We start from the raw sequence: 60,948 nt of genomic DNA, 5'->3' as shown, positions 1-60,948 counted from the left end.
TCTCTTTTGTTGTTGATTTGTGGGAGCTCTTTACATTGATATAGTCTGGCTATAAGTGCGTTATCAGATACACATATGGCAAATGTCTTCAGCTGTGTCTACAGCTTTGAGGAATTCCTTTACTTTTTTACTTCTCTGCTTTTACTTCTCTATGTCTGTTTCCTCATCTGTGAAACAGAGGTAAAGATAAGACACACCCCCAGGGACATCGTAAGGCTTCAAGGAGAATGTAAAAATGTGCTCAGAAAGGTGCCTGCGTGTAGGAAGCGCTCATATTGTCATCAGGCCTGGGATGGGTCATTCCAGGAAGAGAGAACCCTGTCCTCAACCTAAGCCTCATCATAGTGAAGCCATAAATGACCTTTTGCCAGGACCCCAATGGATTTTGTACAGGGGTGTGTTGGTACAATGGCTCTCAGACAAAAAGTGCTGATTTGTAGTGTTTGCCAGTTGCCACCGTGTAAATACTTCCATCATGTCCAATTTCTGGCTAACCATGGTTTAACATCCATTTTGAAAATTCCTGAAAACTTAACCATCAGTTCTCACAAATCAGTGTGGCACACCACCAGCTCTTACGCCACCTGGCTGTGTTACCGTAGGTGGGTCCCTTTCCCTCTCTGGATCTTCGTTCTCTCCATCTATCCAAATAGGGCTAGCAACTCATCAACCCATGCATACAGTACATATTTTCTGAGTACCTACGAGGTGTCAGTCACTGGGCTAAGCTCTGGAGATAAGCCTTGAACAAAAGCAGACAAAAACAAACAAACAAAACACCTGTCCTAGATGCTCGACATTGCTAATCACCAGAGAAATGAACATCAAAACCACACTGAGCTATCACCTCACGCCTGTCAGGATGGCTATCAGCAAAAAGCACAAATAACAAATGCTGGAGAGGATGTGGAGAAAAGAGAACTCTTCTCCACTGTTGGGGGGAATGTAAATGGGTGCAGCCACTGTGGAAAACAGTATGGAGGTTCCTCAAAAAAATAAAATAGTACAACCGTATGATCCAGCAATTCTACTCCTGGGCATATATGCAAAGAAAATGAAAAACACTAATTTGAAAAGACACATGCACCCCAGTGTTCATAGCAGCATTATTTACAATAGCCAAGACATGGTAGCAACCTAAGTGTCCATCAACAGATAAATGAATAAATATTCATATATGTATATATACGAATACTACTCAGCTGAAAGAAAAAAGAATGAAATTTTGCCTTTTGCAACAACATGGATGAACCCGGAGGGTATTATGCTTAGTAAAATAAGTCAGACAGGCAAATACCGTATGTTATCACTTATATGTGGAATCTAAAACATAAAACAAACGGATGAGTATAACAAAACAGAAACAGACTGACAGATGTAGAGAACAAACTAGTGGTTACCAGTGGGGAGAGGGAAGGGGGGAGGGGCAAGATGGGGTGGAGGATTAAGAGGTACAAACTACTACGTATAAAAGAAATAAACTGGGGCTTCCCTTGTGGCACAGTGGTTGAGAGTCTGCCTGCCGATGCAGGGGACGCGGGTTCGTGCCCCGGTCCGGGAAGATCCCACATGCCGCGGAGCGGCTGGGCCCGTGAGCCATGGCCGCTGAGCTTGCGCGTCCGGAGGCTGTGCTCTGCAATGGGAGAGGCCACGGCAGTGAGAGGCCCGAGTACCGCAAAAAAAAAAAAAAAAGGAAGAAACTATAGGATTATATTGTATAGCACAGGGAATATAACCAATAGTTTATAACTTTAAATGGAGTATAATCTATAAAAATTTTGAATCACTATATTGTACACCTGAAACTAATATAATATTGCAAATCAACTATACCTCAATTAAACAAACAAACAAAAGCACAAAACCCTGCCTTAGCAAAGCTTACATTCTGGAAGCGGGAGATGGAGGAGAAGGGAAGTGACTGGAAACAAACAAGTGAACACGTGAAATAAGGGAACGGTAAAGGCTATGGAGAAAACAAAACCGATGTCACAGAGAGCTGTTGCATTGCGAGTGGGGGTTACTTTGGATAGCATGATCAACAAAGGCTTATTTTTTAAGATTTATTTTTTTTTTATTCAATTTCTTTATTTATTTTTGGCTGTGTCAGGTCTTAGTTGCGGCACGCCGTCTCTTCACTGTCATGCGTGGGCTTCTCTCTGGTTGTGGTGGTGGATTTTCTCTTCTCTAGTTGTGGCGTGTGGGCTCCAGGGCATGTGTGCAAGGCAGTTGTGGCTCAAAGGCTCTCTAGTTGAGGTGCGCGAGCTCAGTAGCTGTGGCATGCGGGCTTGTCCCGAGGCATGTGGGATCTTAGTTCCCTGACCAGGGATCAAACCCACGTCCCCTGCATTGTAAGGCAGATTCTTTACCACTGGACCACCAGGGAAGTCCCAACAAAGGCTTCTGAAAGGTGAGACCTGAATGATAAGAGTCTTGTGCCAATCTGGTGAGAAGAGCATTCCGGCAGAGGTAACAACAAGTGCAAAGGCCCTGAGGTTGGAACAAGTTGGGCTTGTTCAAGGAGCCGAATGAAGGCCACAGCAGCTGGAGTTGAGTGAGTGAGGCAGTGCAGTAGCATCAGCTGGTCTATGAGTTCAGTGCTTGTGGATCTGAAGGTGGAGGCCTAGAGACCAGGGCATTGGCTGCTGCCTTCAGAGCAGTCATCCAGGGGAGACGTGACAGCTCAGGGAAGGGTGGAGTGGGAAGAAGAGGACAGAGTAGAGATCTGTTTTGAAGGTGGAGGCCGAGCTAGTTTCTCTTGCAGACAGATTGGATTTGGGGGTTGGGGGGAGGAATAGAGGATGGCTGTGCTTTTGCAGTTAAACAGCCCCTAGGGGGTGACTTCAAAACCTTCTGCCTCCAAGTGCCCCAGACATGGAGTAGGCTCAGGGATTGTCCTCTTGCCTCAGAGGCTAGATGGGGGCACAGGGGACAGGGATGCCTCACCTGGTGGGCCAGGAGGGAGGACTATACCCGGTAAATGGATGTATAGTGGGACCAGGAGGAAGAGCTAACTTCAGGTTGTTAGGGCACTGGGCTGAGCTAGCACCCTCCCCAGAATCTCCGTTATTCTTCTCAATAACCTTGAGAAATAGAGATGATTCCATCTTGCAGGGAAGACACTGAGATTCTGGGGAAAGAAGTGACTTGTCCAAGGTCTCGCCCGCAGCCAAGTGACTGAAAGAATGAGCAGTGGGGATTCTCCATACCTGAACCCTGGATTACCATCTCCCAAGGTCAGGTTCCCCCCCCCCCCGTCTCTCCCCATTCCCCTATTATCCTGGGGACGAGGGTTGGGATGGACGGAAGAAGGAAATTTCACCCCAAAGTCAGTGTTATTCATGAAAGTAGATGGAGAAGCGGAACTATGTCCCACAGGAAGAGGGGGCTGGGAGTTCTGATTCCTGGGTCTGGGGCAGGTGGGGACTTGGGGAGCAGACTCCTGGGCCTGAGGGGGCTGGGGGCCGGACTCCTGGGGTTGGGGGGCCGGAATTTCTGGGTCTGAGGGAGGATGAGATTGGGACCTGAAGCAGGAGGGAGGTGGGCTCCAGGAAAAGTGTCCCAGACCCGGGGTTCTAGGGATCCGAGGTGGGAAGCCCTGTGGATCGAGGGGGCGGGAGGGGGTAGGGGCCGGGCCGCAGTAACAAAGGCCTCTCCCTCCAAAGAGCAACCCTCCTCGGCCCCGCCTCCCTGGCCCCCCGCCTCCCCTGATTGGTCGGCCTTCCTGCCCGTCAGCACCGCCCCCTCCCCGGGTCTGCAGCAGCTCCGGCCGCCTCGTCGCGCCCCCCCAGCCCCCTCCCCCCGCCCCCGCCGCCCCCCGGGCCGGTGCAGCCGCAGGCGGGGTCCCCCTCCCCCTCCCCCTCTCCCCCCAGGCCTCGCGCGCCCCGGACCGGCCCCCCCTTTCCCCTCCCCCTTCGCGCCGCTGCTGCCGCGATGCCCCCCCCTGCGCCCGGGGCCCGGCTCCGGCTTCTCGCCGCCGCCGCCCTGGCCGGCCTGGCCGTCATCAGTCGAGGTACCGCAGCGCCGGGGGCGGGGGGCTCGGCCGGGACTCCAGGGTCCCGGGCGGGGATTGGGGGCTGGGGAGGGCGCAACCCTGAGCAGGGAAGAGGAGGCCCCCGGACGCGGAGGTCTGGGCCCGGGGGCGGGGGCTGCATCCTCTGGCTGGGAAAGGGGTCCTCGGACGTCTGGATCCATGCCCGGAGGCGGGGGTCCGCGTCCTGGGGCCCGAGCCTGGGCCTAGGGGCGGAGGTCTGCTTCTCCGGGCCGGCGAGAGGGTCTCGGACACCTGGTCCCGGCCTGGGGGCGGGAGTCTGCGTCTCGGGATCGGGGAGGGAGATCAGAAGCTAAGTAAGGGTCCCCGGGCAGAATGTCTGAACTGAGTTGGTGGGGGTGGGAGGAGGGTAGGAAGGGGGATGCCCCGTCGGGGGTCTTCATCTCTGCGTGGAGAGGGTCCCGCAGGGGGTTCCTGCCTGAGGGCTGGGGTAGGCGTTTCTGGGGAAAGGTTGGGGGGATGGTGTCTTCCCAGGGTCAGTAAGAGGAGGGGGCAGGGGTGTCTATAGACCTCCGTCCCAGGGCCGGGAAAAGAAGGGGGTGGGGTCTGGTCTCCCAGCTGGGAAGCGGCTGAAATCCCCCAGCTGAGTGGTCTAGGTTGGGAGAAAGTATTAGTAGTTGGACGGTTGCCGTTATGTGGGGGGCAATGGAGCTGGAGATCCAAGAAGTTGGGGTGCTGGGCTGGGGACTCAGATGTGGAAAGCTCTGGCTGGATATTTGGGTTCGGGGCAGGACGGAGCCTAAGAGACGGGCAGATTGAGGAGGGAGGGAAGGGAAGGGTTAACACGGGGTCAAAGGGTTAAACTCAGCCCTCCCAGTGGGGGAGGGGGACTGGGGCTGGTCTTTCGTAGCGCAGGAAGGGGAGAATGGAAAGTGGGGAGGGGGGTGCTGGGGAGTGAACTTGGCAGTCTCTGTTTAGAGGACATGTAGCTGGATCTCGGGTCTCCCCAGCGGGCTGGCAACCTGGGGATGGTCCAGGAGATGCCCCGTGAGGAGAGGAGGGGAGAGCAAGGAGGCAGGGGGCAGGGGACAGGGTTAATTCTGCGCTTCCAGAGCATTCCCCCAGGCCCTGCCCCAAGCCAGGATCACAGAATCAGGGACACACAATCGGGAACACCCTAGAACCCCCAACAGTCTCGGCGAGACAGCGACAGCGGCTCTCAGCCACCCGCCCACACACACTGAGCTCGCACAGCCACAGAGACACCCATCCCCCTGGTCTGACCCGGAGCCGCACCTGCAGACACCCAGGGTCACACAAACCCGGCCCTGCACACACAGGACACAGGATGCTGAGCCGGGGGGTCACTCCCTCCCTGGTGCAGACCGTCTGAGTGCCCCTCCCACTTGACCCGTCTGCATCCCTGCCTGTCTGTGTCTCTGTCTCTGTCACTTGTCTCTTTAGGTCTCTCTCACGTCTCGGCCATTTCCGGAGGCTCCCTGGCTCTGGGTGACATTCCGTTTGTCTCTGTCTCTGGGTCCCCTTCTCTCCATCCCTGCTGGGCTCAGCACAATTTCACATGTGTCCCTCCCCACCTCTGGAACTGCGTCTCCATGTCACAGCACGTGTCTCTCTGCCTCTTTCTGGCCCCTGAGATGTACCTTGGTCCTCATTCACTTCTGGGAGCTCACGTCTCATCTCGCCCACTCATTTTCCTCCTTGTCCTTTCACTGTCTCTGGCTGTCTCCCGTTAGCTCTCTCTCTGTCTCTCTTCCTTCACTCTCAAGTAACTTCCCATTTCCTTCTACTTCTGCTCTTCAGAACCCTAGAAATCACTGCTGTTCACAGGTGCTGGGCTGGGACCTTAGTGGAGCCAGGAGGTGGTCTGTGACCTAGGTCAAGTCCAGTCCCATCTCTGAGCCTTTTGTCCCCCATCAGAGAACTGCGGGCAAGGGGGACAGGGCGGGGTGGGGGATGAGCTGAGACGGGATTAGGGAGGCAGAGAGAGAGCCCCCCTCACCCACCACCCTCTGACCGTTGGGGCTGAGCAAAAGCCAGTGGAAGATACTGCATCTCCTCCTCTCTTTTATTCATTGGATGGTTTCCAGATTACGGGAGGAAAGCATCCACTGCAAATCTGCATAAGAGCAAACCCCACTGTGTCCCGCTCCCCCACCCTCCCCAAACCCACTCTCGAGAGGGAGCCGGCGTCCCCAGCCTTCTCCCGCCTACACCGTCAGACACGCAGTTCAGCATCTGTAAGGGATTGGTTCGTTTGTTGATGTTTTTCCCCAGATAGAAACAAAATAAAGCCATTTCTCTGCAAAACTGGCTTTTTTTCCCCACTTAACTCTACCTCCCCAACATCTGTAGATATTATTCTATCGTTCCTTTTTTTTTTCCCCCTTAAATTCTTTATGCCAACACACACACACACATCCACGTACAAAAGCAGATGCTGCAGATGTGGGGTCAATTCTTCTGCCATTTTACACGGAGTGGGGACAGGGTGAACCTGGGCGTGGGTGACCCCCCAGGCCCCCCCGGTTTGTCTGGACTGGGGGCGCCGCCTCATCGGCTCATTTAACAGGTATTTCCTGAGCACACAGTCGCTGTTCTAAGCACTGGGAATCTATAAACACAGCAGTGAAGTCCCTGCCCTCGCAGAGCTTACATCCTAGTGGGATGGGGAGAGCTCCACAAACTAAAAAAACCTCAGAAGTAAACAGCTAATTTCAGAATGTGACGATTCACGTAGAGAAAATAAGAATGACTCGGCAGGGCTTCCCTGGTGGCGCAGTGGTTGAGAGTCCGCCTGCCGATGCAGGGGACGCGGGTTCGTGCCCCGGTCCGGGAAGATCCCACATGCCGCGGAGCGGCTGGGCCCGTGAGCCATGGCCGCTGAGCCTGCGCGTCCGGAGCCTGTGCTCCGCAACGGGAGAGGCCACGGCACTGAGAGGTCTGCGTACCGAGAAAAAAAAAAAAAAAAGAATGACTCGGCAGACAAGTTGGCCTTGTGACCTCAGGTGGTGTCTGAGCAGCTGAGGGGAGTTCAGACTGAAAGGACGGGAGAAACCAGCCTTGGAAAGATCCCGAGGGAACGGCAGAGGCAAGGGCCCTGCGGTGAGAACCAGCGGAAAGGAACAGGCAGCATGTGGAAGGTTCCCGGGCTCTTGGCTCTGCAACCAGACTGCGGGCATCAGTGATAAGAAGGACTTGGGAGATCAGCAAAGAGGAAGAGGGCTCTGGGGGCTCCTCAGTGGCCGTTAGACCAGGCCCAGCCCCTTCTCACGGCTCTTCCCTGCCAAAGCCACACGGACCCGCACTCACATGGCCCCCACCCCTCCCTCCAGCCGGGCTTCTGCCACCAGCTCCCCAGACGCCCGCCACAAGTTCACACACACCCCTGGGCCTCGGGTTCCCCATCTGTGAGTTCTGGGATGCTGGAATCTAAGCATCCCCTGCATTGGAGGGTCCCATTTCCACCTAAGTTCCTTTGAGGGGCGGCAGGTGGTTCTTATCTCCAACTCAAGGTCACTCAGCTTGTTAGAAATCCCCTTCTCTTTTTTTTTTTTCTGTTTTTTTTTTTGTTGTTTGGCTCCGTTGGGTCTTTGTTGCTGCACGCAGGCTTTCTCTAGTTGTGGCGAGCGGGGGCTAATCAACAAGCTTCTCTTGTTGCGGAGCACGGGCTCTAGGCATACAGGCTTCAGCAGTTGCGGCCCGCGGGCTCAGTAGTTGTGGCTCGTGGGCTTTGTTGCTCCGCGACACGTGGGATCTTCCCGGACCAGGGCTCAAAGCCGTGTCCCCTGCATTGGCAGGCAGATTCTTAACCACTGCACCACCAGGGAAGTCCCAGAAATCCCCTTCTCTCAAGAGAAGGGAATTCACCCACTGCAACCTTCATCCCTTGGTTTATCAAACGGGTATGAAAGCCACTGGTCTGGACTGGCAGAGACCCGTGTGGTCTGTCCCATCACCACTGGATCTCCCGCCAGGCTGGCACCTGCCCCGTAAGCATCCCATCACCCAACACACATAGAGCTGTTTGCAAGCACTTAACTAGTATTGAGCCCGTTGCTTGGGTGACCTCCTTTCATCCTCTCCCCCACAACCCAATGAGGGAGGCACGACGATCGTCCCCACTTACAGGTGGGGAAACTGAGTCTCAGGGAGGGGAAGTAACTTGTGCAACCCAGTGGCACAGCTGGAATTTCAACCCTGGCAGCCCGGCTCCCCGGTCCGTTCTTATAGCAGCCTGGTCATGCTGGCATGGTCGTGGCAGAGCAGATGCTGACAGCGCGTCTGTACATGCGTCGCCGACTCAGGGGTGGGTGCTGGGCATAGAGCAACCTACAGGCCAGACCTGCTCTGCCCCCCTCCCTCCACTCCCGGGGGACCGACACCGAACCGGGGGATAACAATAGATGTTTCTTTAAAAAGAAGGTGCTGTTAGGAACAGCTAGCATTTCTTGGGCCCTTTTTGCTTGCTAAGTGCTGAGCTAAACATTTTGCTTGCACATTCTCATGGAATCCCTGACAAAAAACCCTCCGAGGGACGCACTACTGTTTTTCTCCTTTCTACAGTTGGGGAAACTGAGGCTCAGACTGGCCGGGGGTCACCCAGCCAAGAAACGGGGGGACAGACATTTGCTCTATCAGCCCAGACTCCTTACGGCTTTCTTAGCGAGTCTCTAGAGACCATCCATCCCCTCTACAAACAGTTCCCTGCTCAGAGCTAAGCCCAGCTCTGGGGGACACAACCAAGATTCAGGCCCTCAGGGGACTCCCGGCCAGGTAGGGAAGACACCCCTGGACACTGTCCCAGCTGAGTCAGAGGGTACGCAGTAGAGAGAGTGGAGACTCTCTGCCTTGAACAGTCAGGGAGGTCCTTCTGGAGGAGGGGGCATTTGAGTTGAGGTTTTGAAGCATGTGTAAGAGTCCAAGAGGTGGCAAAGCATGTTGTAGGAATCCATTTATATTCACTCATTCAACAAATATTTCCCAAGGCTTTCCAGGCCAGGCCCTGTGCTGGAAGATGTTGGGGATACAGACCTGCGTCAGACCCAGGCTCTGCCCTCAAGAAACTTATAGCTGGGACTTCCCTGGCGGTCCAGGGGTTAGGACTCCACACTTCCACTGCAGGGGGCACGTGTTCAATCCCTGGTCAGGGAACAAAGATCCCACATGCCACGTGGTATGCTCAAAAAACAAAAAAGAAACTTATAGTCTGCTGGGGGAGACAGATACAGTCACCACAGCTGTAAGGGAGGTAGTCCAGGCATTGTGGGAACACAGACTAGGGCTGGAGGGAGTAGGGAGTCAGAGTTTCCCAAGCAGAATTCCTGCAGAGGGGACCTCATGTGCACTAGCTTGTTTATTTTTATATTAAACATCTCTTGAGGCCTCCTGTGGACCAGGCGCTGAGCTGGGTGATGCTGGAGGTGGGGAGACCCAGGCCCTGCCCTAAGAGGCTCCCGTCTGGTGAGGAAAGCAGACCTGAAAACAGTGCAGGGTGACTGGGACTGAGACAGAGGGAGGGGCTGGGCCCAGTGACAGGGTGGTGGAATGGCTAACCTGACCCCCACCCCCATTTACCAAAGCCCAGAGAGGGGAAGGGACTTACCCAAGGTCACACAGCATGGAGGGTCCTCCTGAGCCTGGAGTCTGGGAACTGCATGAGACAGACATGCAGACCCACAACATCCAAAGTTATAGACACACAGACCAGGAACCGAAGACCCACTTGAGGTAACTTCATCACTCATCTCCCAAGACTGCCCGCAGCCAGGGCCCAGCTGGGCATGCTGGGGAAACAGATGGTCTGAGCCAGGCCCTGCCCTGGAGAGGCAGCTGGGGGAGGCAGAGACCTCGGATCCACGGAGCCGTGGGAGCAGAGCGGGCGCTCGCATGGGCTCGGATGGGCCATCTCTCCTAGGAGAGGCCCCCATGTACTAGGTCCCTGGAGAAGGAGAAGCGTTTTGATGGGAAACAGTGGGAAGGAGGGAGAGGGGAGAAAAAGTGGGAAATGCAGAGCTGGGCTACGCTAGGGGAGAGGAAGCAGGAGCGTGATGCCGGGGCCCCGGACTCCAGGGGGCCATGCCGAGTGTTGGAAAGATCCCTCTGGCAAGGAGTGTGCGTCTGTCTGTCTTTCTGTCTGCTGTACATATGATCAAGATCCTGCCCACCTCTGTGAGGTCCACTCCCCACCCCAGGAGCCCCGGGTTCTTCCCTGAAGTGGGGCACCTTAGACAGCTTCCTCGGCAACCCCCAGACTGGGGTTGTCCTCCTTGAACCCTGGACAGTGGCTGTCACAGGGCTGGGGGGAGGGGGGCAGGTGGGGTGATTTCGCCCCCTGGGAGGTATCTGGCAATGTAATTTTGGTTGGGGCAGGGCAGCTACTGGCATCTAGGGGGTCGAGGCCAGGGGAGCTGCGGAACATCCTACACCGCACAGGACGGCCCCACAATGATCACCCAGCCCCCAGTGTCAACGGTGCCGAGATGGAGAAACCTTGGTCTAGGATGTGTGTGACCGGGGGTGGCGGGTGTGCGGATAGGGCCGTGTGTGATCTGATCAGAGGTGACAGCGTGAGTGCACGCGCCCGATTCTTGGCCCAGGGCAGCCCCTTTGTATTTGAGAGGCTACAACTGTGTGGCTGTTTCACTGCACAGGCCGTATCTTCATGCACGACTTTCCAGGGTAGGGCGTGGGCATGAGCACAGCCCTCCGGCTGGTAGTGTCACTGTGACCGATTCAGCCTGTGTGTGTGTGTGTGTGTGTGTGTGTGTGTGTGTGTGTTTGTGTGTGTGAGAGAGAGAGAGAGAGAGAGAGAGACAGCCCTCCAGGTAGGGCTGTAACCGTGTAGACTTTGCAGCTGCGTGTGAGGACCCGCTGATGTCAGCGTACCCGTGTGGGGCCGGTTGTGTATGGTGGGGCGGGTCAGGGTACCATGTCCCTCCGGTGGCGGAGAGGCGTGCTTCTGGGAGAGAGCTGCCTTTTCTAACTGACCTTCTGCTGGGTGTGTGTCCCGGGCTGCGTGCGTCAGCGTGAGTACTTAGGTCTCTGTCCCGCTGAGCAGGACCCATTGCCATGCGTGGGACTGTCTCCTGGCCCCGGGGCTGGCTCTGCGCATCCTTCCTGGACCCCGGTGACTGTGTGTGTGTGTCTGTCCCCTGGCCGCCCCCTCCTTCCTAGGGTTCTACGTGGCAGCATCCTCTCTGCACAGCTCAGGACGGGCAAGTCCCTTCCCTCCCTCCAGGGCCCTTCAGGTTACAGGAGCGACTCTGGCCCAGGCGAGCCCAGGGTGAGGGGCTGCAAACCCCCAGGGCCTGGCGAGCCCACTGCACTGGCTCTGGCCCAGCCCCGAGGGCCTCTGGGAGTCGTTGGCGGGGCACGGGCAATTAACTCATTAGATTAATTAGGTCCTCATCCTGGGGTGGGGGCCAGGGCAGCCCTGTGTAGACCCGTGCGCCCTGGCGTCCAAGGTCATCCGGCCGCCTCCTTTCCCCTCCTGGTGCTGTCTCCATCCGCCGCCTCCGCGTGCCCAGCTCCCACTCCCTGGCCCCGGTCCAGCCGCTGGCCACGGTCCACAGAGAGATGAATGACGGGGGCGGGGGGAGGCGCTGCAGCGCGCAGGCGGGCGTGGGCATGCGCCCTCAAGAGCGTGCCCCACCGGGCACGGGCACACGGGGGAGTCTGTAGACGCGAGGCTCTCTGTAGCACGCCTCAGCGCATCCTGGGCGTCTGTGCTAGACGTGTGTCCGCGTGGATATTCGTGTCCGTCCGCGTTTGTGTGCGTGTTTGCACTTGCATGTCTGGACGTCTGTGCACTTATGTGGGTGTCGAGGGTCTCCCTGAAGCGTGTCTTCCCACGTGTTTCTGAATTAATGTGTGTAACTGTGTGTATCCGTGTGCATGTGTCTGTTACATCCGTATATGTATCTGTGTATATGTGTATCTATGTACCCGTGAGTCTGTGAATATGTGCATGTGTGCCTGTGTACGCGGATATCTGTGTATGTATGTGTGGGTTCTTGAATCTGTGTGTATGTGTGTCTGTACACTGTGAACATGTGTGTGTGCCTTGTGCCATGTCTGCACGTGTGTCTGTGTACATGTGTATCTGTGCTTGTATACGTACCTGTGTGCACATCTGTGCATATCTCTTTGTATCTGCACATATGCAGTTCTGTAATTGTGAATCTGTGCATATGTCTGTGTGTGTGCACGTCTGTACACAGCATCTCTGAGTGTGTCTATGTATCGGTGTCTGTGTGTCTGTGTGCACATGCATGTGTGTTTGTGTGCTGTGATTGTGTGCTGTCTCTGGAGGTACATAGGTTTGTGTGTCCCAGTCTGTCTGGGTCAGTGTGGGCTTTTGGGAAGGTGTTGCGTGTGTCTGCTCTGAGTGTGTCTGCCATGTGTGTCTCTGAAAACAACAGTGAACGTGTATGCCGGGGGGTGTGGGAAGTGTCTGTATCTGCGGGTGTGTGTGTGTGTGTGTGTGTGTGTGTGTGTGTGTGTGTGTGTACAGATGTGTACAGTCCCGCCGAGCTGAGCTGCCCTCCCCTCCACAGGGCTGCTGTCCCAGAGCCTGGAGTTCAGCTCCCCTGCGGACAACTACACAGTGTGCGAAGGTGACAACGCCACGCTAAGGTAGGGAGACCCGGAGGGTGCTGCCCCTTCACCTTCCTTGGGGGGAAATGGTCCTGATCTCCAGGCACAGCCCACACCTCCCCTGTCAAGAGAGAGGTCACTGGGGCCCAGCCTCTGGGCCCAGGCCCACCCCTGGGCCTCAGTGTCCCCATCTGTCAAATGGGTGGAGGAATGGTGACCACCACCTGCGTTGTTGTGAGGATTCAAGAGTCTGTACACACGCCCTGAGCTTAGAGAGCCTGGCACACTCTGCCTGCTCTCTGCCTCCCCAGTCTGGGTCTGTCCCCCTCTCTCTGGATCCCTGTCCCCCTCTCTCTGAGTCTCTGAGCCCCTCTCTCTGGGTCTCTGTCCTTCTATCTCTGGGTCCCTCTCCCCCAGTGTGTCTTTCCCCCCTCTTTTTGGGTCTCTGACACACAACGATCACTCAATAAGCATCAGCTGTCATTCTGTTCTGCACTTGGGCTCACAGCTCTCCCTCTCTGAGGCTCAGTTTGCCTACCTGTGAAGTGGGTGCAGTCACACCTGCCTCCAAGGACTGCAGTGGGAACTGGAGATGCAGTGGGCCTTCCTCCCCCCACCACCAAGCCCCCGTGACGGGGGACCCTGGAGGGCCGGGGGGTGGGGTGTGAGAGAGAAGAAAACCACCCTGCCCTCGTCCTCCCCGCCAGCTGCTTCATCGACGAGCATGTGACCCGAGTGGCCTGGCTGAACCGCTCCAACATCCTGTACGCGGGCAACGACCGCTGGACCAGTGACCCGAGAGTGCGGCTGCTCACCAACACGCCCGAGGAGTTCTCCATCCTCATCACCCAGGTGGGGCTGGGCGACGAGGGCCTCTACACCTGCTCCTTCCAGACGCGCCGCCAGCCGTACACCACTCAGGTCTACCTCATCGTCCACGGTGAGCCCTCAGCTGCGGCCCTGGTGGGGGTGGGCGGGCGCAGGGGACAGGGGACCCTCATGTCCTTGCCGATCCCTGGGACACCGCCATGGGAAGGCAGACACACACCCTGCCCTCACGAATTCCAGCCAAGCAGAGGGAGGGAAAGTCACAGGCAACTTCTAGGGCAGGAGAGCCACAGGGCCGAGCGTGGACTCGGAGGAAGACCGCATTCATTCACTCAGCCCTGTTTACGGAGCACCTGCTACCTGCAAGCATTGCTCCGCGGGCTGGGGACAGAGGAGGAGCCAGGCAGGCTGTCCCTGCCCCTTTGCAGGTGACTTTCCAAGGAGAGGCAGCTTCCCAGACATAACGTCTGAGCTGAGACCTTCAGGTGGGTGCAGGGCTGGTCCCGGAAAAAGAACAGCACGTGCGGGGGCTGGATGCGCAGAGTGGGAGAGGTGGGGCTGGAGAAATCCACGGAGAGGGCAGGAGGCTGCCTCACGTGGCATCAGAGGTGGTCTGGAGTGCAGGGAGCACTTGGAGAGACAGGACCACAGGGACAGCCCAGCGGGGCCGTGGACAAGCCCCGACTTGAAGCCAGATTCCTCCAGGTTCCAAGCTCACCGCCACCACCCAGGGGCTGAGGGACCCAGAGCGAGCCGGGCGGTCTCAGACTCCGCATCTGCAAAACAGGGATGACGCTGTCATGTATCAAGTCCAAAACATCGTCAGCTGGAAGGGGCACCTTTATTTTATGCCTGGCTAGAAATGGGGAAAAAAACAAAACAAAAAACCCCTCCCAGTGAAACACTGGCGTCCTACGCCATAAAGCCATCCTGATTGGAGAAATGGGCACACGGGTGGGTGGAGGTGGGAAACGCCCCTGGGTGTTAGAATTGATGAGTAGCGCAACATCAAACCCAGAAGGCAGTAGTGAGGGTTTAATGGGTTAATTTTTGCCAAACACTTAGAACACTGTAAACTTACACACAGGAAGCACCGTACGAGCATTCGTTAAATAATTTTTTTAATAGTAATACTAATCAATAAAAATAGAGATGGGGAAGGAGGAATTCAGGCCAGAAGATAGAAAATAGAAACCAAGTTAGGAGGAAGGTGGAGAGAGACTGAGAAGGAGTGATGGAGACAAGGCCAGCAGCTGGGGAAGCAGCCAGACCCAGAGGGAATGGAACACACAGGATTGCTTCCAGAAAGAGGAGTGTCAGCTGGACCCCTGGGTCTGAGGGGGGAGGGGCCGGGGGCCTGGATCCTGGGTCTGAGGGGGGCGGGGCCGGGGGCCTGGATCCTGGGTCTGAGGGGGGCGGGGCCGGGGGCCTGGATCCTGGGTCTGAGGGAGGAGGGGCCGGGGGCCTGGATTCTGGGTCTGAGGGAGGAGGGGCCGGGGGCCTGGATCCTGGGTCTGAGAGGGGAGGGGCCGGGGGCCTGGATCCTGGGTCTGAGGGAGGAGGGGCTGGGGGTCTGGACTCCTGGGTCTGAGGGAGGCGGGGCCGGGGGCCCAGACCCCTGGGTCTGAGGGGGGAGGGGCTGGGGGCCTGGATCCTGGGTCTGAGGGGGGAGGGGCTGGGGGCCTGGACCCCTGGGTCTGAGGGAGGAGGGGCCGGGGGCCTGGATCCTGGGTCTGAGGGAGGAGGGGCCGGGGGCCTGGATCCTGGGTCTGAGGGAGGCGGGGCCGGGGGCCCAGACCCCTGGGTCTGAGGGGGGAGGGGCTGGGGGCCTGGATCCTGGGTCTGAGGGGGGAGGGGCTGGGGGCCTGGACTCTGGGTCTGAGGGGGGAGGGGCTGGGGGTCTGGACTCTGGGTCTGAGGGAAGAGGGGCTGGGGGTCTGGATCCTGGGTCTGAGGGAGGAGGGGCCAGGGGTCTGGACTCCTGGGTCTGAGGTGGGAGGGGCCGGGGGCCTGGATCCTGGGTCTGAGGGGAGAGGAGCTGGGGGTCTGGACTCCTGGGTCTGAGCGGGGAGGGGCTGGGGGCCTGGATCCTGGGTCTGAGGGAGGAGGGGCTGGGGGCCCAGACCCCTGGGTCTGAGGGGGGAGGGGCTGGGGGCCTGGATCCTGGGTCTGAGGGGAGAGGAGCTGGGGGCCTGGATCCTGGGTCTGAGGGGAGAGGAGCTGGGGGCCTGGATCCTGGGTCTGAGGGAGGAGGGGCTGGGGGCCCAGACCCCTGGGTCTGAGGGGGGAGGGGCCGGGGGCCTGGATCCTGGGTCTGAGGGGGGAGGGATTAGGGGCGGGGACCCCTGGGTCTGAGGGGGGAGGGGCTGGGGGCCCAGACCCCTGGGTCTGAAGGAGGAGGGGCCAGGCCTGGATCCTGGGTCTTGGGAGCCCACATCTGGCCTCTCACTGACCTTCCCTCCGGCCTGCAGTCCCCGCCCGCATCGTGAATATCTCTTCACCCGTGACCGTGAACGAGGGGAGCAATGTGAACCTGCTCTGCCTGGCCGTGGGGCGGCCGGAGCCCACGGTCACCTGGAGGCAGCTCCGAGGTGAGGACCCCACCCCTGGCCGAAAGCCTCTTCCCCCACTCCGCAGTCTGGGCCCCTCAATTCCCCATATCCCTAGCTAGATACCCAGGATCTCCCATGACCCCCCTCCCTTGATTCCCCCGGAACCCTTGTGATGACTGGATTTCCCCCTCCTACCCTGGCCCTGCTATTTCACTGGAAGACCCCAGAGCCTTGGAGCCTTCCCCACGTGCCATCCCAGGCCTGGGCGTTTCCTCCAAATCACCTCCTAGATCCCAGCTTGCCCCACATCCCCGACCCCAGCAGCCTCAGTCTCTTTCCCCCCAGCTCACAGGACTCTCCTGGATTCAGACCCCTAGCACTAGATGGCCAGAGCCAGGTTCCAGCCACGGCCCTGGCCCACGCTCCCGTCTCCTGCTCGCATCACTACATTTCTACCAGATGCCTTAGGCCTGTGGTTCTCAGAGTGTGGGCCCCAGACTGGCAGCATTGGCGTCACCTGGAAACTTGACAGAAATGCACACTCTTTGGCCCACCCCAGAGCTCATGAGTCAGAACCACCCCTCCCCACATCACCACCACAATCTGTCTGAACAAGCCCTTCAAGGGATTCCAGTGCTAGGGCTAAGAACCATGGCTACCCCCAAACAGAGAGCCAAGGGGCCTGAAAGGGACATTCCAGGTCCCAGACATCACCCACTCCCCTTCTACCTAGATCTCTACTACCATTTCCCAGATCCCTAGATCCTTACTCACAGGGTCTTTGGAGACCAGTTGTGCCGATCGGTAGATCCCTTGGGACCCCAGAACCCAGTAACTAGGTCTCAGGTCCTTGGATCCTCCCCTAGTGGTTCACCTGAGCCCCACAGTCCGGGGCTCGAGTCTCTGGATCCCCGGATGCTCTGAGTCCCAAAGGGTCTCCTGAGCCAGCGCTCTGTCACGAGACCCCAGATATCTGGATTGCTGACCCCAGTCACCAGATCCTGATTCCTTGGGCCCCGAGGGCTAGATCCCAGAACTCTGGATCTTCCCCACTGGGTCCTGTGAGCTACACGATCTGAGTTATGGACTCCCAGATCGCTGTATCCCCTGAACGCCCCCAATTCTAGGACCCTCCCCACTGGGTTCTAGTTACTAAGCCCCAGATTCTCATTCTGTGCCCCACCCCTAGCAGGAGATCCCAGGCCCGGCAAGCCCCTCCCCATTCCCACTGACCCGGGCACTCCAGGCCCTGCGCTGTCCGCCCCGCTGATGTGTGTCCGTGTTGTGCCCGTGTTGTCCCGTGTTAAGTGTTTGTGTCTGGCCCCGCCCCCTCCCCTCCCCTCCCCCCACAGATGGCTTCACCTCGGAAGGTGAGATCCTTGAGATTTACGACATCCAGCGGGGCCAGGCCGGGGAATACGAGTGCGTGACTCACAACGGGGTTAACTCTGCACCTGACAGCCGCCGCGTGCTGGTCACAGTCAACTGTGAGCCCCCCTGGCACTGGGCACGAAAGCGGGGCGGGTCCTGGGTCCCTGGGGATGAAGGGTGTGAGGGAGGAGGAAGGGGGTGAGTCTGCGCGAGGAAGGAGTCTTTGTGGGGGGGGATGCTGGAGACCTGGACTCCTGGTAAGGAGAGAGGAGCGGACTGGGGGTGGGACCCCTTCGTCCGCACCCGGCTAGGAGAATTCGCTGACCCTGGTCCCTCACCAGATCCTCCGACCATCACGGACGTGACCAGCGCCCGCACAGCCGTGGGCCGGGCCGCCCTCCTGCGCTGCGAAGCTATGGCCGTGCCCCCCGCGGATTTCCAGTGGTACAAGGATGACAGACTGTGAGGACGGCACCGGGGCCGGCCGTGGTGGTGATGGTGGGGGGGGGGGGGTCCTTGGTCCTTTGGACCGCGGGGAGGGGGGCAGAGGGAGCAGAGTACTGGTTCCTGAGAACTTGAGGGTCCGGCTTCTAGGTGTTGGGGTCCTCTGAGCCCCAGGAAAACTGTGGTGGCTTACTGGAAATTTGGGTCCCAGAATGATGAATGCTGGAGCCTGGTCTCCTCCAGCTCTTCAGGAAGAAGGTCTGGGATGGGGGTCGATACTGAGGATCCGGCAGAGAAGTTTTAGGGTTAGGGGACCATTACATCTGGGGTCTAGCGGGGCCTGGGTGCCCCTAGTGGTCGGAGGTACACACTGAGAGAGTCCAGTGTCCCTGAGGGGCTAGGCTTTCTGGAGAGGGGCGTCGGCGGGAGTGGCCCGAGGTAGTGGCGCTAGAACCCGAGGCTAGGGGTCGCTGGGGTAGGGAACAGAATGTAGGGTCTCCAGGGAATCGGGGAGCCTGACAGTCAGGGGGTTGGGCTTTCCGCCTGGAGAGGGCCCCGGGCCGGGGTCCTGCGGCCTGGTCCCTCACCCGGATCCCCGGCAGGCTGAGCAGTGGCACGGCCGAGGGCCTGAAGGTGCAGACGGAGCGCACCCGCTCGATGCTTCTCTTCGCCAACGTGAGCGCCCGGCATTACGGCAACTACACGTGTCGCGCAGCCAACCGGCTGGGAATGTCCAGCGCCTCCATGCGGCTCCTGCGTGCGTCCCTGAGCGGCAGGAGGGGCGGGGCCGGAGCGGCGTGGGTGGGGCCGGGGCTGAGTGGGCGGGGCCAGAGAGGTGGAGATGCCGGGCCGACCCCAGACTGTCCCCGAACTTAGGAAAGAGACGCACCCTCGACTGAGCAAGAAACCGATCCCTTCTACAGACACATTCATTGGGCGCCCACTAAGGGCCAGGCATTGGGTGCTCGGGACACAGCAATGCACAAAGGAGCCAAGGTCTAGGGACTTGCACAGCTTACAGTCTAGCAGTAGTAGAAACGCAATAAACAAGTAGACACATAAGTAAAATGAAAAGCCAACGAATACATACATAAATAAGTTAAAAAAATTTGCATATCAATAAGGGCTACAAAGAAAATAAATAATAGAATTGGGGATGGTAGCATTGGATAAGCTCATCAGAGAAAGCTTCCTGGAGGGGGTACATTTGAACTGAGACCTGAGTGGTCGGGAGAAGCCAGCCCGGCCAAGATCTGTGGGGAGAGCTTTGCAGGTGGAGAAGACAGTCATCAGCCAGATGCTTAGACTAAAACAGTCAGAGGACAGGCACACTGAGTGAAAGAAAGCCCAGAAAGGTCCCCAGGAGGCATCCTCAGACCACACCCTCAGAGCAGAGACAAGACGCTCGGGAGAGACACACATGGGGTCTCCCCACTCTGGGCCTCCTCCCCTGACCCTCTCTCTTTCCCCAGGCCCAGGATCCCTGGAGAACTCGGCCCCAAGGCCCCCAGGGCCTCTGACCCTCCTCTCCGCCCTGGGCTGGCTGTGGTGGAGGATGTAGGAAGAACCCAGTGCCCTGGAGTCCCCCCGCGGGCGGTCTGAGGCCGAGAGCAAGAGGAGAAGGGGGAACAAGCGCCGCGGGTCTCGAGGGGGCAGAGGAGCTCTAAGAGGAAAAGGAAGAGAAGGAGGAAAGATCTTTACAGAACCCATCACTGTGAGGGATAACGCAAAATTATGCATCTTTCTACAGCCATTCTCGCCACTGTTCACCTTTCCGATTGTGACCCATTCCCGGCCACCCCACACCCGTCTCTTAGCTCAGGCTGTCAACTGGATCGCGTGTGTGTAGTGGGTGTGAGCGTGAGCCTGCACGCGCGTGTGTGCGTGTGTGTGTGTGTGTATGAATGGGTGGGAAAGGGAGCTCAGCACTCTTCCCTCTTCGACACCCCGCACATCCACTGCCCCCAACCTTGCTGTCTCTCACCTCTGGCTAGAGGTAGGTATGGGGGCTTCGTGCTGGAAGCTGTGAGGAGAGGTTTTCCAGGCTCCCTGCTTTCCCAGTATATGCATTCACACCACCCGCTCCCCACCCTGTTGATAGGCTGTCTCCTGGGCAGGTTGGGAGTAGGCAGGGCCATCACGCTTGCCTGCCAAGCTGTCACTCAGCCTCTGTGAGCAGGTGCACGACCTCCATCTTGGCTCTGGGCCTCCCTGCTGTCAGCCGGCTGGCTGCCTGGAGCCGGAGGCCCCATCACTGGCTCAGCGGCCTGAGACCTTCCCACTTTTCCTGTCCCTCCCCACCCTGGACTTTCTGGCCCCCTCCTGGGCCAATCGGTGCTTCCATCCAAATGTCAGGCTGGTGCCTGTTGTCACCTGTGTGTCTCAGTGCTTTGCCCTACCCTGCCCCCACTCCCCTCGACCACCTGCAGCGCCAACCAGCTGCAGCTGGCCCACAGGTGTGGGCTTGCTGGGCTACCACTCCCTGGCCTCTCCACCGGCTGAACCTCCTAAAGGCTGACCTGACCACCCTCACACACACTCAGACACACACACACACACACACACACACCAGCGACTGTGACCAGCAATAGCCCCCTGGCTCCAGCTGTCCTGTAGCTGGTGACCAGCTGTAGTTCCCCCCAGGATGGGCAACTGTTATCAGGAAGGGGCTCTGATTGTAGGAACACCCCGCCCTGGCACACCACATCACACAAGGTGGGGGAGAGAGAGGCATCAGACCTCCTGAGCCCAGACCAAGATGCCAAGTCACCAGCTCCAACTCCCGGGAGACCCTCTATAAACACCCACCCTGAACTACTCCACCCAGAGCTTGGGACGGGGAGAGAGGGCAGAGCAGGGGCAGAGGGGCAAGGGGCAGTGACTGTACCTCAGACGGGGGCGTGGACCCCATCCCACATTGTCTTCCATTCCCAGGGTCCGGGGGACAGGGCGGGCAGGGGGAGGGGTGCAAGGGAGGGGGGGCGGGGGGCCCTGGGGGCCGTGTGTTCCAAGTCATGGGGAGTGTTGAGACCACCACACCAATAAACGCCTTTTTCCAAAGCCTCCGCCTGCAGGTGTCAATGTCATTAAGGATATCGGTGAGTGGAGGGCAGAGTTGTGGTCATGGGTGGTGCCTCCCCAGCGTCACTTCTGCCCTCCCTTTTCTCTCTGGTAGATTTGCAACTGACCCATTTGCAGAGGTGGCACGATTGGCTTAAGCCACTCAGCATAGCCCGCTTCCCACTGTGACTGGTTCAGAGGTGGGCACGTGACCCAGCCAGCCCACTGAGAGAGTGAACAGCAGAGCTGTGTGGATTTCCTAAGAAGACACGCTCTTCTGCTGCCTCACGCGGCTCAATGGCGTGAAGTCTGGATCTGCAGGGTTCCTTTTCCCCACCGCATGGAGAGATCTTGGGTCTATGGGGATAGCCACGGTGGGGAAGACAACACGTGGAGCCTGAGAATGATAGAAACACTATGGAATGCAGAGTGGAAGGTCTAGAGAAACTGGGTCCATATGACATCACTGGAGCAAGTGGATCAAAACTTAACCTGATGCCCACATTCACTTACATAAGCAATAACATCCCATGTATGTTTAAGCCAACTCATGTTAGGTTTTCTGTTTCTAGTGATTAAAAAGAAAATGAAAATTCTAGCTGATACAGATGTAGAGAGTCCAGGTATCCAGGACCCCAGCCACCACCTTTTTAAAAAGATCCAAGGACTGTATTTCCTAAAGGCCTCTTCCACCCCAATCTTTAACCAGAATCCTTTCCTTCCTTGAGACAGACGCTGGTTGCCTATACTTTAGTTGTTGCCACTTTCCTCTTTGCCCACCTCCCACGATACAGGCTGAGATATTTTGTTGCCCAGCCTCCCTTGCAGTGATGTGGCCAGTTTTTGCTCAATGAGACATAAGGGAAGTTTACTGTTAGGCTTCCAGGAAATTTTTTCCCCCACTCATGAGAGGAGAGGAACGCTGCTCCCTTCCTTTTGTCGTCAGATACAGTTGCGTGAAGATCTGAGCTGCAGCAGCCATTTTGCTACGTGAGGCAATATGCTGACCCACTGAGGGTGGCAGAGCAGAAGGACACAAAGTACCCAGGTACTTGACGGGGTCACTAAGTTGCTGAGTCAGCCTGAAACCACCTACCTCCATCCCTTGCCATCATTTATTTTGTTACTTACAGCCGAAAGAATCTTCACTGATGCACTCCTTAAATTTCCAATGAGAAACCCAGGTGGAAAAGGAGGCCATCCTGCTGGGGATGGTAGCGGCAAGCCCGGTCCTTCACTGGCCCCAAATACTTGATCAGTCAACAAATATGGATGGCCTGCTGTGCACCAAACTCTGTGTTAAGCGCTGAGGATAACGACACGGTCTCCACCTTCGTGGAGCTCCCGGTTAAGAGGGGGTCGGAAGCTAAACAAATAGTTATGTGTTTAACTACGAGGAGCAGGTGGTTCAGGGCCTCTGGGACCTAAACCCGTGACTGAGGCACGTTAGGGTCATGGGTTAGGGAAGGGTCCTCTAAGATGGTAACGGTTACCTTTACACTTGAAAAATGAATGACATAGAGCTTCCCTGGTGGCGCAGTGGTTGAGAGTCCGCCTGCCGATGCAGGGGACGCGGGTTCGTGCCCCGGTCCAGGAGGATCCCACATGCGGCAGAGCGGCTGGGCCCGTGAGCCATGGCCACTGAGCCTGTGCGTGAGCCTGTGCTCCGCAATGGAAGAGGCCACAACACTGAGAGGCCCGCGTACCACAAAAAAAATGAATGACACAGAGCAAAGAATGTTGCTCCAGGCACAGTACACTCTGGGAGCAAAGGCCTGGAGGCAAACTTAAGTATGGTGGAGAGAAGCAGGGGTGAAACTTCTGGAAGGGAAGGTCAGAGAGGCTGACAGAGGCCAAACCACAAGACTTTGAAGGTCATGATGAGGAGTTTGGACAATATCTGAAGGGCAACGGGCAGCCATAGAAGGGCTTAAAGAGAAGAGGAACGCGATCTGATCCAAGATGAAGACCCCGGGAGCTGGATGGAGTGTGGCCTGAAGCAGGCAAACGTTGACATAGGAAGACCTTTCTAGAGAATGGAGGCAGGCCGCCCTCTCCAGCTCGGGGCAGCACAGCAAGCCCTCCCAGTCGGCCACAGGTCCTTGACTGCTTGGAGGTTGTGCAGGCCACACTGTTAGGTCAGCAGGAGTCTCTCCTAGCCCAGAAGTCCCATCTCCTTAGCTGCACAAATACAAGGCGAGTCTTCTGCGCTGAGAGAGGGAGACAGGAAGTCCCACCTTACGGGTCCAACCTTCAGTCACAACAGGACAGGAGGTCCCCTACTGCTGCTGGAGTGAAACAGGAAGTCCCGCCCCAAAAGTCCTGCGCAGAGCAGGCCACTAGCCCTGGTCACACGTGCGTGGCTGTCCGAGCAATCTTGGGGTCCCCACGTGGAAAGCTGACTGTCCTCGGACCAGAGGCCTGGAAGAGAAGGGAGGGAAGGGGGACAACTTCAGGGGTTGCCCTGGATGTGACATAACTCACCCTTTTCTAGAGCTAGCTCGCACCATTCCAAAATTAGCTGAGTTCCCTCCGTTTGCAAGGAGGAAAAAGTGTCTAGCCACCCTTGGGAGAGATAAGACATGCAACAACCCAAATTTTATGGGGAAGAAGACGTTCTATCCCACTTCGGAGAGAAAATGGAAGTTTTGCCAATTTTTATGGAAAAGAATGAAGGCGTTTTCCTTCATTTGGCAGGGGTGGGAATTGGAATTTCGCACTTCTTTTAATATATATAAAAATTGGATGGGAAGTCCTGTCCAACTTTTATATATTAAAAAAAAAAAAGACAGGGAAAATCTACCAATTTTGTAAACCAATAAGAAAAGCTGGAGGAAGAGAATTCAAACCATCTCCTCTGACTAAAACACAAAAAGTTCCACCCCCATTCCAGGACACTGGGGCACCCACACTCACTGGGTGGGCCCTGGTTGGGCTAGGGTCCTCCAGAGGAACTTCGAGGGGCAGAGGCTGTGGGGTCTGCTCTGGGGTCACGCTCTGCATCTTATTTTCCGGTACGGTGAATACAGGGGTCAACCTGGGCGTACGCTTCTTTCTGTTAGGAGTCTTTCCTGGGAAAGGGAGGAGGAAGAGAAATAGAAGCAGTTGATTGGCTGCTCTGACACCCCCACGCAGTCAACGGCAAGGGAAACTGGGCTGAGAGGTGGAGCCTTACGCTGATTGGCTGATATGGAGGTAGGCAGGCAGGTTGGATGAGGTAACTGCTGCTGATTGGTTCAGATGCTGAACCAATGGGACTCTTAGTGGGGAACCTACGACTCGGTCACTCACTCACCTTGAAAGCGGCACAGATAGCAGATGCCCAGGATGAGAAGTGCTGCCAGGAGTCCCAGGCCCAGTAGGGAGCCCAGGACGATGCCAGCGATGGCCCCGGGGCCCAGGATGGGGCCTGGAAGAGACCAAGAGAAGGAGGATAAGGAGAGCGGGGGCCAAATCTGGACCTGTTTCCTGAGCCCCCTGCCTCAGCCCCCCGTCAGAACCCAGGAATCTGGGACCCCAGCACTCTCGATTCATTTAACATTTCCTTAGTGAATGTGGTGCGCCTGGCATTCTGCCAGGTGGTGAAGCTCCGTTGGTGAGCAAACGAAGATACCTGCTATCGCGAGGGTTCATTTTAGGAGGAAATCAGAAACGAATGTGCAAATAAATAACATAATTTCAGATTGTGCTCAGAAGAAAAAATCAATGGGCTATGATAGAAAATATGGAAGGGGAGGTGACATTTAGAAAAGTGGGTGAAGGAAGGTCCTTGAGGAACATCTGAGCAGAGACCTGGGGAGTAAGGAGCCGGGCATGCTAAACGGGGGGAAGGGTGTTCCAAGCAGGGGGAACGGAACATGCAAAGACTCAGAGGTAGGAAAGAGTTTTCTGCGTTCAATGAAAACTGTGGGTGGATGACACAGAATGAAGGTGGAAGAGGTAAAGGATGAAGTTAGAGGGATTAACAGGGGCCAGAGCCTAGGCACGAAAGGCTTTTCAGCAAGGCGGCAACAACGTGATCAGATTTGCATAACTTCGGCTTCTACCTGGAGAATGGATTGTAAGAGGGCAAGAGGGGGCATAGAGAGAGCAGGTAAATGGCTGCTGCAGTCCAGGCAAGAGAGGATGGTGGTGTCTGACCAGAGTGTAATGGAAAGAAGTGGACGGATTGGGAAAGCATTTCAGAAGGAAGCGATGGGACCCTGCTGGTATTTGGGATGTTGGAGGTGATGTCAGCACTTGGGTGGTGCCCTGTCCCAGGATGGGAAGACTGGAGAGTTGGTGGGGGGTGGGGGGGAGGGTGTAGTTTGGGAGAAAAAAACCTCAAGAGATCTATTTTGGACATGTAAAGTCTGAAATGCCAGCTGGACATCCAAAGTGAAGATGTCAAGTCTGGAGTTCAGAGGTCTGGGCTGGAGATCAGACATTTGAGAGTCATCTGAGTATTAATGATATATAAGGTGATGAGAGTGGACAGGCCACACTGGGGAGAAATATAGGTGGAGAAGAGGGCTGAGGGCTGACACATCCAATACTTAGAAGTTGGGGAGTGTTGCTGGTTGAACTGTCTCCCCAAAAAAGATACAGTGATATCCTAACCCTCAGTACCTGTGAATGTGACCTTCTTTGGAAATAGAGTCTTTGCAGATGTAATCCAGATAATATGCAGAGACTTCTTTTCCAAAGAAGGTCATGTTCACGGGTACTGAGGGTCAGGACGTCAGTATACAGTAGTTCCCCCTGCCCTTATCTTCAGGGGATACATTCCAAGACCCTCAGTGGATGCCTGAAACCACGGATAGTACAAAACCCTACGTATTCTATGCTTTTTCCAGCATCACTACTCTTGCGCTTTGGGGCCATTACTAAAATAAGGGTTACCTGAACGAAAGCACTGACATAGCGTGACAGTTGAGCTGATAACTGAGACAGTTTCAAACAGGCAGAATACTCCGGACAGAGGTGTGATTCACATCCCAGGTGGGATGGAGGGGGCCAGCGTGAGAGTCCACCACGCTGCTCAGGCACGCAATTTAAAACTTACGAATCGCCGATTTCTGAAATTTTCCATGGAATATTTTCAGACCACGGTTGACCCCTGGTAACTGAAACCTCAGAAATCAAAACCGAGGATAAAAGGGGACTACAGTGTCTCTGGGGGGAGACACAATTCAACCAATCAAGTCGAGATGAGATCATGAGGGTGGGCCCTAATCTGATAAGACTTGTGTCCTTACAAGAAGACAGAGGCGGGGCTTCCCTGGTGGCGCAGTGGTTAAGAATCCGCCTGCCAATGCAGGGGACACGGGTTCAAGCCCTGGGCCAGGAAGGTCCCACATGCCGCGGAGCAGCTAAGCCTGCGCGCCACAACTACCGAAGCCCATGCGCCTAGAGCCCGTGCTCCGCAACAAGAGAAGCCACCGCAATGAGAAGCCCGTGCACCGCAATGAAGGTCCAATACAGCCAAAAATAAAAACAAATAAATAAATAAATTTATATTTTAAAAAAAGAAGACAGAGGCACACACAGGGAGGAGGAGGCTGTGGGAAGCTGAGGGCAGAGACTGGAGTGGTGCCAAGGATTGACCGTCACCATCAGAAGCTAGAAGGAGGCAAGCAAGAAGGCTACGCAGAGTCTCGGAGAAAGCACGGCCCTGCAGACACCCTGATTTCAGACTCCTGGCCTCCAGAGTTAGGAGAGATACACTTCTGTTGTTTCCAGCCACACACTTCATGGTACCTTATTACAGCAACCCCAGGAAACTAACACAGAGAAAGAAGGAAGATCCAACAAAACAGACTGACAGGAGGGAGCCCACAACAAGGGCTTCTCAGCCCAGGACGAAGCCCAGCGGCTCCAACTCACCGGCACGGCAGACCCGGCTGTCGGATGGGGTCCCTGGCTGGAGCCCCAGAGTGGGCAGGATACGAAAGACCCAGACCTGGGGCTTCTGAGGAAGGAGGGGCACCACAGCTGAGCGATCCCGAGGTCCGAGGGTGAGCAGGGTGGTCCAGTCCTTGGACATGGTGGCTCTGCTCAGGTCAGGGCTCTCCTGGGCCTGGATCTGGAAACTGCTAATCAGGGCCCCTCGCTCCACATCCCAAGTCAGCACTGCTGCATGCCGGGTTCTCTGCAGCCTCCATGAGGAGATAGAAGGTCCTGGGGAGGGGCGGGGGTGGAATCAAGGTGGGGGTTGGATTCATGGGTCCTAGCAGGGAGAGGAAAGGGGGCCACGGGCCTGGACTCCTAGGTCCCAGGCGCAGAGGGTCTGGAGACCCCAACTCCTGGGTCTAAGAAAGGAAGGGACTGGGGGCCCAAACTCTTGGGTCTGAGGGTTTCATGGAAAAAGTGACTGGGGTCCAGGATTCCCTGACGGGTCAGGGATCTGGGGGTGGGAGTTCTAGGGTCTGGGGTCGGCGGAGGCCAGGGACCAAGATTTCTGTGTCTGAGGGAGGAGGGAACTGAGGGCCTGGGCTCCTTGGTCTGAGGGAGGAACAGGCTGGAATCCCAGTCTCCTGGGTTTGAGAGAAGAGAGGGCTGGAGGACCTGGGTTCCGGGAAAGGATGGGGCTCACCAGTGAGGGTGATCCTGTCGGTCCCAGCACCCAGCGCCCCACTGCACATCACGGAGTAATTTCCCAAGTCCCAGTTCAGGCTGAAGTTGCCGATCAGGAGCCTCTGCCCATCCTGGCTGAGCAGCAGGTGCCCGCGGCCTCTGGAGGCCAGGGGCCGCCCTTCCCGGGACCAAGATGCTCGAGAAGGGGGGCCACAGCCAGAGGCCTGCAGCGCCACCTCCACCTTCCCTGACTGTGTCTCCTCGACCACCGGATGCAGCAGCACCTCTCGAGGGGCCTCTGTGGGTGGAACAAACCCAATCAAGAAAGAGAACAGGTCCTGTGCCCTTTGATGAATCTAATAGGGCACCTTAGCCAAAAGAGGAAGATCTGCCCTTTCACTCCCTCCCTCATTCATTCATCTGATTTCCTTAACAAGGACTTAGGAAGTACGTGAGACAGGCCAGGTCCTGGCCTGGGAAACTCATATTATTCTCAACCATGTATTGCTCTGAACACGTGGGAAAGTGTCAGCCCTCTCCGTCCAGGAAAGAAATTTTGGCCCCGCCCCTGCTTTAGGTATAGGAAAACCTCCGACCTTCTGTAGGGTTAAAGATAGAGGAAATCTCTCTTCCTGTAGTTGGGAAGTCCCCTTTTCTCAAGTTCTAATGGAGCAAAGAAATAGCCCCTCCTCCTCGGGAAACAGGAAAGAAGCTCTCACCCGGGGTGACAGTGCAGGTGCGCGTGGTCATCAGGTGGCGAGCAAGGCAGGTGACGGGGACGCCGCTGAGCCGGGGGTGGGCGGGGACAGCCTCCAGGAGCACCGAGGACACCGGTTCCGCCTGGACGCCTTTGGGGAGACCCTGGAACTGCAGGGAGGCGGCAGGGACCCCGCCGGGCCACGAGCAGCGGAAGAGGAGGACGCGATCCCCAGGACCCCCTTCGACTGAGCACTGTGGGGACCCGGGGGGCAGATCTGTAGAGGGGAGGGAGAGCTCAAGGGGTCAGTCAGCTCTCTCCCAGCTCCCCTCGAGCCCCGCCTCTCGCGCGTTCACTGCACTCCTTCTTCACCTGGCCCCGCCCTGTAGGCACTGACCCTGCCCCGTTCTCTTGCAGACCCCGCTCCCTTTCCCCGGCAACTCCTGGGCTAAGTGGGCAGTCGCAGCCCCACTGACTGCCCCCCTTTCCGAAGGAAACTTCATCCTCCCACACTGATCCCTGTCCTTCCAAACGTAACCCCGACCTTTTCTCTAGCTCCACCCCTTCTACCAGGTTACTTTGGCCCCCCTCTTTTTTTTTTTTTTTTTGCGGTACGCGGGCCTCTCACTGTTGTGGCCTCTCCCGTTGCGGAGCACAGGCTCCGGACGCACAGGCTCAGCGGCCATGGCTCACGGGCCCAGCCGCTCCGCGGCATGTGGGATCTTCCCGGACCAGGGCACGAACCCGTGTCCCCTGCATCGGCAGGCGGACTCTCAACCACTGCGCCACCAGGGAAGCCCTGGCCCCCCTCTTTGATTACTCCACGAGTCGCCTCTTCCTACTGAACCCTCCCCTTTTCTGGACATCTAGAATGATTCCACCCCTTTCTCTCGTGACCCTGCCCCCTTTCCCAGGTAACTTCTTTCTCTTGCTGATCCCACTTACTGGCCCAAGCAACTTAGTCCCTTTCCTTGACTACTCCTTCATCCCCAGGAAGCTCCGCCCTCTCGGTGCTGGCCCTGCCCCCTCTCCTGGCCATCCTTGCTCCTCCCCTTCTCTTGTGCATCCCCCCCCCCCGTTCCTTCTACTGGGATCTCCGCCCCTCCCTGCCGGTCACGCCCCACCATGCTCTTTCCCCCCGCCCATCCCCCCCCCGGGTATCCCAGCCCCTTGCTGGTTCCGCCCCTTCTCCCGGGCATCTCCGCCTTTCCTGGCTGGCCCCGCCCCTCCATCCACCCCGCGGCTCTCACCCGCCACAAGGAGTCTGAGCAGCGAGCGGCGGCGGTGACCGGTGCGCGGGTTCGCAGCGAGACAGGCATAGGCGCCGCCGTGGCCGGTCCGGACCGAGGGCAGAAGGAGGCGCGGGCCGGCGGGCACCGCGGCCTCGGCCGGGTCGGCCAGGCTCCATGTGATGTCGGCCGGTGGCCGCGAGGCGGCGGTGCAGCGCAGGGTCACGTTGCTGCCCACGGTGACAAAGAGGGCGGGGTCGGCGTCGCGGTCGGAGGAGACAGTGATGACCGGCAGATCCGGGCCGTCTAGGCGGAGGAAGGGGGTCGGAACCGCGAGAGTCGGGGTCAACTGGGACTCCTCCAGGATTTCCGGAGACTGGACCTCCAGCCCTCTCCTCCCCAGGGACTCCAGGAGCCTGAGCCCTCAGATCCCTGTCCCCGACCGGAGGTACCGCCGCACTCACAGAAAACACTGACGTTGGTCGCGGCCTCCGCGTGGCCGAAGGGGCTGTGGACGCGGCAGGTGTACCGGGCGTGGTCGCTGCGCGTAGGGCGCGCGATGAGCAGCTGGTCGCCCTCTACGCGGATCCGGGGTGGCTTCACTCCCGCAGGGTCCCCTGCCTCCAGGACGCGTCCGTCCCGGGTCCAGCTCAGCTCCCCGCGACCCGGCCTCCACCCCACACAGCGCAGCCGGAGCTCCGCCGCCCCCTCCTCGGTCTCCGGGGCCTCAGTCTTCACCGACACGTTGGACACGGGCTCTGGGAGAGGGGGAACGGACTCAGGACTCGGTTCTCAGCCCCCTCGTCCCTTAGGACCAGGGAGCCCCAGCCCCCTCCACCTCTTACACCCAGGACTTCGCCCCAGCCGAGGCCCCCTCTTAGCCCTCCTCTTAGCCCCAAGAGTCCTCTTCTTCTCACAGACCCATGAGTCTGAGTCCCCAGCTCTCCCCTCTCTGGGACTTGGGAGTCCGGGCTCCCAGGAGTTTTGGTCCCCAGGTCCAATTTCCCTCAAGCACCTGTCTTGACCCCCAGCTCCTCTTCTCCCTCCCTCCAGCCCAGAAGTCCTCTCTCCCCTGTCTAGGAACCCCTTCCTCTGGGGCAGGAAACACATCCTCAGAAGAGCAGTAATTTGCCCACAGCAGCCCCTGCAGCCAGCACTCTGGACCTCAGGGCCCACTTACCATATACACGCACAATGAACTCCCACATCTGCCGGGAGATCCCGGCCCGGATGACCTCAGCTGTGTAGACCCCAGCATCCTCTAGCTGGGCAGAGGAGAGTTCCAGACTCGCTTGGGTCTGGTTAAATCGTAGGCGGCCTTTGTACGTGGGGTCCAGGCTGATGAGAGGGGACCCTGGCCCCAGGGCCCCAGCTGCCAGCACCTTGGAACCTTGGCGCCAAACCACCAGAGGGGAAGGGGGACCAAGGCCAGGAACTGGAAGCAGAGGCAGCTGGATTGTGGTCCCCACCAGCACCGCAAGAGGGCCCCCCACTTGCGGGGATAAGCTTGAGGCAACTTTGGGATCCGCATCCTCAGGGGAGAATTTTGAAACCGGGGTCTCCACAGAGATGTTCGTATTGGGGACTTGCCTGTTGGAAGCTGGGGTCTTAACAGAGGAGGAAGGCTCCGGGTTTGGGGCAGGAACTCGAGAAGCCGAGGCATGAGGAACTACTTTGGAACCAGGTTTTCCAGAGAAGGGGTCCAGCTTCAGCTTTCTGCCCTCAGCAGAAGCAGTGGACCGGAAGGACCCGGGCACGCCCTTCAAATTCAGCACCTCAGGAGACCGTTCAGAATGAGGGATATCAGCCTTTGAACCTGGAGACTGATCTGGAAATTTCCAGCTGGGGGGTTTGATGGAGGGAACTTTCAAACCCGGGCCCTGGGAAGATCTTTCTGAGTCCGAGGAGAGATTGGTTCTCTGAATTCCTGAAGAGGCTTTGAAGGCGAGGACCCTTACTCCCGAGGCTGCAGAGGAAAAAGAAGGGAGGGAGTTGTTGGGCTGCAGAAAAGGGAAATGGTGGGCAAGGGGCTGGGTGGGGGGCTTACCCAGCAGCAGGAAGAGCAGCAGAGCCCGTGAGGTGCCCATGGTGCCAGCTGCACCCGCGAGGAAACCGAGGCAAGACCCAGGGCCTGCACCCATTCCTCCCGGGCTAGACGAGTCCAACAGGACGGATAGCTTCCTGGGCGGGGAAGGGAGCCAGATCCAGTGGGAGGTGCCAGGATCCCCCACCCAGATAATATGGCTGAGACACTCACCCCACCCCACTTGTCCTCATCAGCTAGTCCCGACTGAGGGGAGGCCCAGCGTAACCCCTGCACTCCCCACACCCTGGGGGCAGACGGTGAGACTGGAGTCCCAGCTGGAAACTTAGTAACAAATTTGTGGAGGGGGGTGGGGGGGTGAAGTCAGGAAGACTTCCTGGAGGAGGGTCAGGTGCCCTTTGAGAGAGCACCCCGCCCCCAGCCTCCTGGCGTCTGGTCCACTCTGTCCTGCCTACATCTTCAAATACCCATGTCTGACCCTGCTCCCCCTCTGCTCTCCATGGTCCCCTGTTGCCCTCAGGGCCGAGTCTCAAAGGGTTATCTTCCACCCAGTTCTCTCTCCTGAGAGCCGGAACTGTGTCTCCTCAACCCCCAGGTCTTAACATGCCCCATGTCCCACTAAACGTAGATTCTTCCCTCTAACCCCACCCTCCTGCACTCTCCATCTCCAGTGTGGCTCCGCCATCTAGAGGGATGCTGGGAGCCTTCCTCCCTTGTTCCTTCCCCTCACGGCTGTCAGTCTCTGGATCCCACCCCTCCTGCCCCCTGAATCTCTCTGCTCCATCCCTTTCTTTCTACCAGCCAGACCCCAGCACAGGCCTTGACTTCCTCCGTCCGCTTGCCTAGCCTCCTCCCTCCAGTCCGTGGCCCCCCAGATGGTCCTTGAGTCTTTCTACCCCCCCGAGTGGCCCCCTCCCTCACAGCCCTCCTGTGGCTCCCCAGCACCTGGCCTTGGAAGACAACCAAGTTCCTCATCAGAACTTCCAGGCCCTGCGTGGCCCAGACCCACCCACTCCTTTCCCCCTCCAGCACTTCCTCTTTGAACACCCTGCCATTCTTAGGCCCGCTCTCCCCTCCCAGCCTTGGCCGGGACAGTTTCCTTTGCCTGAAAGCTCTGGCTCACTCCCCCACCCCCTCCAACCTGGCTTAACCACAACTTGTCCTTCAAGTCTCACCTTATCAAGAACCAAAATAATAATTACCCATTTGCTGTGGTCCAGGAATTGCGTGAAATTCTTCCCCTTCCCGGGCATTAGGCTGAACACTTCCGAATGCTCTGAGCTGGGTGTTTACAAACAAGGATACTAGGCTCAGAGACATCATGGGACCTGCTGGAGGTTGCACAGCCAGAGGGAAGAGCTTGGTCCACAATGGTCAGGCTGCTCACTCCTCCTGAAAGCTTTCCCTACCACCCCATGCTAATAATGGTTAAAATACAGAGTAAGCATTTTCTGCATGTCGGATATGGTTGTGAAGATGCTACATTAATTACCCTTCAAAACCCCATGGGAGGACTTCCCTGGTGGTCCAGTGGTTGACTCCGCGCCCCCAGTGCAGGGGGCCCAGGTTCGATCCCTGGTCAGGGAACTAGATCCCATGAGCCACAACTAAGACCTGCGCAGCCAAACAAACAAATAGATATTTTTTTAAAAAAACAAAAAAACCCATGGGGTAGGTTTTGTAGCTTTAAAATGGTTACAGGGTTTCCCTGGTGGCACAGTGGTTGAGAGTCCGCCTGCCAATGCAGGGGACACGGGTTCGTGCCCTGGTCCGGGAAGATCCCACATGCCACGGAGTGGCTGGGCCCGTGAGCCATGGCCGCTGAGCACAGGCTCCGCTTAAAAAAAAAAAAAAAAAAAAAGGTTACAAATCCAACCCTCCTCCTACTAAGAAATAGGGACTATCTCCCCCTCCCTTGGATCTAGGTAGGCTCTGTGACTATCAGACCAAGAGAGTACAGCACAAGTGGCCCTGTGCTAGTTTCTGCATCTAGGCCTTGAGAGACTGGCATACTCCACTTCCCACATTATAGAATACTCCCGCTGGGATGCAGCTGCCATGATGTGAGGAAGCTCAATCATCCCAGTGGAGAGGAATCATGGTCCCTGGCCAACAGCCAGCTCAAGTCAACATCCCCAGCCAGCTTGCCAGGCACATGACTGAGGCATCTTGGACACGCCATTTGAGCCACCCAGGCTGATGCTACGTGGAGGAGAGGCAAGCTGTCCTCGCCAAGCCCTGCCCAAATTTCAGATTTACAAGCAAAATGATTTTTGGTTTAAGCCACCAAGTTGTGGAGAGGTCTGTCATGCTGTGACAGACAACCAGAAAATGGGTATTATTACTAACTCCACCTGATGGAGGAAGAAAGCCAAGCTCAGAGAATAGGAACCTGCCAAAGGTCCTCTCAGAGCCAGCGACTGGCCAGGCTGGGAGCTGAACCCAGGGCCTTGGGCTCTAGACCCCAGGCCCCCAACCACTACACCAAGCTCTTACTATTTCGATCGTCCACATGAGGAAACTGAAGATCAGAGACAGGAAGTAACTCACTCAAGATCTCACAGCTGCTAAGTGTGAGGGTGAGGGTCTAAAATCACTATGTCTGGCTCCAGGCCCCCGCTCTTCATCCTCACACTAGGTTTTGACTGTCTGTTGCTTGTCTGTCTCCCCAACCAGGACCAGACCTTCCGGCCTCATTCCCTCTTGCGTCCCAAGTCTCAACAAGGGCCTGGCACCATTGTCTGTGCCCCCTTCACCATGGAAGCTCCTCACAGGCAGGGGCCGGATGTGACTCCCCTGGCTCCCCAGCGTCACCCAGCACAGGACATGGCACACAGGAGACTTAAGTAAATGTTTGTTGAATGAATCAAAGAATGGGTTTCTGGGGAATGAGTTAACAAAGACAGACGCCGCAAGAGTCATGGTTTTATTGCCGGGTTTCAGGGAAAGGGCTCAAATGCGCCCAATCTCCTTCAGCTTGGCCACCAGGTCCTCTGTGGTCTCCACCTTGACACCGGCTGTGCGCTGGGGTGGGTCTTCCACGCTAATCACGGAGAGCTTGGAGGTCAGGTCCACACCCAGGTCCCCAGCCTTGATCACTTCGATCTTCTTCTTCTTGGCTTTCTGCACATGGGAGGCTCACGGTTCACAGGGCTGCCCAAGCCCCTGCCCACACTCCTGCAACCCCCTTCCATGGGTGCCACGTCTGCAGAACCACTCCCATTGGTTGAACCCTTCTGGACCTGCCCACTGGCCAGGGCACACGTGACCTCTTACAGGGCCACACCTGGTGTGGACAATTCCTGCTGCCTGGGATGCCCTGGGGAGCCCTCCTATCGCGGGAGCCCACCTTTAGTCAACCGCCGTGGGAAGTCCTTCACTGGCTGGAACGGACTGGCAAAGTCATTCTTCTCGCAATAATAACTCAATAGACTTTTGGCCAAGATGACCAATTGTACTCTCCCTGTTGGCTGAGATGATGACTCATTGAACCCTCCCTATTGCCTAGGATGACACACAGAAACCTTCCTACTGGCTGAGATGACTCACTTGAACTCACCTACTGGCTGAGACGACTCAATGAACCCTCCTTGTTGGATGGAATGACATACTGAACGCCCCCTGTCAGTTGAGATGACACACGGAACTCTCCATTTTGGCTGAGATGACACACTGAACTCACCCTATTGGCTGAGATGACACATTAAACGCTACTGGCTGAGATGACACACTGAACTCACCCTACTGGCTGAGATGACACATTAAACGCTATTGGCTGAGATGACACGCTAAACCCTCCGTATTGCCTGAGATGATACATTGAACTCTTCCTATTGGCTGAGATGACCCAATGAACCCATTCTAGAGCCATGATGAACAGTGAACTCTTCCTGTTAGCCATGATGGCCTAAATGCTGCCTTCCTGTTGGTAATGATGACCAGGGGAACCTTCCCTGACAAAACCAAGATGACTTAATGAATCCTCCTTATTTGGCTAAGAGCACACAGTGAACTTTTCCCATTGGTTGGAATGACAGGGGAACCCTTCCTAGAGTCCAGTGAAGCCTTTCTATTGGCTGAGGTAACCAGCAAACCCTCCCTGTTCGCCAAAACAGCCACTGCCCCGCAACCTCGAACTCTCACTATTGGCAGAAATGATTCAGTGAACCCGCTCCGTTAGCGACCGGGTGACCCCTTCCTTTGGAGGAGACGTTTCTTGGGTCCTCTCTCCTCCCACCTGACCACCAGGGAGGCACTGGGCCTGCTGCACTCACCCGTCCCCAGGCCCCCAGTGGCCCACCTGCCAAGCACTCACCATGATGTTGGGTAACGTGGCGTAGCGGGGCTCGTTGAGCCGCAAGTCAGCGGTCACCACGGCAGGCAGCTTCAGGCGCAGGGTCTCCAGGCCCCCATCGACCTCCCGCTCCACTTTCACCTTGTCCCCTTCCATCGTCAGCTGGGAGGCAAATGTGCCCTGGGGAGGGACAGCGTTGGGGGAGCACAGGTGAGGTTAACCCAGTGCAGGCACAGAGCAGGCCACTGCTGAGTGCACAGCACACGGATGGGCCAATGAATGAGAACAGAAGTGGGAGTCCCGCAAGGTGACCTACAGATATCAAGCTTAAAAACAGGAGGAAGCCACAAGAAGGGAACTCAAAACTCCAGGGGAGGGTCTTTCCTGGGACCCAGGGTGTAGGTTCTAATGTCCTGAACCTGCCCGTTGGATCACCCTTCCTTAATGATAATGAACATGTATGGAGTTTGGGGCACTGTTCTAAGCGACTGTATTAAGTCATCAGATCCTCACAGGAACTCTATGAGGTAAGTGCTATTATCCCCATTTTACAGATGAGGAAAACTGAGGCAGAGAGAGGCTCAAAAATGTGTCCAGCCTGGTTCCAGGCTCCATGTCATGGACTCACGTGCCCACCTTTCTGTCCCCAAGAGCTCCCTTTGAGGTCCCTCTGCTGAGCCAACAACAGAGCCTTCTGTGTACCTTGATCCTCGAAACATCCACTGGGGCCCCCTCAGCACCCACTCTCTGGCCCAAGGCTCCTCTGCCCTTCGGTCCTGAACCACCATTTCCCGACGTGACCTACACCCTCTCTGTCTAACCAACCTGTTCTCTCCGTTCACTTATTCACTGGACAAATCTTTCAGGTCTTAGTTGGAATGTCCCATGAGCCCGGCTCTGGGGATGCACCATGAACACAACCGACAAGGACCCGGCTTTGGGGGGCATTTATCCTGCAATGAAGACCACCGGTAATCAAGTAAATACACAGTGGCCACTGGCCACACGTGGCTTCTGAGCATGTGAAATTTGGTTAGTTCCATCGAGGGAGGGATGGAATTTTTCATTTTATTTCATTAATTTACATTTTAAAACCAATAAGCAAGATCCATTATCATGATTGTGGTGATGGTTTCATGGGTGTGTAACACGTGTCAAAGCTTACCTAACTGTACCCATTACACGTGTGCAGTTTATTGTACAGGTCAGTTTTATCTCAATAAAGCTGTTAAAAAAAAAAGGATACTTGATGCAGTTATCGGAAAACGTTTAAGTCTGTTTGGAACAAGTTGGATTCGTGAATCCGCTTTTTCAACAATGAGTATTAGGAATCTAAGTATTTCTTATGGAAGTTGAGCATGTGGATTGAGATGTGCTGTAAATATAAAATACAACACTGGTTTTCGACGACCTCGTACCAAAAGCCAAAAGAATGTAAAATAACTCAGTATTTTTTTTTCATTTTTTCTTTTTCGGCCACACCACACGGCTTGTGGGATCTTAGTTCCCCAACCAGGATTGAACCTGGGCCCTTGGTAGTGAAAGCAGAGTCTTAACCACTGGACCGCCAGGGAATTCCCAGCTCAATATTTTTTCTATTGATGACATGTTGAAATAATATTATCGATCTATTATGTGAAATAATATAGGATTAAAATGAATTTGGCCTTTTTTACTTTTTTAATGTAGCTGTGAAAAGCTTTAAATGACCCACATCGCTTGCATTTCTATTGGACTGGAATGGGAAATGGGGGGTTGGGGAGGGGGCGTGAGTACTTTCATAGACAGTGGGCAAGGCAGGCCTCTCCGAAGAGGTGATATCTGAGGAGAGACCTGGTGGGGAGTGAAAAGCCCTGAGGAGATCTGAGAGAACTCTGTTCCAGACTGAGGGAACAGTCAGTGCAAAGGCCCTGAGGCAGGGATGAGTGGTGTGGTTGAGGAGCAGCAGGCTGGGGAAGCGGCATGTGAAGGCCCACACCACGTGGCCTGGTGTCCTGGCTGTGCGCCCCTCCTTCCTGCCCACTGGAGTAGCCATCCTGCTTTACACCTGCCTCCCTCCAGAAGGGCAAGGACAGGGGTGGCTGTGTTCTGAGCCCCCAGGCCTGGCCTTCAGCAGATGCTCCCCACTCCGGCCTCACCTGTGGCCAGTCCAGAAATCCAGCTGTCATCTGCCCTGTCTGGTTACAATCATCATCGATGGCCTGAGTGGGGAAAGAGAGAAGACTGTACACTGATGGAGCGTCTCACGTACCATCTGGGCCTTTCTCTAGAATGCAGGCTGGCAGATGTTTTCTCTAATGGGCCAGGTCTCTGTCACAATCACTCAGCTCTGCTGCTACAGTGCGCGAGCAGACACAGACAATAAGTGTCTATGTAAACAAACGCAGTAGCATTTCAACAAAACTTTATTTATAAAATCAGTGGTGGCCATGGACCACAGTTTGCTGACTCCTGGTCTAGAATGATCCCATGCCCTCACTTGGGCCCCGAGATAGGCAGTCACTCGTCCAGGAGTACATGAGGGCACCTGGCATCCCAGATGCCAAATCTTTGCCCACTGTCTAAATAATCCAGAGGCCTCCCTCTAGCCAAACCCTACGCCAGTCACACTAGGGAACTAGATGAATGGCACCTGGGCCAATGAGAACGTTTTATCCCTGACCCCAGCGATTGGTTCAGGGATGGGCACGTGACTCCAGCTGGACCAATGAAGTACCAGCTCTAGAAGCTCTGCTGGAGTCCTTGGGAAAGAGATTCTTATTTTCTCTTGGGTTTGTTAGGCTGGTGGGATGTGAGCCTGGAGATACACAGAGTGACGCCAAGACAGAGGAGGGGGTGTGGAGCACGTGGGACTGGATCCAGCTGTGCCTGAAGCTTGTTACCTAACCTAATGAGCTTGCTGTTTGGCTTCACGATTCTGTCACCTACCTGCTTGCCCAGCAGCACCAGGTCCACCTTCTCCTTCTCTGCCAGCTTGGCCAGGACCCGGGCCACCTGCAGGGGACCCAGGCGATCCACCTCGGCAGCCGGCACCTCCACGTGGATGCCTCGGTCTGCACCCATGGCCAGAGCGGTGCGGATGGTCTCCTGCGGAGCGGAGAAGGGGCTTGACTTGGCTTCTAGCCCTAGGGGGACCCAGGAGCCCAGTCTCCAGCCCTCCTCCCTCGGACCCAGGAGTCCAGGCCCCAGTCCCTCCTCCCTTAGACCCGGGACTTGGGGTCCCAGCCCCTCCCCAGGCCCCCGAGCACCTGGCACTGGGTAGGCCCGCAGCTGACGGCAATGACTTCCTTCACCAGCTTCTTCTCCTTGAGCCGTACGGCCTCCTCCACGGCGATCTCGCAGAAGGGGTTCATGGAGTGCTTCACGCCATCCGTGACCACACCCGTCCCGTCGGACTTCACCCGTATCTGCTCAGCCAGGAGGGGAGGTGGCAGGGTCAGGGGGAAGCGGGCGAGAAGGCGGGGGTCGGGAGGGGGCGGTGGCCGAGACACCAAGCCTCGCGCAGGCTGGACGGGGACCACAGGGACCTGGAAAGGGGCAGGGCCTTGTCCAGGGTCCCCCAGCTCCAGGGACAGAGAGGGTTAGAATTCACAGACGGGTGGAGGTCACCTTCTCACTCAGACATTCGCTGAGCGCCAGGGACGTCTGCCATGCTCGTCCTACTCTGTGGCTGTTCCTCGGGCCTGAAAGAGTGTCTCTCAAATTTTTCTTTACCATAACCCACTGCGAGAGGTGCATGTTACAACATCCCCAAGTGTATTATAAATTCACGACACACATTTATACATTAACGTAAATACCAAGGCAATGTAAGGTTCGGTGATCGATGCTAACCCTTCCGTTATACACCATACCCTGACATTTTCTGTTCTTTTTTTTTAAACCGCCAGCCTGCCACATGGTTTTCCTGACCGACACATGGTTAAGATCGAGTCTGAGAAACACTAGCATTGAAAACCTCTCTCTGCCAAACAGGCTAAGGTCAAGGGCAAGCAAACCTCGTCTACTGCTTTCCTCCCACGGCGAGTCTTCACTGAACACTGGCCCTGCGCTGCATTCCTAGGCGCCGCCGTGTGCGAGGCAGACAGGTCTGCTGGCCCGGGAGCTCCCGGTCTGGCACAGCGGGGCATGGCAGGAACAACCAACTACTGCTTCTGTTAGTTTCCCGAGGCTGCCGTGACGAATGACCACAAACTTGCTGGCTTACCGTCTCACAGTTCTGGAGGCCAGAAGGCCAAAATAGGTTTTGCTGTGAAATCAAGGTGTCAGCAGGGCTGCGGTCCCTCGGGAGGCTCGAGGGGAGAGTCTATTCCTCGGCTTCTTCAACTTGGAGGAGCTGCCAGCATTCCTTGGCTTGGGGTGGCATCACTTCACCCTCAGCTCTGTGCTCCATCTCCGTGCAGCCTTCTGGTGTGTGTGTGTGTGTGTGTGTGTGTGACGAAACTCGACTCCTCTCTTATAAGGACTCTTGAGATGGCATTTAGGGCCCACCTGGGGAATCGAGGAGAACCTCCCCATCTCAAGATCCTTAACTCAGTCGGGACTTCCCTGGCGGTCCAGTGGTTAGGACTCCACGCTTCCACTGCCAGGGCCCTGGGTTTGGTCCCTGGTTGGGGAACTAAGATCCCACAACCCACACGGTGCAGCCAAAAAAAAAAAATCCTTAACTCAATCACATCTGTAAAGACTCTATCTCCAAAGAAGGTAACAGTCACAGGTCCCATGGATGAGGAACTTCATAGCCCAGGGGGGCCACTGTTCCCCCCACAATCCTCTTGGTAGCAAACAGGGATGAAGCATTGGCCACTGCAAGAGCATCCCGCAGGAGCCCTGTTCTAAGCAGTCACATCCTAACTCATCAATCCCGGCAACAGCCCCGTGAAAGAGGAGCCGCCGCTGTCCCTGTGGGCAGACGAGGAAACTGACGCTCCGCATAGAAGCACCTGTCCCAAAGCCACACAGCCAGTTAGCAGTGCTCTGCGCCCCAAGCACTCAAGTCCCCTCTGTACCACCTGACAATTCCTGAACGGGGGTCCAGGAGCTGTGAGACAGCACGATCGGGGCCCGACCCAGTCTGATGTTGGAGGCTATCAGGGAAGGCTTCCCTGAGGCAGTGGCACTTGAGCTGACCCTGAAAGAGGAACTGGCATCGAGTAGGTGAAGTGTGAGGGAATGTGCTGGGGGTGTGGGAGGAGCATGTGCAAAAGCCCTGAGGTTTGAGGAGTCCCAGGAGGCTGGTGTGGCCAGGGGAACACAGTGTGCTGTCAGCGAAGCTGGCAGGGGCTGAACCGGGGTGACAGGCACAGTAACAGATCCTCAGGATGCCCATATCCTAATCCCTGGAACCCGTGACTGTCACCTACATGGCAAAAGGGACTTTGCAAAAGTGATTTAAGTTTAGGATTTGAGAGAGGGAGATTATCCTGGATTATCCAGGTGGGCCCAAAGTAACCACAAGGGTCCTTACAAGTGAAAGAGGGAGGTGAGAGAGCGTCAGGGTCCAAGAGAGCAAACGCTAGACTGCTGATCGAAGACATAAGAAGGGGCCACAAGCCAAGGGACGCAGGTGGCCTCCAGAAGCTGGAGAAGGCCAGGAAACGGATTCTCTTCTTGAGCCTCTGGAAGCCATGCAGCTCTGCTGACCCCTTGATCTTAGCCCAGTAGACTCATTTCAGACTTCTGACCTCCAGAACTGTAAGAGAATAAATCTGTGTTGCTGTGAGCCACTGAGTTTATGGTAACTAGTTACCACAGCAATAGGACACGAATTCAACTGCGCAGGGCCCAGCAGGCCATGCCGGGGAGCTGGGTCTTGATCCAAAGAACAAGGAAAGGTAAAGAGGTGAGTGGATCCAACTTAAGTTTGTACAAGGTCGTTCTGTATCTCGGTGTAGAAAACTGGAAAAATGGCAAGAGCGGAAGTGGGGAGACAGCTGGGCAGCTGTTGGTCACCGAAATAAGAGATGACAGTGGCTCGGACAATCCAGCCACATGTGAAAGTGGATGGACTGGAGAGGTCTGTGGAGGTGAAACTGACAGGGTGCTGGGGGCAGGAGAGGGAAGAGTCTAGCAGGACTCTCGGGTTTCTGGTGGGTACATCAGTCCAGCGGGGGAGGATGCTGAACTAGGCTCTAGCCTGCGAGAGAGACTGTCAGAGAAGCCTGGCTTGGGAGCCTGCCTGGCTCAGGACCTCACCTCTTTCTTCTCCTTGGCCGGAGCAGACCTGGGCTGACAGCAGGGACTCTCTCTCTCTGCGACTATTTCCCTGCACCTGTTTCTCTGGGGCTGAAGGATGTGGTTGTTCCTCCCTGGTTGTTCCTCCCATCCTCGGGACAGAACTGAGATGGGAATGTGGGATTCAGGCAGGGGTCCCCCAGTCTGGCTGCACCTCAGGGACCGGTAACATTAAAAGGAGGAAGAGAACGAGGAGAAGGACAACTCCCACTTTCTATCACTGTTACTTCATTTTGAAAAAGTCACCTTAGCACCAACAGTAAGGCTCAAACCCCAGAACTTAATAAATGCACTTTACAGAAACAGCCATGGAGCAAACACCATGCACTGAGTCCATGTTTTTTTTTTTTCACTAGAACCTGGGCTGGGCATGTCACCCAGGATTTCCCCAGAATTTCCCAGACACGCCCCTGGCTCCATCCCTCACCTCCTTCCCTGGTCATCTTCCTCAAACTGCATCCCTCCTAACTCTTCCCCCCCACCTTCCTCTGTTTCTTTCTGGAGCAGGCCTGCCATATGACATATGCTGTACTGATTAGCTGTCTTCTCCCCAGCAGAACGTCAACTCCATGAGGACAGGGATTTATGGGTATTTTGGTCATGACCGTATCCCCAAGGTCTAGAGCGGTGCCTGGCATGTGGTGGATGCACTGGAAATATCTGTCGGATGAATGAATGAGAATTTGCTCACAAGAGTAATGCATTAAATCCTGCACCTGTCCGTTCATCAAACACTTACTAAACAGCATGGAAACTAACAGGCCAAAGCCCTGTCTTTCATGAAAAAAAATAAAATCCAAGATAGGAGTTTCCCCTTTATAAATAGGAAAGCAGCCCATCAGTATAAGCCCTCACTGGGAAGCCAGGGGGCCCAAGAGAGGGCCTCAAGCCTGCTCCGGCCCTGGCAGGACTCTCAGCCCCAGACTCCTGACCCCCAAGGAGGAAGGGTTGCGAGCTCTCCAGCACCAGGGGCCCGTGCCAGCTCACCTTCTCCGGGGAAGACCTTTGAAGCCTGAGTTGAGTTCAAGCTTCAAAAACACTGTTTAGTTAAATTACGTAAGTCGGGAAACCATGGTTGGCCTGAAAAATCAGTGATGATCCTTTTTTTTTTTTTAATAACGATGTTTTATAAATTGAGGGAGATGATTTAGTGAAGCTTCCAGGCTTTCCCTCTAAAGGTGTAACAAATTAACTCTCAACAGAAACAGCCAGAGGGGACTTCCCTGGTGGTCCGCTGGTTAAGACTCCGCTCTTCTACTGCTGGGGGATGGAGGAGCATGGCTTCAACCCCTGGCTGGCCGCGTGCCACAGAGCGCTGCCGAAAGAAAACACGAAAGAAGGAAAGAAAGAAACAGCCAGAAACAGGAGGCAGGCAACCTCCAAGGGCTTTACAGGTGTTCACTCATTTAACCGTCCGGACAGCCCAGGAGGTGGGTTACTGCCACCGCCATCCTCATTTGCTAGATGGGTCAACTCAGGCACAGAGAGGCCAAGCAGGTGACCATGGAAGGCCTCATAGACAAGGTGACGTGTTTTTTTTTTTGCGGTACGTGGGCCTCTCACTGCTGTGGCCCCTCCCATTGCGGAGCACAGGCTCCGGACGCGCAGGCTCCGCGGCCATGGCTCACGGGCCCAGCCGCTCCGCGGCATGTGGGATCCTCCCGGACCGGGGCACGAACCCGTGTCCCCTGCATCGGCAGGCGGAATCTCAACCACTGCGCCACCAGGGAAGCCCGACAAGGTGACTTCTGAGGAAAGTCTGGAAGGGAGTGAGGCAGCAATGCTGGGAACACAGAGTTGGGTCAGACCTTGCACACCACCACCACCCCCTCCCGAAAGGAGCGGCCAGTCTGGGGGCAGGGGGTGACAACTGGGCAAACAGAGGATCTCAATCCAGTGTGGGAAGGGCTGAGATGCAAGCCCAGGGGGCTGCAGGAGCGCCCAAGGACACATCAGGGTAGCCTGAGGGGATGGGGGGGCGGCGGCTTCCTGGACGTGGCGATGCCAGGTAATCCCTACACCCTATTACAATCAGTGGGATCAGAGTTAGGCAGGACAAAGGAGGGATGAGAAGCAGAGGGGGGAAGCGGGGAGCTGTAAGGGCACCCAGGCAGAAGGCACAGCAGGGGCAAAGGCCCAAGGCAAGCAGCAGCCGGGTTTGTCAGGAAAGTATGAGCAGCTGGGAGGCACAAAGGGGTGATGGAGGGCCAGGGGGCCAGGGCTGGACCACGAAGGGGCTCGAGCACGTGGCGGAGGGGCTGGGACTTTGTCCTCAGGGTGCTGGGAGTGGCGGGATGAGCGGAGGGGCCATGGTCAGCCCTGGGGGCAGGAAGCCCCCCACACGCAGGCTGGGAGGGGATGGACTGGAGGGGAGAGACTGGGGAAACAGGAGGAGACAGCGGTGAGGGTTCAGGTAGAAGAAGATGAAGCCTGAACTGCTGCAGAAGAGGGAGCAGGGCAGAGAGATGGAGAGGGCAGGGGGGACGGGGCTGAGAAACGACAGGCTATGGGAGACGAGGGAAGGAGGGCTGGGGTGGCGTCTGGTTGGTGATTAAGGTAGTTAGCAGCGTTTGAATCACTTGTTTCAGACACATCCAGGGAGATGCCCTGGGGCACCGTGGGAGGGGCGGCCCTGCCAACACTGCGAAAAAGGACAGGAGCTCATGTCAGGAGGAGTTCACACTTCCCCATTTGGCACAAACACCAGAAGCACCCATGGGCCAGGTCCTGGGCGGCGCAATGCTGGGACCCCGAGCTGAGTCACATGTGAGCCTGTCTGGCGGGGGAGACAGATATGACCCCAGACATCTCAGGCCAGGGCCCAGGGCTGCGGCAGAGGGGGGCAATGGGAGCCCAAAGGGACAGTCAGAATGGGAAGGAAACAAGAAGAATTGGGTCCCAGGACCCCAAGACGAGCCTGTCCCCCAAACAAGCAACCCCCCTGCCACACACTGCCAGAGCTGTCATTAGGCCAAGTGGCTGTTGAGTGAGAGCAGGACTTGGTTGCATTCTGACCTGACGGCGGCTACAGCTGCCTAGCCGGGTGATCCGGCAGCCAACAGCACCTCCACAGGCGTGTCCTCACCTGTCCAACAGGATTAACAATATCTAAACAGGGGAATTCCCTGGCGGTCCAGTGGTTAAGACTCTGCACTTTCACTGCCGTGGCCAGGATTCAATCTCTAGTTGGGGAACTAAGATCCCACAAGGCACGCAGCATGACCAAAAAAAATAAAATAAAAATCTAGACGGTATTGAAAGGACTGAATAGGCTCATCTCCATCAAGGACCCGGAACGCTGCCTAGTGCACAGTAAGGACCCACTAAATGTGGGCTGTTAATGATGCTTAAGTTTTCATGCAAGGGTCAGGCCTCCAGGCCCCGTACTGGGCAATGCTGGGGACACAGAGGTGGACTCCTGGTCTGATGGGCATTGCGGGGTGGGGACATACACGGATGGACAGTCACTGCCTTCAGTCTGGTTTAGGCCAACTACTGAGACAAAGTGGCTTGAGGGACTGTCTCTGATTTATCTCTGGACCATCTTCTGTCTGGGGACAAGTCAGGCCCTCAGAGACCTTGCCCTCCACCCCTCTCATGGAGGGTATGCTCTCATGGAGCTTACCATAAGCTATACCACCAACTTGTCAGACTGGTTTTCATCTCTAGCAAACACACTTCTCCCTTCCCAGCGTCTCCTCACTTGCCCTGGGGCTGTGATAGCTTCTGGGTTCCCATAGGACCTCCACGACAGCACTTTTTCTGTGCTGAACAGTCAACTGAGTGTGCAATGCAGCCGAGTGGGTGAAAGCCTGGATTGTGTGCAAAGCACTAGCTGGGATGAGGAGTCAGAGGGATCTGGATAGGAATCCCGGCTGTGCCCCTTCCCAGCTGAGTGACCCCTCTGCGCCTCAGTTTCTGCGTGTGTTAAACAGGAACCACGGCTCCTCCAGCAGGTAAGAAAAAGAGAAGGTAACTCGCCCTGCACACAGTTCTCAAGACAGTGAGTACAGAACTGGCGGAAGGGGAACGGGGTCATGACCCAGAAGGGCTGGGTTTGAATGAAGAGGGATCGGGCGTCAGAACCTCTCAGTTCTTGACCTTTGCCCTCAGGTGTGACTTTGACGTTTGAGGGAAGAGCTGCAGAGGATCAGAGGTACCAGAAGACCCTCATACAGTGTGCGCTCTTGACCCCGGAAGTATACGGCCGCGGGGCTCAGGGAGGAGGGAGAGGGGGGCCCGGTCACCTTCACGGCGAAGTCGATGACCCTCTTGACAGCCACAAGCGCGCGCAGCTCCGCCATCTTCCCTCCGCGGCGACCCGCCGGGTCAGTCCTCACGCTGGGCCTCACGGTCCGGACGCCCCGCCCCCTGTCCGTCTCTGCGGCGGCGCCCCGCGCCACCAGCCAGTCAACCGCTGCGGTGCCCTCCTCCCCGCCCCGACAGAGGACCAATCAGGAGGCCTGAGGGGAGGGCGGTGCGGCAAGCGGATGCGGGCCAATGGGGAGAGGATCCTGGGGAGGGAGGCGGAACCCGGAGGGGAAGGGAAAAACTGCTTTGTGAAGGGGGCGTGGCCGAGAACTAGGGGAAAGGTCTTGCGGGGGAGGGAAGCGCTGCCAGGGAGGAGTTTCAACGAGTAGTCCTAAGCTTTTCCCAGTGCCCTAGGATTAGCCCTCTCCCCTAGTTCCGCCTCTCTTACTCGCCTCTCCGAGTCGCGGTGCCTATGTGTCCGAGTCCCCCCATTCTCTCCATGCCCGTGTTCCTCATCCCCTCTATGATCGTGCCTCTACGTTCCCCCATATCCGTCCTCCCCCGTCCCTGTCTCCACTTTTCCTCCATGTCTGTGTCCCTACATCCTCTCCACGAGCCCTTGTCCCCTCCTGACCCCACTACCCCGTCCCTGTTCCCATCAAAACTCTTGTCCTGTCCATGACCGAATCTCCGTTCCTGTGTCCCCCCATGTCTCCACGTTCCCTATAGGTTCGTGTCCGTACTTCCTCCCTGAGCCTCCAGGTACCCCCGTGTCCGCGTCCTCAGGTCCCCCAGAAAGGCACGTGGAGCCGCGGCAATGGAAGCAGTTCCTTTATTCTGCCCCAGGCAGCTGCGGTCATAAGCACACGGGGAATCCACTGATGGCATCTGTGCTCTGCATGATCATGTCCGCCAGCAGAAAGCAGAAGCCTGGCGGGAAGGGAACGGAGGGCGGGTGGAGGAGGGTGAGTCCTAGGGCGGATGGTCGGGAGGGCCCCGGGGACTGGGGTTTGGGGCTCCAAGGGCGTTTCTGTCGGGTCCACGGGAGCCCAGAGTGGAGTGTGTTCAGGAGTCCCTGGGAGGTCATTGTGGTGTTTCCTGGGAGGACAGCTGGGGAGTCTCTGCAGGGAGGGGGGGTGGTCCTCGGGGCAGTCTCCTCTCCACCCTCTTCCGTTATCCAGGTTACCCGCGAGAACAGAGAAGGGTAAAGCCAGCCACCCCGAAAAACAGGACCAGGAGAGGAAGACGTCGTTTTTCCCTGCATTCTTCACTGTGTAGCCTGTCATGGCGATCGGCTGCAGCAGGCCTGGGCCCCGCCCACCCGCCAGGTGAGGGTGGCCAGGGGGCTGCACCCAGCCTCACCCTGACCGCGCCCACCGCCTCAGACCACGCCCTTCTTGCTCGCCCTCCCGTCCCTGCTCTACCCCATCTCCCTGGCCCCGCCCCTGACCCCGCCTCTTTAGCTCCTCCCCCTCGGGGCCCCTACCTCCTCCAGCTACCAGGCCCACCCTATGCCATCTCACCGCAGAGGAAGAAGATGGCACTCGTGCTCCGGCCCCGCGAGTCGCCCTCCTGGCACAGAATCCGCAGCCCCATCACCAAGCCCACGATGCTGCAGCCCGCCGCCAGCACCATGCACGCCCCGGTCACCGCCAGCATGGCTGGGGAGAGCGGGCCGCATCAACCCCGCTGGCGCCGCTCCTGGCCACCACCCCCATCCGCCGGCTCCGAGCTGGGAGCAGAGTCAGGGTTTTGGATGGGGACTTGGAAGTTACATCGTGAGCGGCGGTTAATGTTGCAACAGGGAGGCAGGTCCCCGAGTTGGGGTTCCTGGTGGCCTGGTCACGGAGGGACAGCTGGATCTTAGGCTGAAGTGGAAGGGCTGGGGGCGGGGGCACCGCAGGATGTGCCCGGCTGTAGTGTCAGGAGAGGGGGCCAGCTGTGGTCAGTGCTGGGGGGCTGTCTGTCCAGTAGGGGGGGAGGGTCTGACTGCTGGGCGGCGGGGCCTCACTCTGGCAGGAGATGTTGGAGCAGGTGCCCCCGCTGCACTCCTGCCACAGGCCACTGTGGCCCCCAGAGTAGCGGATCCAGTAGTTGGTGGCCATGGACAGAATGGTGAGGATGTTGGCCAAGAAGCCCAGCAAGGTGCCCCTGCTTTGAAGGCTCCGCTTCACCCCCATGCCAGGGAGGCTGCTGCCGAGGACCACACGTGCAGGATTGGCCAACACTCCTCCCACCCCCAGGTCCCTGAGACTCCCTCCTGCATGTCCCTCCATATCCCAGATGACTACCCCTGCACCCCTGCCTGGTGCCCCTACTTCTGGGACCACCCCCCTCAGGCCCCTCCCAGACCCAAGACCACCTGCCCCCTCAGGCATCACTGCTTAGGAACCTCTGCCTTCCAGAGACCTCCATCCCCCAGTGGACGTGACTTTGGCCTGTCCCTTGCCTTCCCCACCACACACCCACCTAAATGACTCACCCACAGCTCCCAGGGCTTCTCAGACAGAGCCCAGAGGGTGGGGGAAGGGAGACTGGGTCTCTGTGAGGCAGCAGGAGTTTCAGAACCCCCTTCTCTAGTGGCCATTTAAAGAGATAACCACCCACCCACCCATACACACACACACACACACACACACACACACACACACAGAGACACAGAGAAGCAGCTCTTCTGGCAAACTGACTGCTCAGAGTCAGGTGGCAAGTCTGGGGGACCCTGAGGGCCATGACATGGTAGCCCGTGTCCTAGAAGCTGCTCTTCCCTTGACCCCATAAGCTCTCCTGGTCCCCAGCTCTCTGTGCCCTCCCAGGCCCCCAGGCAGCCTCCTGCCCCTCCCTCCACTTCTCAAGGCCGGTTCTCCTGGAGAACTCCATTCTGCATCTTCTTGCCAGGTGAGCTCCAGTGACCACTGATGCTCTGAGGGCACCCACACTGCATCTCCAGCCCAGGTCCTCACCTGCTTCTGACCACCTCCCAGACCCTGACACCCAACCACATCCCCATTGATCTCAGCATCTTCCACCAAACCAGGGAGGACACCATCACCCCATCCAGCTAGTTGGACCACACCCCTGGGCACTATCCTCACCCTCTTCCTGCCCCTCACCCTACAAAGCCCTTGGATCCCTGAGTCCAGTTCCTCCCACCCCCTGAAACTTTCTGGCTCCTTTCCTCCTTTCCCTCTCATGCCCTGGCCCCAGTGCACCCTTGTCCTGTCTCATGTCCCACCTGTTGGATTGCCAAGCTCTTCTCTCCCCTTCAAGCCTCTCCCATGGGCCCCAGAAGGAGCTTTCTGGCACCCAGACCAGACGCTGTCCCTCCCCTGCTCACACCCTTAGCTCTCCATCACCCTCAAGAGACAGTCAACTGCTGGGCTAGAGGTGCTGCCTCCTACCCGCCTCTCCATCCTCATTTCCCCTCCCGCTCACCTTCTACAGTGGACCACAAAGCACTATTCTCCATCCCCTGAGAACTCCCAGCCTCTCCACGCCTTCACCTTAGGGTCCCTCTGCCTGCATTACCTTCCCTCAGTATTTAGGTGTTCCCTAAACACCGTCTCCCCAGAAAGCTCACCTCCACACCACACCCCTCCTCCAGACACAGCCAGTCTTCCTGCCACACCCGCCCTGGGCTCTGCCTGCCCCCACCGGACTTGGAGCCCCTGGCGGGCAGGGCCTGATCTGACTCACCTCAGCATCTCCAGTGGGAGGCCCCGCAGAAAGGATGCACTCAGGAAAAGCCAGCTGAAAGAGTGAATTTGTTCTTTTTCTTTATTTATTTTTTTTTTGGCTGCACCTCGCGGCTTGCGGGTTCTTAGTTCCCTGACCAGGGATTGAACCCGTGTCCCCTGCAGTGGAAGCACGGATTCTTAACCTCTGGACCACCAGGGAAGTCCCAAGAGTGAATTTATTAATGAAATGAGGAAGGCGCGCTAAGGGTGACAAAATCAGAAGGGGCAAAAGAAAAGAGCTAAAGGGAGAAAGACAAAGGGAAGAAAAGAGATAGAGGATGGAGAGACAAGGGCCCTGGGGCCAGGCCCGAGCCCACACTGGTTCCCACTCTGGTGGGAGCATCTCTAGGGCAGGGCAGGTAGCAGGATTGACTCCTCTCTGGGTGCCCAGTGTCATCCGCCATGGAGCTGCAGTGTCGCTGGCTTCTGTTGTGGTAGCGTTAACCTCAGAATAACCAGATCCCAGCAAATTTTTATTGAATGAATGAAGACACAAAGGAAAGAGCTTGCAGACGCTGGGAGTCAGGGCAAGAAGGAGAGCCAGCTGTCTTCATGGTTCCTGATGACGCCTTCAGAGAATGGAGCGCCAAAGCCGTCCTGTGGTTCACATAGCCTCATAGCCAGGCCGGTGGGCCCTGTAGTGAGCTCCCAGACTCAGGCCACCTGGGTTGGCAGAGAGAAGTTAAACCCTGGCTCCTGCCCTGCTCCCTCAGAGCCCCCAGCTGGGCCCTTATCCACCCATGGAACTCCCCAGGGCAGCAGTCACCTGCACAGAGAAAGAGGACAGTTGAAACCCAGGCCAGGTAGAAGGACCAGGAGAAGGAGGAGTCGATCTGGGGGTGTCCAGGCTGCTTCCACCGCTCGATAGTGTAGACCACCATGGCCACTAGCAGGGAGAGGGCTGGGGACGGAGACAAGAAGGATGGCTCAGCCCCTCCGCGAAAACTCACCAGGTCCCAGCGCCCCAAGCGCAGCCCGGAGTCCTTACCTGCGGCAAAGGCTATGAAGGTCGAGACAATGGGGCCGCGTCCAGGGGCAGACAGTGAAGGGATGCAGGACATGACCAGAAAGCTCACAGAGATCAGGCCCCACAGGACAGCCAGAACGCAGAAGCTCTGTGTCACGCGGATATAGCCTGCTCAGAGACGGGACCGCTAAGTGCCCGTCCCCTCAGGCCCTTCCCCACCCCAAGAGAGACCGCTCCCCCTTACCTTCTACTGAGCCCTGATCTCCCCTTGGCCAGAGGCCCGAGTGAGACGAGGAGCTGGGCCCCTCGGCCACAAACCAGAAATTCGTGCTCAGAGCCACCAAGAGAGACAACAGGCCCAGGGAGCTAGTGAGCAGGGCCAGGGACCGGCAGGGCTCCATGGGGGCGAAGGCTGGGTTTCTGGGTCCCGGGTGATGAAAAGCCTGGTGATCCAGATTCCTGGGTCTCTGAGAAAGGAGGAAGCTCTGCCCCCCGGACTCCTGGGAGAGTCAAGCAGTTGGGGCAGCTGGGGGACCTGTGGTCCTTCAGATCAGACTAGTTTGGTCTCACCCAGTTCGTGGCGGCTGACTCGTCACACATCCTCTCTTCCCGGCTTGCATCGGCACCCGCCCCCACCCCTCGAGGTTCTCCTCACAGTATATGGTGGGGGGAGGGCCCTGGAGGTGTCACATTGTCAGTGGTTTGGGTGGGTGGAGTGTGTCTCTATAGACGTTTCCATACCTCCTGCCCTCGGAGCCCTCCACACCAGAGGGGGCTTCCTGTAAGAGGTGAGAGAGAGGCTTGGGAGGCCCAGAGGTGGGGTGCGGTGAGTGAGGCCAGGGTGTGAGTTCAATGGGAGGGGGAGGTGTAGCCAGAGGGGACCGTTGGGGGATGCATCATTCTTTCCTGTGGGTTCTGCAACCTTCCGGTCTGGCAGACGGGGGCCCCAATTGTAGGGTCTCCATAAAAGGAGGGGGAAGGAGGCTAGGATGCTTGGGGCTGAAGGAGGAAGCTGCTAGGAAGCCTAGACTCCAGGTCCTGAGCGTGGGGACACAGACTCCCGGCTCCTTACTTAGAGCTTATGCCCAGGGCAGGTAAACAGCGATGGCAATTCTGAAAGTTTGTGGCGGGAAGACACGCCCACATCCTCATCTGATACATGAGTTCACACTTAGTGCTGTTTCGAGCAAGGCTTTCCGTCTGGTGTGCTTCATCAATGGGATCTGGGTTTCTGTGGTCGGGGAGCGGGAGTTGGGGGTCAAGGATGTCAGTGCAGGACTTTCTGGCCCTCCCCTCACAGCAGCATCAGGTCCTGGGCCCCACCTCAAATAGAAGGTGAAGGTACCACAGCCCAGGTAGAAGGCCCAGACAAACTTGACCTCTACGAAGCAGGAATGACCTGGGAGAGGACTTCTGTCCCGCAGATGAACTGAGCTAACAGTCCCAGGACAGCTGGCGAAGGGGAGAACCAGAGTGACCCAGGAGGCTCTGTCCTCTTCCTTGGTTGGAGACTCCAGTTTGCAGGCCCCCATCCTTCTCCCAGATGCTCACCAGTGGGGTAACTGGCCGCTCATGAGGACAGGCTCCCAGAAGGGGATCCAGGTCCTGAGCAGCTGGGGTGCCACTCCCAAAACGGCTCCTGTGATTAGCTGCCGGACCAGCTTCGGGAGGTCTCAGCCGCGGACACGTGGTGATCACACGCACAGAACCCACCTGAGATCTTTTTCTCTCTCTCTCTTTTTCTTTTTTGGCCTCACTACATGGCTTGTGGGATCTTAGTTCCCCAACCAGGGATTGATCCCGGGCCCTCGGCAGCGAAAGAACGGAGTCCTAGCCACTGGACCGCCAGGGGATCCCCCCATCTGTCATCTTGACCCCATCCCAAACCCAACACCATCCTGACCGCAGGCAGCTCCAATCCCATCCTTAGCCCCATCCCTACCCTCCAACCCAGCCCCATTCTCATTCCTAACAACAAATTCAATCCCATCCTTTTATTTATTTATTTTATTTATTGGTGTGTGTGTGTGTGCCACACCGCATGGCGTGCGGGATCTTAGTTCCCTGACCAGGGATTGAACCCCAGCCCCAGCAGTGAAAGCGCTGAGTCCTAACCACTGGACAGCCAGGGAATTCCCTCAGTCTCATCCTTAACACCAGTTCCAATTCCAAACTCCAGCTCCAACCCCAAATTCAACCCATCCCAATCCCCAAACCTAGGGGCTTCCCTGGTGGCGCAGTGGTTGGGAGTCTGCCTGCCGATGCAGGGGACGTGGGTTCATGCCCCGGTCCGGGAAGATCCCACATGCCGCGGAGCGGTTGGGCCTGTGAGCCATGGCCGCTGAGCCTGCGTGTCCAGAGCCTGTGCTCCACAATGGGAGAGGCCACGACAGTGAGAGGCCCGCGTACCACAAAAAACAAAAACAAAAAATACGCCAAACCTAACCCCAAAACACAACCCATTTCTCAACCCCAACTCCATCCCTGAATTTAACCCCATCCCTATCTTCTCACCTAACCCCATTCTTATTCCCAAACCCAACTCCAAACTCAACCCCATCCCCAAACCCAAACCCATCCTCACCCAGATGCTTAACCCTCTCCTCACATCCATCCCCACACCAGATGGCATTTCCAGTCTCAACTCCAGCCCCAGTCCCACCCCCACTTCCTTCTTCATACTTCTCCCCGACCCTGTAATTCTTACCTCAATCCCAGCACACCCCCTCCATTTTTTTTTTTTTTGCGGTACGCGGGCCTCTCACTGCTGTGGCCTCTCCCGTTGCGGAGCACAGGCTCCGGATGCGCAGGCCCAGCGGCCATGGCTCACGGGCCCGGCCGCTCTGCGGCATGTGGGATCTTCCCGGACCGGGGCACGAACCCGTGTCCCCTGCATCGGCAGGCGGACTCTCAATCACTGCGCCACCAGGGAAGCCCCCTCGTCCATTTTTTATCTTCATCCAACCTCCAGGTCGAAGCCACTGGAGGACTGAGAGCAGAGGGGGGACATGATTTGAATCATGTTTTAATAAAAATTCCTTTAAAAGTCTAAAAACAATAAATGCTGGGGAGGGTGTGGAGAAAAGGGAACCCTCCTACACTGTTGGCGGGTATGTAAATTGGTACAACCACTATGGAGAACAGCATGGAGGTTCCTTAAAAAACTAAAAGAAAAAAACTGAAAAAAACAAAAACTAAAAAAAAACCTAAAGAACCCGCTTCCCTGGTGGCGCAGTGGTTGAGAGTCCGCCTGCCGAAACAGGGGACACGGGTTCGTGCCCCGGTCCGGGAGGATCCCACATGCCGCGGAGCGGCTGGGCCCGTGAGCCATGGCCGCTGAGCCTGCGCGTCCGGAGCCTGTGCCCCCCAATGGAAATGGAAGAGGCCACAGCAGTGAGAGGCCCGCGTACCGCGAAAAAAAAAAAAAAAAAAGGACGTACTGTGTAGCACAGGGAACTCAATATTCTGTAATAACCTATATGGGAAAAGAATCTGAAAAAGAATGGATATATGTATAACTGATTCACTTAGCTGTACACCTGAAACTAACAGAACATTGTAAATCAACTATACTCCAATATAAAATTAAATTTGAAAAAGAAAAAATGAAAAAAAAATCCTTTAGATACTGTGTAGAGAATGGACTGCAGGGGCAGGGATTGGGTGGGGTGTGGGTAAGGGTTGAGGCTGAGCTGGTTAGAAGTCTGTGGCAATAAGCCAGGTGAGACATGATGGTGGCTGGGATCAGGGGTTAACCATGGTTGAACGAGAAGGGGTCCAATTCCGAATACATTTTTTTTTTTTTTTTGCGGTACGCGGGCCTCTCACCGCTGTGGCCTCTCCCGCTGCGGAGCACAGGCTCCGGACACGCAGGCTCAGCGGCCATGACGCACGAGCCCAGCCGCCCCGCGGCACGTGGGATCCTCCCGGATCGGGGCACGAACCCGCATCCCCTGCATCGGCAGGCGGACCCCCAAACACTGCGCCACCAGGGAAGCCCCGAATACATTTTTAAGGTGGAGCCAAAACGATGTGCTGATGAATCAGATGTGAGACGTAACAGAAGGAAAGCTATGGAGGGTGATCCCAATGTTTCTGGCTTGAGCAGCTAGATAAAAATGGACTTGTCGGGCTTCCCTGGTGGCGCAGTGGTTGAGAATCTGCCTGCTAATGCAGGGGACACGGGTTCGAGCCCTGGTCTGGGAGGATCCCACATGCCGCGGAGCAACTGGGCCCGTGAGCCACAACTACTGAGCCCGCATGTCTGGAGCCTGTGCTCCACAACAAGAGAGGCCCACGCACTGCGATGAAGAGTGGCCCCCGCTTGCCACAACTAGAGAAAGCCCTCGCACAGAAACGAAGACCCAACACAGCAAAAATAAATAAAATAAATTAATTTTTTTTTAAAAAAGAAAAAAAAACCTTAAAAAAATTTAAAACAAAAATGGACTTGTCATTTACTAAGTTGGGGGAGACCATGGGAGGAGCAGATGCGGGGTGTGAGAGAGTTCAGGAGCTCAACTTCAGATATGTGAAAACTGAGATGCCTCTTCTTTTCAGGTGGAAATGTTGAGTAAGTAGTTGGAGATACGAGTCTGAAGTTATAACATCATTATTATTGCTAGAGTCAGCCGCTATAAATATGATTCCTGGAATAAGTCTCAGGAAATATTTCTACTTAAATAGGCCTCAATAAATTATAATTAGAGAAGAAGGCTTCTGTTGCTATTATTACTAGAGGAAGCCTCTATAAATATAGTATTTTGGTTATTTGAGGAGGTCCCAATAAATATTTCTAGGGAGTAAGCCTCTATTAATATAACAGTTCCTAGCCTAGGCTGTAATAAATATTCTTATTGTTGGAACTAGCCTCCCTAAATAGTCTTATCATTTCATGATAAGCTTTAGTAAATCTCATGGCAGTTGGCACGAGTTTGTTGAATGAACTAATGAATGAGTGAGTGAAGAGAAGATCAAAGTCACGAATGATGGATGAAGAGGCAGTGCAGGACGAGGTGCAGATCAGACTTCTGGTGTTTCTCCCTGGAAGGGTCCATCCAGGGAGGGACCAGGAGGTTGGGAGAGCCAACTGGAGATGGTACGAGTGGGCAAGGAGGTTGTTTTTCCACAGTTGTTCCTTTTTTTTTTGGCTGCGCTGGGCAGTTAGCATGTGGGATCTGAGTTCCCAGGCTGAATTCGCTCAGTGGCGTTCTGGAGGGCTCCGAGGAGCTCTGGTTGTCTCAGCACAGAAAGAATTCAGTGAGAGGCAAAGTGATGAGATAAGAAGCGATTTATTAGATTATGAGAATAGGATGCTTGTGAGGCTTACAAGTGGGTGGGCGAGAGGGTGCCTCCCCGAGAACTTAGTGGGCTCCTGTTTTATAATCAAAGGAAAAGTGGGGAGGGGGAGAAGACCACCTCCTTCCTCATTCTTGAGTAGACGTCATGCTTCCATCGTCAGCTCCGCCTCCAGGTTGGGCAGGGGAGTGTTTTTGTCCCTACATGGTCAAGCCAGGACTGTCATGGCACTACGGAAAAATTATTTCAGGTCTCAGTACAATGAGGGTCTTTCACTTTGAAATATCACCTTTCCATAAATTATTGTCTTGTATGTGTGCAGAGAGAATGTCATGGGGGTTACTGAAATCACTGGGCAGGATGTGGGTCTCACGCCACCATTGCTTTATTGTTTGGGGCATGGCTCATGCTTCTGTTGCTTGGTTTTGTGGTTAAGCAAACCTGCTTTCTTAAGTGATCATTAACTTATAGGGGTCTCCCATACTTTTTCTTTACTTACAATCCCCTAGTGTAAGTAAATCCTCTATTTAACTAATTCCCTATTTAATTACCTACTTTGTCCCTTTATTCTGTCCCTATCATGACCAGGGATAGAACCCATGCCCCCGGCATTGGGAGTGTGGAGTCTTAACCACTGGACCACTGGGGAAGGTCCACAGATCTTTTCATTTATCGTGTTATCCTACTGTGATATTATGTTTTATAATAAATATATATTGGGTCTTTGTCCCCACTTCTGGCATAGGGATCCTAAAACTCTTGGAATTTCCTAAGTTGTGAGAGGAAGGGGAACCAACCACATGATTAGAGGGTCAGAAATTGCAGTCCCACCCCTTGACCTCCTGGGAGGGGAGAGAAGTTGGAGATTGAGTTCAACCACAAATGGCCAATGATTTAATCAATCATAACTATGTAATGAAGTCTCCAGAAAAACCCAGAAGGAGAGGATTCAGAGAGCTTCCGGGCTGGTGAACACGTGCTTTCTGGGGGAGAGTGACCTACTTGGAGAGAGCATGGACGCTCCACACCTCTTCTCACTTACCTTGACCTGTGAATCCCTTCCATCTGGCTGGTTTTTGTTTGTTTGGTTGGTTGGGTTTTTTTGCGATACGCGGGCCTCTCACTGTTGCGGCCTCTCCCCTTGCAGAGCACAGGCTCCGGACGCGCAGGCTCAGTGGCCATGGCTCACCGGCCCAGCCGCTCCGCGGCATGTGGGATCTTCCCGGACCGGGGCACGAACCCATGTCCCCTGCATCGGCAGGCGGACTCTCAACCACTGCGCCACCAGGGAAGCCCCATCTGGTTGTTTTGAGTTATATCCTTTTATAAAAAACTGGTGATCTAGTAAGTAAAATGTTTCCCTGAGTTCTGTGAGCTGCTCTAGCAAATTAATGGAACCCAAGGAGGGGGTTGTTGGGACCTCTAGTCTATTGCTGGTTGCTCAGAAGCACAAGTGACAACCTGGGCTTGTGATTGGCGTCTGAAGTGGGAGGCGCGGTCTTCCAGGGCTGTGTCTTTAACTTGTGTGATCTGACACTTTCTCTAGGTAGATCGTGTCAGAATTGAGTTATTCGCTTGGTGGTGTGGGGAAGAAACACACCCATCAGAATTGGACCTACACGTTGGTTTTCTAGCAGTTGAACCCAGGGACTTTCCTGACGGTCCAGTGGTTAGGACTCCGTACTTCTACTGCAGGGGGCCCAGGTTCGAACCCTAGTGGGAGAACTAAGATCCCACACATCGAGGGGTGCAGCCCAAAAAGAAAAAGGTGAATCTAGTAGGGTGGGGACTGTGCAATTTATCTCTGTGCCCATCTCTCCTACAGGAACTGAGCAGGCAGGCCTACTATAATGCCACCACCCCTGCCCCATTCACCACACTTCACCCCTCTTTCTCTCCACTCGAACGCCTCAGGGACCACACTTCAGTAGTTTCCGTCAGTTTTATTAAACTCCAAAAAGTCTCTCTAATGGATATTCCGTTTCTCTAACAACCCCCCTGGTGGCTGGGGCCTTGGGTCTCCTCAACTGCCTCCACCAGGCCCCAGGAACCAGGATTTCAGGCCTCTAGACCCACCGCCTCCTCTTCAGTGACCTGACTTTGACATCCAGATGAAGTCGGGGCACACATTTGGGTTCAGCGGGGAGTGGACAGGCGCCGACATTCATTCATCCGGTAGGCACACATGTAGAAAATTCCTGCGCGAGAAGAGATCCCGGTTGACCCCGCCCAGCCCCCCATCAGCCCTCCCAGCCCCTGCTCCCAGCCCCAGACACCGACACAGCATCCCCTTTCTCCCTGGTGTCCACAGGGCTTGGAGTCTGCCTTCTGGTTCAGTGCCAGGGGCGCCTGTGTGGGACCCCCCCCATCATCTCACCCGGACACTGGCCTTTCCACCCCCAAACCCAGTACCTGCAAAGAAGGTCATGAGCAGAGCTACCCAGCCCAGGATGTAGGACCAGGAAAAGCGCCAATCCCCGAAGCGGCGACCGAGGAAGCTGACGGTGACTCCAGTGTAAATGGCCAAGGCCAGCAGGACGAAAAATGCTGGAGAGAGAGGTCGGGGGTGGGGGTGGGGGAATGGGGATGGGGGCGGGTTTGGAGATGGGGGTGGGAATGAATAAATTGAGAAGGGGGTATGGATACAGGTAGGGATAAGGGTGAGGATGGAGGTTGAGTTGAAAGTGGGAGTAAAAATGAATGAGGGGTAGGGTTAGGGTGGGAATGGTGTGGGGTTGTGTTGCGTCATAAAGAATCTGACTGGTCTTTGTCTCTGGTTCCTGGGAGGGAAACTCTAAATCCTTGGAATTTTCTGAGTACTAGGAGTGTCTTTGTTGTTCTTGGATCACACCTGAGTTTATGTTGATGATCAGAGATGACTCAGGGATAGCAGCTGGTCAGCAGAAAGACCAGCCGTGGGAATAGAGGGTTGGGGCTTTGAGCCGCTTGGGATCAGTCCAACCTCTGGGGAGGAAAGGGGAGCTGGAGTTAGAGTTCAATCCCATGGCCACTGATTCATGCCCTTGTAATGAAACTCCAGTAGAAATGCTGGATGCTGGCGGTCACTGGAGCTCCCTGTTTGGTGAATGCATGGATGGGCTGACGAGCCCTAATTCTGCAGGGAGAGTGCATGGAAACTCCACGTTCAGGACCCCTCTCCGGCTTCACGCTATGCATCTCTTTAGCTGGCTGGTCTTGAGTTGTGCTCTTTATAATAAAACTGTAAGTATTGTTCTTTCCTGAGTTCTGTGAGTTATTCTAGCACATTTCTGAACCTGAGCAGGTCCCGGGAACCCCTGAATCTGTAGCCGATTGGTCAAGAGCACAGGTGAGCTGGGGACCCCACTTGCAGCTGAAGTAGGGGCAGTCTGGTTGGGAACCGTGCCTTTAAACCTGTGGGGTTTGAGGCCACCTCCGGTGGTTAGTGCCACAATTGAATGGCAGCACACAGAGCTGGTGTCAGAACTGACTGGCATTAGAAATAGTCCTGAAGTTGTCGTCGAAGGTGGAGGGGGGATTTGGGTGCGGGTGGAGTGGAGTGAGGAACAGTGGGGAATGGAAGTGGTGTTGGGGGTAGAGCTGGAGAGGGAGCTGGGAGGGGGCAGGTGTAGGGGGTGGGTCACTCACTGGAGGCGAAAAACACGATGCCCGCAGAGAAGGGCCGGGAGAAGCGGGTGAAAGTGGGCTGCTGAGCGAACGCCATGATGCCCATGATGATGCCAGAGGTGGCGCACAGGGAGGACAGGATCATGAAGGCCCGGGTGGCATTCCAGTATGCTGTGGGAGCACCCCACAGTCACTCCTGTGCCTTCCTTGCCCTCAGTGGTGAAGGCTGCTACCTCTGAGGGCAGGAATGCCTCACCCCTCTCTGTATTCCTGACCTAGCTCCTCCTTCACCTCTCTGAAAAACCCTTCCTCTTCACCTGGCAGACTCCTATTCATCCTCCAAAGCCCGGCTCCCAGATCCCCTCCTCTGGGAAGCATCCCTTCTCCCCTCAGGCACCATCCTCACTCCCTGCTCTGGGTTGAGACTCTCTTTGCCTGTTTCCCTCTCCAGCCTGATTGCTCCCTGAGGACAGAGACCTGGTCGACTCTACACCACAGACACCAGCAGAGGTTTGATTTGCACATGGGCCTGGAGAAATGCTTGTTCAATGAATGAATGAGTGAGCGAATGCCAATTTCCCATATCCTCCTGCTACTCACTCTCTATCCTCTCTCCCATGCTCCCTTTCCCTTCCTTCCTACCACTTACCCATATTTAGAAATGTCCCATTAATTTATTTCTAACTTGTTTATGATGTCTATCTCTCTCCGCTGAGTTCTCAGCTCTGCGAGGGCAAGGGCCTGGCTTTCTCACTCACTGCTGTATCCCCAGCACCTAGTGCCTGGCCCGTAATAGGTGTTCAAGAAACATGTTGAATGAATGGAGATGCCCTGGGAACACTCATCATGATCTCATCTCCCATTTGGCAACTCTCAAGTACGTGCCAGGCTCTCTTCCCATATATGATCCTATCTATTCTTTCCAAGAGCCCTGTGCTCTAAGTAATATTTTCATGACCATTTTTCAAGTGAAGGAATGGAGGCTCAGAGAGGTGAAGCGATTTGCTCAAGGTCCCATAATTAGCAAAAGGACTGGAGTTGAAAGCCAAGCTCCACGCCCTCCGTCTTAACTGCTTTTTCATTCTGTCTCTCGGAGAACCCATGACGATTATCACCCCGGGCAGAACTGGGATCCTGCCACTGAAAAAGCCTTAGATCTTTGCAAAATGCAGTCTTT

At 56.2% G+C, this 60,948-nt stretch overlaps 6 protein-coding genes across 6 annotated transcripts in view; 1 reads left to right on the top strand and 5 right to left on the bottom strand.

The window, feature by feature from the left end:
* Nucleotides 1-3,933: 3,933 nt before the first annotated feature.
* IGLON5 (IgLON family member 5) lies at nucleotides 3,934-19,363 on the top strand (the record flags this gene model as incomplete). The annotated part of the gene is made up of 8 exons (XM_082677319.1): nucleotides 3,934-4,012; nucleotides 12,568-12,646; nucleotides 13,315-13,547; nucleotides 15,907-16,026; nucleotides 17,340-17,474; nucleotides 17,700-17,820; nucleotides 18,405-18,559; nucleotides 19,275-19,363. The coding sequence occupies 8 exons, from the start codon at nucleotides 3,934-3,936 to the stop codon at nucleotides 19,361-19,363; spliced, it is 1,011 nt and encodes a 336-aa protein (XP_082533445.1).
* A 3,304-nt stretch (nucleotides 19,364-22,667) lies between these two features.
* On the bottom strand, nucleotides 22,668-31,484 carry VSIG10L (V-set and immunoglobulin domain containing 10 like; the record flags this gene model as incomplete). Its single annotated transcript, XM_082677179.1, has 10 exons — nucleotides 22,668-23,283; nucleotides 23,779-23,933; nucleotides 24,158-24,271; nucleotides 26,728-27,021; nucleotides 27,437-27,715; nucleotides 28,137-28,391; nucleotides 29,365-29,649; nucleotides 29,808-30,101; nucleotides 30,524-31,309; nucleotides 31,391-31,484. 10 exons carry the CDS (start codon nucleotides 31,482-31,484, stop codon nucleotides 23,212-23,214), a joined length of 2,628 nt encoding a protein of 875 aa, XP_082533305.1. The 3' UTR covers nucleotides 22,668-23,211.
* A 2,812-nt stretch (nucleotides 31,485-34,296) lies between these two features.
* ETFB (electron transfer flavoprotein subunit beta) lies at nucleotides 34,297-46,310 on the bottom strand. The gene is made up of 6 exons (XM_082677033.1): nucleotides 46,163-46,310; nucleotides 38,930-39,088; nucleotides 38,610-38,768; nucleotides 37,820-37,882; nucleotides 35,703-35,861; nucleotides 34,297-34,510 (listed from the first exon to the last, which is right to left on the bottom strand). Exons 1-6 carry the CDS (start codon nucleotides 46,217-46,219, stop codon nucleotides 34,340-34,342), a joined length of 768 nt encoding a protein of 255 aa, XP_082533159.1. The 5' UTR covers nucleotides 46,220-46,310; the 3' UTR covers nucleotides 34,297-34,339.
* Nucleotides 46,311-46,996: 686 nt separating this feature from the next.
* On the bottom strand, nucleotides 46,997-48,346 carry CLDND2 (claudin domain containing 2; the record flags this gene model as incomplete). The annotated part of the gene is made up of 4 exons (XM_082676136.1): nucleotides 46,997-47,096; nucleotides 47,353-47,472; nucleotides 47,690-47,827; nucleotides 48,178-48,346. 4 exons carry the CDS (start codon nucleotides 48,344-48,346, stop codon nucleotides 47,023-47,025), a joined length of 501 nt encoding a protein of 166 aa, XP_082532262.1. The 3' UTR covers nucleotides 46,997-47,022.
* A 1,575-nt stretch (nucleotides 48,347-49,921) lies between these two features.
* On the bottom strand, nucleotides 49,922-51,268 carry NKG7 (natural killer cell granule protein 7; the record flags this gene model as incomplete). The annotated part of the gene is made up of 4 exons (XM_082677852.1): nucleotides 49,922-50,563; nucleotides 50,667-50,801; nucleotides 50,889-51,035; nucleotides 51,112-51,268. 4 exons carry the CDS (start codon nucleotides 51,266-51,268, stop codon nucleotides 50,505-50,507), a joined length of 498 nt encoding a protein of 165 aa, XP_082533978.1. The 3' UTR covers nucleotides 49,922-50,504.
* A 7,033-nt stretch (nucleotides 51,269-58,301) lies between these two features.
* LIM2 (lens intrinsic membrane protein 2) overlaps nucleotides 58,302-60,948 on the bottom strand; it is a gene marked incomplete at both ends in the record, with an annotated part of 5,512 nt that continues 2,865 nt past the window's right edge. Inside the window, 3 exons of the mRNA XM_082677932.1 lie at nucleotides 58,302-58,363; nucleotides 58,578-58,712; nucleotides 59,793-59,942. Of these exons, the coding sequence (XP_082534058.1) occupies nucleotides 58,302-58,363; nucleotides 58,578-58,712; nucleotides 59,793-59,942 (347 nt within the window). The remainder of the gene's footprint in view (nucleotides 58,364-58,577; nucleotides 58,713-59,792; nucleotides 59,943-60,948) is intronic.

This window comes from Grampus griseus (assembly GCF_964374135.1).
Source record: "Grampus griseus genome assembly, chromosome: 19".
Classification (NCBI taxonomy): domain Eukaryota; kingdom Metazoa; phylum Chordata; class Mammalia; order Artiodactyla; family Delphinidae; genus Grampus; species Grampus griseus.
Note: the sequence above shows the minus strand (reverse complement) of the source record. Positions and strands in the feature narration are given on the sequence as shown.

Coding starts and splice junctions, on each gene's coding strand:
- ETFB (XM_082677033.1), bottom strand. CDS start 46,219: ATGGCGGAGCTGCGCGCGCTTGTGGCTGTCAAGAGGGTCATCGACTTC. Junction 35,862..37,819: donor GATTTCTGGACTGGCCACAG/GTGAGGCCGGAG, acceptor GTCCCTCCCCAG/GGCACATTTGCCTCCCAGCT. Junction 34,511..35,702: donor CCACGTTACCCAACATCATG/GTGAGTGCTTGG, acceptor TCCCATGTGCAG/AAAGCCAAGAAGAAGAAGAT.